Genomic DNA, 72,089 nt, shown 5'->3' on the forward strand with positions numbered 1-72,089 from the left:
GCATCACAGTCTCAGTGTTAGGAAATGAGCAAAAAAAAATAAGAGTAAATGTTTACTCTCTTTATTCTAATCATAGTTGTACACAATATTCATCTTTATACTTTAATACCCTTTGAAGTGCCACAAAGTGCAGTTAATATTAAAATACCAATCATTTCAAAACAATAAAAACAAAAGGAATAAGAAGGCAAATTAGCAAACATGATAAACAAAGCTCTCTGTCCACACGTTTTAGGAGAGAAAAAAAAAAATCATGCAACTATCCCAGACAGAAACGTAGTTTATATTCTTCTTCTTTTTTCTTTTTCTTTTAAATGAGCATATATTGATTCGATGTGATTTCCCTTTCAAAAAGAGACAAGCCACAGTGCAACATTGAGCATAATTAAAATATAACCCTGTGTGGATCAGAAACAAAGATGGGGGGGGGGGGGTTGGCACTTTGTATGACGGTGATTCCATTTGTAAGATACAGTCAGGTCGCACCTCTGCAGGCGCTCCACTGGACGCCAGCGAAAGCGGAACTTTGTCACAGTACTTGGCACCAAGAATGCTGGTAAAAACAAGATATCAGAATATTGTTTTTGTAGTTTTTTTTTTTTCATTCATATCCTTACAATTTATTAATAATACATCATTTACATTTGTGTTTTTGTATAAAAGACTCCTAAAGGGAAAAAGAGTCTAGAAGTGATTGTGAAAGAGGGGAAAGAATTGGAGATGAACATTGATTATGCCAGTGGTTTAATAAAAATAGCTACAAGAGATGGAAAGATAGAGAGAAAGTAGGCGAGGGGTAATGAAAAGAGAGGAACTGTTCAATGAGCTGGGGATACAGACAAAGGAATAATGAGAGGGAAACAAATAAAGTACTGGTCATGATTAAGAGTCTGTATGGCGAAGATGCAGCAAGTTCTACTGTGCAGCCTGGATTCCAGGTTGCAGCCCACAGACGAATGATTCACTTATTTCCTGTATCACCCATTAATTGAAGACCCAATCTGGAAATGTTTCTGAGCATCGGTTCCTAGTATGCAGGTTTTTAAAAAGGCAAAACATTTTGTTTTGGCATTTCGGTCATCATAACTGACAACACTGATGTAAAGCGATTTCTGGGACAGTGGGCAGGGATATTTTGGTGTGATGGATCAACACTTCCATAAGAACATTTCAGCGTGTTGCAAATCACGTTATCTGAGAGAGAGAATGCCAGTACAGCCTTCAAAGTTAATTTCTCGCACCACAGGAGGCTTCAGAGAGAGTGTGCCCCCTGGTGGCTGGTCCACAACACCTGCACTGCATACAGGTCCCTTCCAGCCCTGGCCACAACTGTCAAAAGCCGCGTTTCTACTGAGTGAAATGGTTCAGCTTGGTACAGTACAGTACATGTGTGTGTTTCCTTTAACTAAAACCTAAAACTTTTGACTAAAAACTTTTTTCAGGTCAAATCATTCCCCGGTCATCTATGTGCCACACCACAATTTAAGATAGAAAATTTATTTTCTACCGTGCAGTCACTTTCTCAACAATTTTCATGTAAAAAAGCAGTATAGTGTGTACATGCACTTAGTCCAACAGACCTTATATTCTCCAATACAGCACTAAAATAGTAAGGGGGATTTAATCTATATCCATCCATTATCCTTCCACATGAGGGTCTCGGGGGGCTGTGCCAAGACATAGGGCGAAAGGCGGGTTACACCTTGGACAGATAGCCAGTCCATTACAGGACCACATAGAGACAAACAAGAACATCAATTTAGAGTGTCCAATTTACCTAATCCCCATTTTAGGTAAGAAAGGAAACTTGAGAACCCAGAAAAAACCCATGCACACATGCTGAGAACGCAAACTTGAGTCTTCTTGCTGCAAAGGCAAGAGAGCTAACCACTACACCATCCGCACGGCTCGTTCAAAACCAATAGCAGTTTATAATTAGAGGGTGACTTTGTACAGTTTTTGCATTGTCATTTTGCTCTGTTTTCAATCTTTTCAATAAAACCTATATTTCTTTGCAAGACTTGACTTTACATTGTTTGTTTGCAAATAATCCACCCGTTATATACACCTGCAACACGGGTGTGTATACTGTGTATGTGTGAGTTTGAGGTTCTCCTCTCATTTTTTGACCATTGACTTGAGTGACAGAGAACTTAAATCCCTGGGTACCAGACCCCAACCGTTCCATTCCCTTGGGTTACCAAATCAAAATGGTACTGTCCGGTCAGCTGACAGTCAAGTGATTGGGTGACAGAAAAACATCACTCCCTTGCAATGGGTGTAAATATCCCATGGTACTCGAGGCAGTCTATTCTCATACTCAAACAGCCACAAACTGAGCAGGAAAAAAGAGCTGCTGGATGTCCTCCATTGTTGTCTATAGTGTCATTCGTTGTCATCATTACGACGTCACCCTACATATCTCACTGACACGGCCATCAGGCACAGCCCACACCCCGTCTACCAGTTAAAGGTTATGTTCTCCGTCGAAACACAAGGCCTTTACCATTACAAATTATCCTGTACTGTACCAAACCAAACCGTACCATGATGAAAAACACAGCAAAAGTCCAAGGCTCTGTTCAGACCTGGTATTAACCTGTCCTTAGTGCTCTGGGAAAAGCTTAGCTCCACTCTTCACACCTTAAATTCAAATAATAATAATAATAATAATAAAAAAGGACATCAGCTGAAGTGGTCTTCTTTCTGTCCTTGCATTCATTCATGTGGCCACATGTGTCCTCAAACCACAAAGTGTAGTTTTTGTGATTTTCTGAGAATGCATTCAGGGTGGACTTGGAGAATTCAGATCTGAACTTAGTATGATCTGCACGGATCATGCAGGACAGATGTTAATACCAGGTCTGAAGGAGTTCTAAAAGAGAATTATCAAGAGAACTATCAAGGCAATGGAGAACTGCCTTGATAATCTGTTGAAACAAGTGCATTTGTCCATGCTTATCTGATGGAAATGGATCAGGACAGAGAGCCACAGGTTTATGTTGGGTTTAGATACCCAAACCTCAACAATGAGTGCTTTTTCCACTGATCCTGCATACTGCCGCTTTGACTTTCACAATAACTGTAGATCACATGCTCATCCGCATAACTGTTTTCATCCTTGCACTTCCGGCGCTGACAATACATTTCGCATAAAGTTAAATTCTCCAAAAATCAGAACACAGAAACAGCTGTCGGGACATAGTGTGGTGCCCAAGCACTCACTTCCAGATTGGGCCTTTTTAAAGCTGCAGTTTGTAAGTTTCAATAAATGACAGCTTTATAACAGACAGCTTGTTGGAGCATATGTTGCTCCACACAGAGCTGCTCACTGCTATAATATCTTCACACTAAATGAATAGAAAATGAATATTTGCATTCTATGTAAAACAGCTTTGCACAAACAGCACTGCACATGCAAAAAAAAAAACAAATTAGAAAAACAAAACAAGCAAGCCGCACATTAGATGCTTGACTGATTGTGGTCAACTTGAAGGCCTCTTTGAGAGAGCGACAAGCTTAACGCTGCTTTTTGGGGGGCTTATCCAAACGCTGGATATTGAAAAGTTGTAAACAAGAACAAAAATAAGATGACAGGCTTTTGGCAAAGGACTGATTTTAAATCAACTTCTCGATTAATGATTATATTTTTAAGATATTTACTGGCTTGATATCTTACAGACTGCAGCTTTATTTGAGGGCTTAATGCAAAAGACATATTAAAGAGGAATAGAGGGTGGTGAAAGTGAAGTTTATATGGAACAGTTTGTGCGGTTCGTCTCTGTAAGCCCAGAGTGGGGTAGCAGAGGTTGTGCCTAGTCCTATACACGGGTGGTGGAATGTTGGTGTGGCAGAGCATTGTTGCTGTGGCTGGGGACGGGCGTGGTGGAAGGGGCCGGGACAGGGGGATACGTGTTGAATGGGTGTAGGGGCTGCATGCTGCTGATAGTGCTGGGGATCATAGTGATGGTGTTGGCTGTCATCAGTGGCACATCCTCCGGTGCTCGCCGCAGGGCCAGCGTGTAGTCAGGAGGACACACTGGGGGCCGCAGAGGCTCCAGGTCACCATGGACACCGCGGGAAGGCAGGGGTGTGCCGTGCTCTAGCTCCACTCTCTGCTGCTTCATCTGCAGTGACATTAGCTCCTCCTCTTGGCTAAGAGCCAGGTCATTGTGCGGCGGCGCACCGACTACTCCCATGCCAACGCCCATGCCCATTGTCGTGCCTCGTTGTGGCGAGAGTCGGCGGTGGCGCCTCTGCATGAGTTCGTGGCGCTTATCCCGTTTATAGTAAAGTGCAGCAAAAGCAAGCACGTTGAGAAAAAGAAGCGAGGCGCCCACGGCTACCGTCACGCTCAGCTCGGTGGAGTAATCTCTGGTCTCAGAGGGGAAAGGATGGTAGGGCGTACGCTCTGACCCATCGGGCTCAGGATCAGGAGGGTAAGTGGAGATTACAGGGTGTCGCGTGGAACGAGTACCAGAGCTTTGAGGGCCCTTCCAGCGGTTTGGGCCTCCAGGTGGCAGTCGTGTTGTGAACGAGCTAATGATTTTCTCATGAAGGCTGTGCAGATGTGGCACAAGCTCCAGCCAGAAGGCCACCTTGTTGGCCCGGTAGTTGTCTCTGACGCGAGGCTTCAGGCCAATATGCAAGTACTGCTTATCTTTGGAGATGAACTTGGTCCAGATGACCTCCTCAAAGCGGTTGGGCTTGGTGTGGATGAAGGTGGTGTCCTGAGGAACTGGCAGGTTTGGATCCCTGTAAGAGGGGCAGAGAGATGAGAACAAAAATATATCTTCAGAAGTTCAGAGATTATTTCAGAGTGGACAATGACCAGTTTAACCGAAAGATGAACTAAATCAAGCCCAAAAAAGTTCTTAATCATAATCTTAAAAATGTATGAACTGACCCCGTCTTGGCGAAGTTGGTCCAGTATGTCATGACAACAGCACTGAGCATTACGTCGTTCTTGGAGAAGTTACAGGGAAAGAGGTCCGTGGCTCCCACCATGGGAATGCCAAACACATATGGGATCTCGTCTCCGTGGGCTGCGTCTGCCCACTCTGGCCTCGCCTCGGTCTGACAGTGGTGGTGGAAGGTGTAGAAGTAGACTGGCGACTGGAATTCAGCGTGCAGCTTGGCAGTGGCAATGGCCGGGGCCACCCACTGATGGTCCGTGAACAGAGCCAGGAGGGTCTTCCTGCGCATGTCACTGTTGTCCCTATCTGCCCAGTCAGTGTACATGAATTTGATGGTTTCCCTCAGGATATCTTTACCTGGAAATGAACCAAAACACATGTGAGTATGCGCTGTACGTCATCAAAGAGTGCACTATAAACTATGAAACCCTAATTAAGTTATGTGAAATTATTTATTATCAGCATTTATCATGACACTAAATACATTATTTTTTAAATATTTTTTTTATTTTTCAAAATAACACATTGCCGTCATAAATAACATGTATCCACTGGACAGATAAATCCTCTGAGGCTGGAAGTTTGTGTAGAACTCTGTGCTGCACTGTGGAGCCAAGAATAGAACTTTTCGCAGACTTTGCAGAATTCCGGTTTTTGGATACCGTTGCCCTTGCCAGCACTCTCGCTTGTTTTACAGACAAAGCGGAGCTCCAACAATTCCAGGGATTTAGCACATTGTGACGCCCCAATTAATGCGGAACAACAAACATCTCCTGTACTTAGACTGAGGAGGACCACAAAAACATGAGCGAGTCATCTTTTTTACACACTTTGCCGATTGATAGGGCCTCCATCCCAGTCCAAGATATAAGGATTTAAATGATTAAAAAGTAGATTTTGCATAATATGCCCCCTTTAAAATTATTTTTAAATTTAAAATGAATTTAAGTATTTCAATTTAGTTAGCATAACTTTAAGTTTAACGTTGGTCCATAACAAAAAAAATCACATTATCTGAACACAATACTATTAGCTGATATTGATATTGAGGTCAAGACTCATATTTTCTCTTAACATTGTCAAGTTTACAGCGTCATAGTACAGATAAGGATAATCTATTTAAAAACTGTTGTAATCTTGATTTAAAATGTCAGTTGTTGATTCAAATCATAAAAATAACTTCAAACTGTTATTCAAAGTGTTTGATGTGCTTTCTTAGTTAAAGCAGGTTAAAAAGTGTCTCTTCAAGTTGAGTTATCTCATACTTTTTAAGCAGCAAGTGAACATTATCTGCAAGATTATATTCATAGTTTAAAAAACAAAACAAAAAAAAACTGTCTCAGCTGTCTCTATACAGCTTTTCAGCTTTACTGCTTGGACTGCACCAATAAAGACTCCAGGCCATAGCCGATATACAGGAAGCATCATAAACATTCTTTACTGCGAACACTGTTTTATACAGCAAAATCAATGTTATCCTATGTGCTACGGGTGATTTCATCACAGCACATCGATGATCTGTTCAATCCATGACTTCATTTCTTTAGCTGTTTCTCAGAAGTGAGACAATGTCAAGCAGAAGACGCGATGGACGGTGACGTCCATATGACCTGACAAAGGCATCAGCAGGCTAGAACAGTCGCTTAGCTTACATCAGTGAATCTGTGAGGAAGTGCCTATGGTAACTGTTTCTGAATAATAAACGTACATCACACCAAAAGGAAAAATGTAATGACACTCATTAAGCAACCGTTTCGTCATTCCTTCACCTCTTTGACAATTCCACTGCAATCATTGCAACAGTGATTAGGAACAAACCCAACAGTTTAAATGTGTCAAAAGTGTTCCAAAATACACTGCGCCTTATGAATATTTATGAAAATGCTAATTTTCCTTGACCAGATTTTCAAAGCTTTTCTGTTATCGCAGAAATGACCCTGAGATTCTTTACAGTGAAAGTCGGTGCTCCCTAAGCTGTGTGTGCCCCTGCTGGCCCCCTGTGTCGAGAACCAGCTCGAGATACGGATACTTGCCTGCCAACAGTGAGAAACTGACTTTTCACCGAAAGAAATCAATGTCGGCGTATGTCTAAGATATATTATGATATGTTCGCTGCTTTATTTTGCAGTTTGACAGCATTTTCTTTCTCCTCCTCCCGCCAAAGTCCGTAGAGAAAATCGGCAAAGTTCGTAATTGCATCACGGCATTGCATCAGTAAGTTCAAATGTGTTATTTTGCAACTTTAGTCCTTGAAATCCTTTGTTTTGGGTTTACCCAAGTGACATGAAATTACCAAATGTTTTAGCAGAAGCCCCGCAACACCTCGTCTTCAATAAGGTCTTATTTTTCTGGCAGCCATATTTTCAGTGAGAGTAGTATTCATGTGTCACACTATTTCCCAGGACAGGTGGCATACCTGAGGCCAAACACAGCATATCCAGTGATAGCTGTGCGTCAGTACAACCACACCAAAAATCTTTAAAGAGAGCCAAAAGTATAGGGACCACTATTATGTATCACTATTCTCTTCATTGTTTTGGATAGAGAGATTACTTCGTGCCATGTATACTCTTTTAACAGAGTAAAAGCAAGACTGATACCAATGTAAACATATTTTTCCTCCATTACACTATGCAAGGTGTCTATCACAGCTTGAGGTTAGTGAATAATGTTGAGATGACATCGTGTCTGACCATCAGGGTATCCATACAGATTGTCCACAAAGTTGGAGATGGTGTAGTCGAATGATGCTCCTGATATTCCATCTTCTCCCTCGCTGTCATCCACAAACTTCAGGCCCTCTCCCTGGTTGACGCCGAGCAATATGTCGTAGTTGAGGAACTCGCCCTGGTGTGAGAACACACACACACACACACACAGCATGTCAAAACAGTGCAAGAATCGAGGACAACGCAAGACGCGTATCGTGTGCAGTGTTCAATCTATTTTTGTTATTTTTCGTATTCATTTTTTTTTTTTACTTTTGCCAAGTTTGGTAAACAAATCTTCTTTCATTGGATTTTTGCGTTTCATTATCAAAGGGGTTGGTTCATGTCCATCCTCATGCTAGCTTAACTCGTGATGGATACAGCTAACTTTAACTGATGTAAGTAGCCATTCCTTGTGCCACTGTTGGAAATTAGCTCCCTCATGTGGCTCAGGTATGTACTGCAACTATGAAAAGGAGGAAAAAATCCAGCAAATGTATTTGTCAGAATGGAGTCTGAGACTTGCAGATAAATAAAACAAACAGTGACTTCAGACTTAACTTGTGACTCGACCTCAAAACACCTCAGTATTTAATTATACCAGTAGGTGTCCGTAGTGGGTTGGTTACTCTTCAGTAAGGCAGAGTATTCTGTGTCAACAGGAAGTCAGCTCAGACATGACGCGAGACAGTCTTACGAGCACAAGAAAATAATCAGTACCCAGCTAAGACTGTTGTCAACATTTTAATACCGGTGAAAATCAAAGTGCATAAGCACCATCTAGATCTGCTGTGTTCATTCACACTGCGAAAGTCAGGTTCAGCCTGTTAAATGTAGTAACAGCCAGAGCCGGCTCAAGGCATAAGCGAACTAAGCCGCTGCTTAGGGCCCCGTGACCACTAGAGGGCTCCCAAGAGCAATTAAATAAAAACAACAACAAAAAAAGTTTGTATTGCTGTAGTTTATTTAGAATTTTTCTCCCCATTTTTACCAAAGCCTTTTCACAGTTTTTACGTAGTTGTCAGGTGTGATTATTTAACTTTATATTTTATTTAGCAGCTAAGACTCTACTGACTGCAATGACTGGTAGACGGCGGTTGTGGCGCCACATGCCAAAACATGATTTCAAAACATAAACATGATTTGCAGTCTGCAAAATATTTTTTTTAATGCAAATATTTTGGCTGTACTGTTGTTGTTGGTGAGTTCAGTTTGTTATATGAACATTATTCCTGAGTCTCTGTTGCACCTTTAATATTTTATTTATAAACAGTTTGGTTTTATGCATTGATTCTCTGTGTTGCCAGTAGGGGGAGTTGCTGAGTTTGCCAATTGAAATATTTAAGTTAGTTAGTTAGTTAGTTAAGTGCAAATCTGGTTTCTGCTGGTTTCTGCTTCCATGCAACAAAAAGTTCTCACATTTAGTTTTACAATTGTAATCGTATTTGTGGCAGAGTAGAATAAGTAGAACACCTTTGGTACAGTAGGTGTGTAAATGATCAATAATCATTATTATTGGCAGAAACAGAGGGCCCCAAAGTCAAATTTTGCTTAGGGCCCCGTGGAGGCTTGGGCCGGCCCTGGTAACAGCCGCTGGTCAATTTGTCTGGTCACATTAGCTATGTAACCTTGCTGTAGATTATTTTCTAATGTTCTTCTTCACTTTCAACAGTTTTCCCTCAAACTTTGAACACTGAAAAATGTCATTCATGATGCGGTACTGTGTGGATGATAGTACAGTACATGCTTTGAATGAATAAGACTTAGCAATGCAGTGTGAGGGACACACCAGATGGAACGAGAGACTTGACATGAAAATGACGAAAACATCTCCATAAAACACACAGAGAAATTAGCTCTGACCTGCTGCATGAGGATCTCAGGATCATCTGGGACTACATCCCCATCCACCACAGGTCCAAACGCAATGTGATAGCGTGCAGGCTGAATGTCTTGGTCCACCAGCTCCCGGTAACTTTTTCTCCGCAGGCAGTCCACCAACTCACCCATGTCCTCCAGAGTGCAGCCGACCTTCCTCGCGAGGATTTTTGTGTACATTAGCGGCCTGTAGTTGACTGACCAGCTGGAGATGGCGGAGCCACTCTGAGCAATGGCCCTCTGGAACAGGCCTGCACAGAGCGGGATATAGCACATAGTATTCTTTCATCTGACACACTTTTGCAGCTGATGGGACCCTCAAGGCTTTACAGCTTGAGAGATCTCAATAATGCATATCTTGGAGGAATAAGAGCGACTCTAGAGCTATACCGTGTATGCACAAAGCGAGACAATATCCCGCTGTGTTTCATAACTGGAGAAAATCTTTATGAACATTAGCGTAGGAAAATTCAGAGCTTCCCTAACATCCAGCGGGAGACAGCAACAAGAAAACGGGTGACAACTGTGCACAGAGCAGCGGGCGATGCTGGATTAAAGCAAGAACGACAGGAACAGAGACGGCAAGAGGAGCGGGAAAACACTCGCACTGTTGCATCGCTGCACTGTTATGTAAAGTGGTTTGCTGTCCCTCTGTTTTATCTGCAGATTCTGTCATTAATAATTAAGCCCCCCGATATTCTGCATGTGCCCCACCCCCACTCCTCTCCCTGTGAAATCAATTAAAAAAGCCTCTCAGCTGCAGCTCCAGCTCCACTGCTCATCTAATCTCTCCCCTGTACAAACATGTCCTCGCACACACACACACACATGCATACTTAAGTGTTGAAAGTAAGTAAGTACAAATTTTGTGAGAATTTTGAGAATTACGAAGTTTATTCCCCACAGTAAACATTAAAGGTGCATTATGTAATAAATCTAAAGCAACTGGCCCTAAAATCCTCCTAAAATGTCACAGAGACTCAGGAATAATGTTCATATAACAAACTGAACTCACCAACAACAACAGTACAGACAAAATATTTGCATTTAAAAAAATATTTTGCAGACTGCAAATCATGTTTATGTTTTGAAATCATGTTTTGGCATGTGGCGCCACCTACCGCCGTCTACCAATCATTGCAGTCAGTAGAGTCTCAGCTGCCGAGCAACCACGGGTTGCCAGTTATGTCAGATAACTAAACCAAAAAGACCTCGGCATTTTGAATTTGAATGTGGTAACCGTTTTTTGGCCACATTCTTACATATGGCACCTTTAAACATAAACATCCACCCATCTTCTACCACTTTATCCTTCACATGAAGGGCACTGTGCCAATCTCAGCTGACATAGGGCCATAGACTGGTCACAGGGTCTCAAATGGAGATAAACAACCATTCACTCTCATTCACACCTACGGTCAATTTAGATCAGGGCTATTCAACTAAAATTTCGGGAGGGCCAGCTTTTCAGAATGCTGTCCAGCCAGTGGTCCGGTCAACCCCATGTACTACTATTTTGTGTTGCATGTAGAGTAAACGGACACAAATAGAATCAAAATGTTATAAATTATTTAGCACTTATTTATTGAAATGGATGCTAGTTTTGTGCAAAAAAAGTCAAGTAACAAAACCACCAACATTCAGGCACAACACAATTTGTGTATAGTGCCAAAAGTTACAGTTACAGTACCACCAACATTCGGGTAGAACAGTCACAATTGGCTCTTACAAAATTAGTGGTAACAATATGAACAACATTAAGGTGCAATGGCCACAATAGGCTATTTTTGCAGAAATATAAGTAACAGTACCAATAATATTCAGGTACAATTGCTACAGTTGGCTCATAGTGCAACATTTTCTGGTACATACAATTACAGCTGTACTAGTATTTGCCAAATAGTGTCACAAAGTGTCGCAAAGTACCAGAAATAGGCGAAGCCACGGTTTTATTCGCATTTAAATAATACATTCATTATTTATCGGTTAATGGGCCGCTGGCCGGTCCAAATTGCTTGAAGGGCCGGTTCTGGCCCCCGGGCCTTAAGTTGAACAGCCTTGATTTAGAGTGTCCAATTTACCTTATCCCCATAGTGCATGTTTTTGGACTGTGCGAGGAAGCCAGAGAACACAGAGCAAACCCACACACACATGAACATGCAAACTCCATGCATCCAGAATTTAATTTAAAAAAAAAATGTTTTCCACTAACAGAGATATTTAGGTCGCTATAAATCTGACAGGCTTTGGTTTTGTGAGAAATCTATCCAATCCAGTCAATTTTTTTTATTTTTTTAAAAAGTAAGTAGAATTATGCAATTTAGGAAATGCAGTGGAAAGTTGTTAGAAATATAAATACTCAAGCACTGACGCTGCCCCAAAATACTAATATAAGTATAATTCGAAAATTTCCTTATATTTCATCACTGAAGTGATAACAAGTTTTGATAAGAAATTTTAAAAAAGGGGTTCCTAATATAATACGACACAACATCTGCCGGGGTTGAATGCTATAATCCACACAGCAGGTGCAGCACGGCAGTATCCATGCAAAGCATTCTGGTTAGGTTGTGAGCGTATCAGTGAGTATTTGACAGCAAGCAGTGCAGTCGACAGCTGGCTACTTGTCAAAAAATACCAACTTGGCCAATGCTGCCCAATTACTGAAATGCTTTCCCTTGTCCTCTTGAATATTTTCTGATTCAGAACAGATACAGAGATGAGCCTCTCACCACACACTCAGAGAGGAGAATCTCTCTCATTTCATTTAGCACATAAAAGATGTTATTTTATCCGTCCAATGTCTGTTGGGGTGAAGGTTGATGGTTTGGTAATAACATAACGTCCTAGTTCTTTGTAAATTTTTATTCACCTTCTGAGCTCTGTTGTGACAGAAGGTCATATCAGAGGATTAGTGATCAAGCAAGTGTGTATTGAAGAGATCCAACATCCAAAAACTACAGAGAAAGTAGTCTTAATAAGTTGTTTTGGCCGCTGCTCTGGATCATAAAGTAGTGCTGAATGGCCCAGTGCTACTGCAAGATTTATTTTTACTATAGTGGAGAAGGATAATTGGACAAGGGTGATTTTGTAAGTGCAGTTCACTGATCTTTGCCTCATTTGGTGCAATGTTATTTTGGATTATTACAGCGCTTCTTTGCCAAGGTGGTATATAGGAGTATTGGCTTCATGGCAAATATCCTTCTTCTGTTTACTCAAACACAGTTGCTTTTCAGATTACTTAAGAAAAACAAAGATCAACAGCGACTCTTTTAAAAAGGTTATTATAATCCTAATAAAAAAATGGTGTGGTGGAAAATGTCATACAGCTGAAATTGCAGGTGAGCAGCTGAAAATTGCTAACTTGCGCTGTAATGAAATACACAACCCACAGAGTTGTGAAAGTTAATCCTATACGACAGCTAAAAGTGACAATGCCAGTGAAGTAACCTCACCCTCAGAGTGGTGGGAGAGGATGAGAAGGTTCACACAGGCAGCACCGGCCCCAGAGCCAAAGATGGTTATTCTCTCTGGGTCTCCTCCAAAGTGGCCGATGTTTTCATTGAGCCAGCGCAGAGCCTGGATCTGGTCCAACAAGCCATAGTTCCCCTTTGCAGACTGGTCCCCTGTGCTCAGAAAGCCTGCAGGGTACATTAGAACAAACACAGGGAGAAAGTACAGATTTATGAGCAGATGGAGGAACAACACATACATTCAGAGGCACAGGATAACATACTCCTGTGTTGATTGTCATTATTCTAACATTATCCCATATTAAGAGTAGATGAAACTTCTCAGCCACCGACTCATTGCCAGTCTGAGGAGATTTTACACAAAAAAACTGCCAAATGACTCATTTTTAATACCCAACCTAAAAAATACAACACAGTTAAGAAGACAAGCAGAGAGAAGAGCGCAACAGAAGGCATGTTTCACCTACTTATGCAGTTGGTACACTCCCACAACAAGATAAAATAAACTGAAGAAAATGTCAGCCACAGACACACAGGATTCACACCATATTCTCACAAGCACACACAAAGACATCTGCCGCTTTGCACATTTTTGTAAATGATTTTAAGAGCTAAAAGGTTTGAAAATGTAATAACACACTTCCAAAAAACATAATAGGGAGATGTACATGTTGTTGATCCATTTATGCTGACAAATCTAACATCAGCTGTTCATTATGTCAACATCCTATAAATTGCAAAAATTAAAGCTTTGCATCATTGGTTGTCAGTTGGGGGTTCCATGTCACAGTGGATGGTTGGAAAAATATTTAGCCTTTAAATCTATCATGATTTACATTGTAAATGTGCCTAATTTATAAGCACTTCATGTATAATCTGAAAGTTCCAAGATGACTTTCTTGTCAATCAAGTCAAAGTTATTTCCAAGAACAATACATGATGGGGTTCTGGTTAATCCTACCATATGATCAATATTGTTTTCTTGATTGTATCAATAGAATGCAGATTGAGATGTTGAATAATACATTTTGCTAATGTATCTGCCAAAGTCTTATGGTGAAAAATAAATAATACAAAATAAAAGACTAAAGATTTGTGCTGTTGCTTCATTGTAACGCTGGCCCACAGTTGCTCCCTCAGTCAGACTCGCCATCAGCAGCAGCACAAATCCAGTTTATGGATTGCTAAAACATTGATTAAGACAGGTGAAAACAAAACCTTTCACCTGGCTTCTCATTGTAGCTTCTGATGTCACTGCAGTCAAGGGTATACTTCTGATATACTTTGCCAAATAGTCTACATCAGGTGTTACGTTTCTCACTCCCAGAAGACAGACTGTGTTGTGATTGGCCAGTACCTGGAAGTGACATAATCAGCACACCAGCTCTCAGAAGCGCAGCTCCCCCCTCTGGAACGGTGGATGCACTGCTACTCGTGATCAAAACATTGTTTTAACAGTGTTTAAAAATATTTTCAATCACGACTCCCCGCCGCAGTCCCTTTTATGACTTTGACCCAGAGTCAGAAGACACTGTCGCTCGTGAAACACCTCCACAACGGACGTTATTCTTCTTGTGCGGTTCAATGTACGCAACCGGATGTGCCCGGACTAGTGCCCGGAGCAGGACGATCTGCTGTTCAGGAGAACCGCTGTTTACGTAACCGGACTGGGTTTTCTCAGAGATCTTGTTAAGCCCGAGATTACAATAAAACACAGCGTTCTCAGCAGTGGCTGAACTGTTTGTTTCAAAACTTCAGGGCTTCATAAACGAGGTAATGACGCAGATACACACAAAAAAAAACAGCGTTAATTGGAACTTCCGGTCTTGGTCCACTTTAACACTGTGCTCCCTAACGCAATTAATGTTTGTGGTGAGGGGATAGGACATGTATTCTTTTAATACGTGTATATTCATATACACACAATTTGAGTCCATAGGCCTGTTGTATAAACAGAAACAGACAAGTGGAAAATCAAGCAATAAATCAAAACATATTGGATAAAGTTGCATGGTATAATGGGATATATTATGCGCAGATTTGTGCTTGTCACAATTTATATTGGGCCCCAGAGGTTTGTCATCCTAAAAAAGTGGCTCCGTGTAAAAAAAAAAAAAAAACCCTCTCTAGATAAGTGGTAGCTGTCAGAATATAGAGCTATTTAACATATTATAATAAAAAACGTATTTCACTGACAGCAGGTGTAAAGAAAGCATAAATTGCAGCTCTGTAGTGCAGCCATGCATGCTTGCCTTGCCATCCAGATGAGCTTAGTGGTTGAACAGTAAATGCCAATGTTTGCTTTTGTCAGGATGTGTACATTAAAAACATAGTATATTCAAACGATAAACAAGACCCCTGAGGTTATGGTTAGTGTCTCTGCATAAAGTCTGTTGGTTAGATTGTCTCTATATGGCATAAAGACACATAAATGCTTGTGATTAATAAAGTGATCACAATTCAAAAACATTTCCTTGGGAGATAAAAAAGACATATATCGATGTTGTGAAGGATGGCCGTAAAGTAAAGTGATAGGAGTCCACAGGCAGATGGTGGGAGACAGCAGTCAGTGGGTTTGAGTGCTGAACGGCAAATGGATTATAATGCGATGGCAGGGATGATAATGATGGTGATGATGACATCCTGCCAAAATGACCTTCGCACCACCATCGGCTTGACACACATCTCAACCACACTCTACACTGAACACTGTGCACTACACCTAACAGCACTTTAAAAGCTTTTTGCTTGGGTACCCTGGCTAAATTATGATTCATATTACTAAAAAATCCTTTGACAACAATATGACACAAATGCTTTCAGCCTTTTGGACAACTTGCACAATGGAATATCTGCCTGTGAGAGATGCAGCGGTTGCACAAAATGTTAACTGAGAGAAGGTAGGGATGGGCAGTGAGCAAAACTTCAATATTATCTCAGTATCTTGACATGTGGCATTGGATATCATCATATCATGATATGACATCTGTGATGTCTTTGACTGGTTTAAAACGCTGTTGCAGCCCTGACAGTGAGGCATTTAGTATTAAATATTATATTTAATATTGATGAAAATCACATGGAATTAAAATGATAAGATTATTTCCCGTTTTGGCAAACTTCAGAATCTCCTAAAACGTCTAGCAGCTTTTATATACATCAAACAATGGCGGCCACCGAAGAGCTCGCCGTTGATTTAATTTAGGCAACTCCCCTGAGATACTGGATAGCCATCGCTCCTAGAAAACTACAACATTCACTTTGCTGATTGTCTGTCGCTCTAAATATCATGTCATCCAGATCATCGGTCTGATTTACTGCAGGTCTATCCAATTGCTTACAGAAGCATTTTCATCTACGTCCATTCCATTGGTTACGCCTCTTGAAAGTGGGAGGTGACTACATTCTTTCCGGATTCCATCTTAAAGCTCAAATAGAGTGGTCCTATCGCACATATATGTGAGTTATGGAGGTCTACTTACATACAATAACTTGTTTTTATGGTCAAAAACCTCCTAGTTGCTGTAAATGAGCCGATAGAAATCTCTCCTCACTGAAGCTCTCTTCAGTAGCGCTGTTTCAGACTGAAATCTCACATCCAGAAGACAGACTGTGTTGTGATTGGCCATCCAGTGTAGAGCCTTCCCAACCGTCTTGTGATTGGCCAATACCCGGAAGTGACGTAATTAGCACACCAGCTCTCAGAAGCACAGCTCCCCCCTCTGGAACGGTGGATGCACTGCTACTCATTATCAAAACATTGTTTTAACAATGTTTAAAAATAGCTTCTTCACGACTCCCCGCCGCAGTCCCTTTTACGACTACGACCTGGAGTCAGACCCAGAGTCAGAAGACACTGTCGCTCGTGAAACACCTCCACAACGGACGTTATTCTTCTTCTGCGGTTCAATGTACGCAACTGGATGTGCCCGGACTAGTGTCCGGAGCAGGAGGATCCACTGTTCAGGAGAAATGCTGTTTAGGTAACCGGACCGGGTTTTTTCAGAGATCTCGCTGAGGCCGAGATTACAATACATAAAAGCGTTCTCAGCAGTGGCTGAACTGTTTGTTTAGAACCTTCAGGGCTTCGTAAACGAGGTAATGACGCAGATACACACTAAAAAAACAGTGTTAATTGGAACTTCCGGTCTAGGTCCGGAGATTCAGATGCAGTTTGGCATTAGCCAGGCTATAAAAATATGGAATATAAAACACATTATGGATGTTACAATGTGAAAAAAAGAACACAATTACAATTTTCATTAGTTATTTATTATTAAATAAATAATTTAATAATTAATTTATTATTGCAGTTTCCATAGAAATGTTTTTAATTCAAACCATATCAGTGTTGGAGCAGAAATAATTTTAAAGGGATTATGCCCAGTAATGAGGATATAGTTCACATGTTTTGCAAGTAATTGCATTATCCTTGGATCATCCCAGTGATTGACTGGCTCTGGTCCTGATGTGACTCTGACCTGGTTACGAATCGGCACTGACCCACGCCGCTAATCAGAACCATAAGCATGTGGAAGTGTCTGCCCTGACTGTGTGCTGAGCCGAGCCTGAGCTGCCTGCCACAGTTGCCTGGCAACTGTTCAGAGCTTCAGGCAAAATGGTATGGACAGACACTCACAAAAGCACTTGCATGCACAAAATTCAAGCACTTCCATATTCAAGTGCACAAACTATGCCACACAAAAGACAGTCGCTACACACATGCATGGATAAATGTGAGAGCCGGCATGCCGGCACAAGCTAATTGTCACGCTCTCCGCCAGGGCAACATAAAGAATTTGGTTTGTCCTCTACCACTGAAGATAAATCAAACAAGTTCTTTCTTGTGAATCTCTCTTCACTGAGTCTCTCCTTGTACTCATCTGCTGAGTTAAGCTTCCTACAGACTTTAGCGCTGAGAGCAGCAGTTTATGAAGCCGAACTCATACATATTCAACACTTGCTTTAGGTAATGGCCAAGGAAAATGTGAGGAGAGTCATCAACCTTTAAGTAAAGATACTGGCATGAAGACACAGGGAAAGGAAATGAAGGGCTGATAGAGACTACAGAGAAGAGTGTGGTGAGCATTAAATGGAGGGACATTTGAAGCTCTTGCACTCACAAACTTCTAATTGTAACTGCTTGAACTTGGATGTTCTGATTACAGAACATCCTTTGGGAAAGTGTGTTTTTTTGGTGGAAAAAAGCTGTGAAAGCATGATACTTCAATTTAATGCAATAAAAGTAAGATTGAGCTTTTAGTTGTTCTTTGCTGTACAATGAAGAGATGAGTCATGGTGAGAGCTCTCATCTCCACTGCATCAACAGCATGAACTTAAAGGTGCATTATGTAATAAATCTAAAGCAACTGGCCATAACATCCTCCTAATATGTCACAGAGACTCAGGAATAATGTTCATATAACAAACTGAACTCACCAACAACAACAGTACAGACAAAATATTTGCATTTAAAACATTTTTTTTGCAGACTGCAAATCATGTTTATGTTTTGAAATCATGTGTTGGCATGTGGCGCCACCTACCGCCGTCTACCAATCATTGCAGTCAGTGGAGTCTCAGCTGCCGAGCAACCATGGGTTGCCAGTTAGGTCAGAAAACGAAACCTATAAGTATTTTGAATTTGAATGTAGTAACCGTTTTTGGCCACATTCTTACATATGGCACCTTTAAAATAGAAATGTATCAAGGTGATTTTTTTTGGTGGGGGGAATTCCAAATTTGCTTATATGAAAACAAATTGTTGTGTGTTTTTAGTGTTTTTGCAGGGGTGGCACGATATCACATGTCCGTGCCCGATCACAAACTTGAGTATCTACCAATACCGATCTGTCTGTCAGTCTGATAGCAGTCATTTTCTGCTTTCCATTTTTTCAACTATCAAGCTGTTAACAACACATTTGTGCAAGCCATTTAAAGTCATTTCAAAGACATAGTTCTCCGACAAATATTCTGCTCCCATAAAGACGAAATAAACAACCCACTACATGACTCAACTAAAATGGTATTGGTGATTTTATGTATTTCTTTTTTACAGTGTATGCAATATATATGGTTTTCAGATTGTACCAAAGTATCAAATTGTCTCATCCCTAACATTTAGTGTAATATGAGGGATGAGCCATTGCAAAATAATAAAATAATGGATTGGATGTAAACAAAAAATAAAATAAAAAAATCAGATAAATTCCAAAAAAAATACAATGATTGTAAAAAAATCTGTTTTCCCTTATCCAAATGTGCTCTAGTGTGAGTCAAATGACGCGTTTTGCATCACAGTAGGGCACATTTTGAAAATGGAAACTCAGTGAAAAACTGAGGGAGGGAAGCACATTTTCTAAAAAATACTACTGCTATTCTAGCAATACAAAGCCACATTCAAATCGGTGAAGTATTCCTTTAAAGGCTTCACTAAGTACACAGTGTAAACTGTGGTCTGTTTTTCCTTAATAGGAGTATTCTGTTTGTTTTGCAGAAGGAACATTGTGTTTTTTTTAAATGGCTGGTTTTGGCTTGATAGTAAATGCATCAGCCAAATGTGCTGTGAACAGCTTGGTAATTTGAAAGATGCAGCAAAGTGTGTATTGGACGGACATCTGTAGATTCTCAAGGTTGTGATATCTGTATCAGACAAGAAAAAAAAAGTGGTTTTGAGCCTTCAGCTGCATTGGCCAATTGTTCGCTGCATCCTCCCACATTCACAGTCCAGAACTAAAATGTGTGGTCTCTGGTCAGAGGCATCTGACTGTCCTGAGATGAGGAACACACATCTGCAGAGTCATTTTTTACAACTGAACAGAACTGCAGTGGGTCACTGAACATATTTCTGTGAACCAGATGAGAGGAGGGGAGGGAGGGGATGGGGTGAGGCGGGAGGGAGAAAGACCAAAAAAAAGAGGAATTAAAACAAGTACTGCCCAAAGCTACTGTCACAGACCAGAGAAGTGAAAGGCGAACTAAAGGACATGTATAATTCCACTGCAATGTCAAAAATCAGAGGGAAGACACTGGCCATTTAATACACAGGTGAGGAGTCGCAAAATTCAAGTAGATCAAATATAGACACACCAATTAAAAAAAAGGTAAACACAAATGGTGACCATTTCCTGCACACTGAAGACTCATGAATCCATTTTGATAATATGATCATTCAATTCTCCACAGACTAAGGGGCACAGACAAACTGCGACTTTGCCAGGTTCCAGATCACCTCACTCTGTGTCTCTGAGTTTTACGGTGGATGACAGGACTGCAGCTTTTTGAGTAATCACAGCACACATCACTCCAATTGTATTTGGCAGCTACTGGGAACACAATCAAGAGTGCGGATACAAGAAGCTCTCTCGCATTTTTTACACGTTTGTGCATATTTACAACCATATAAACTGCACACGCATGTAAAAAACACAAGTGGTATCCATGGTAACTTGATATTAACTGTACAGGACATGCCGCAGTTTGGACCAAAAAAAATAATATTCATCACAGAGCCACCACCTTCAGAAATTGAGTGATCAAAAAATCCTTGTGGAATTTTCTCACAAGTTTCCTGCATTCAACAGGAATTTACTGATAAGAGAGAGTCCTTTATTTGTCCCGCATGTGTTTTTGCATTTTAGTAGCTGAACATGCAAACAAAAGAAGAATGACATCCTCTTGAGTATGTGAAGGCCACCATATTTACCTGATCCACTTGGGAAATAGGAGGAGTGAGCAGAGGAGTCCTTTATTTGATGCAATCTGCAGCCTCACTTTTAGAGGATACTAATTCTTACACACAGGTACGGTGGCAATCACCTCCACGAAGAACAAACAGCCAAATAGACAATAAGATGAACTGCGGAAGTGTTTCAAAAGGTATTTGGTTCTCATATGTATTTTTTTAATAGTCAATATGAACATTTTGCTCATACACTACTGTTCAAAAGTTTGGGGTCAAATAATTTGTTTGTGTTTTCCATTAAAACTCACACTTTCATTCATCAAAAGAGTTGCAAAATGAATAGAAAATATAGTCAAGACATTGACAAGATTACAAATGATATTTATTCAAAATAGTAATTTTGCCCTTCAAACTTTTTTCAAAGCAATACTGTTTTCAGCTGTGCTGTGCACAAGGGTTTTCTAATCATCCAATAGCCTTCTAATGCGATTAGCAAACAATTACATTATAAACCAGGTGTTTGCAGCTAGAATAGTCAATCACCAAATTAACAATGTATAGAATGTATTTCTGATTAATTTAATGTTATATTTATTGAAAAAATTTGCTTTTCCTTCAAAAAATAAGGCCATTTCTAAGTGACCCCAAACTTTTGAACGGTAGTGTATGTTGTGGCCCATTTTGAATTCTGAAAAACCCTCTGGACCTGACCAAATCCTTACTTCACAACTCTGAACAACACACAACACAATACAGTATACGAGAGAAATGATTTCCATCTGTATGACTTGTATCAAGTATGTATTCATTATATTATCCTCTGATTCCTCTAGTACATTTTTGTCTCTTTGCTGGGATTAGAAGTACAGTTCAGTCTGAAGAAATACTAATAGGACCATTTCAGGTATGTATTACTTTGTATGTGAAGTATACCCAGAAATGCATTTAAACTGTAATTGGGCTCCCTCCTGCGTAACTACCCTGCTCTCAGTATACTGCCCATGGGCTTCCAATGTCATTTAATGTATTACCTTACTAATCTCATTCAATTTTTTCTCAATTCACGTGTCCATTCAGAAGGTGCCAAGCTGTTCAGTGAAACTGGGCTGTCGTACAAGTCTGGTGTGCTTTCCTGAAAGCTCCTTATGTCGCACTAAAAAGACATTTAAAGCTTTTTTAAGTTTAACTTAAACACACTTAAAGCTCCCTTGGAGTGGTCCGAGTGCACATTATATGTGAGTTATCGATGTCTACTTACATACATTAACTTGTTTTTTGTGGTCAAAAACCTCCTAGTTGCTGTAAATGAGCCGATAGAAATCTCTCCTCACTGAAGCTCTCTTCAGTCGCGCCGTTTCAGACCGAAATCTCACCCCCAGAAGACAGACTGTGTTGTTATTGGACAGCCAACGAGAGCTTTTCCAACTGTTAGTTAGAGTACTAGATTATTTGTTTGACTGTTTTATTCTTTAAAAGCATAACCTGGGAGATGAACTGCTTATAAGCCACAGCTAGAAGTCACATTCATTAAGGCTGGCTTTACACGACAACGATCTGAACACAAACTGCAAAAGTGGCGTTGCGTTCCCACTTTTTATTTTGCTTTTAGACGAGTGTCTTTGGGTGGAAATCTGCATGCACACGGTGACGCAAAAGCGTGTGAAATTTGATGTAGTATGCATGCCAGGTGGCTAGGTGGCACTGTGAAGCACTGTCATACAACAACACCAACTGAAACGTCCTTCTACTTCTCTCTAGTAGCACTGAGTAGCCTACAGTCAAAAACCAAAACATTAACTCGGCGTAATTGCTGAAATGACTCCTGGATAGGTATCAGAGCAGCTAAGGCAACTTGAATGTCCAACTGATGGATATAATCCGACATGTTTGTTGTTGTTTGGCTGCACATGGATCTGACGTCAACGCGTATGGGAGATCCGCCAGCTTGAGCAGCTCAGAGCACACTTTTGTGTTTTCAACCCTTTAGACGTTACATAACGGTGGAGAGTTTTTAAGATTTCCACTCTGGAGGGTGGGTTAATTTTTTAAAACGCAGTCGCCGTCTAAACGAAAGGCACATCTGATAAAATATTTTGTCGGTTTCACTCGGGAGCGTTGCCGTGTAAAGCCAGCCTAAGATGTATTGTCCTTTTCAAAAATATTCATCCATCCATCATCTGCTGCTTCATCCTCCAGATGAGGGTCGCGGGGGGGAGCAGTGCCAATCTCAGCTGACATAGGCGGGGTTCACCCTGGACAGATTGAGAGTCCATCACAGGGCTTCAAAAATATCAATAAAATAAAAAAAACTATTACCTTGATTGATTTTATACCCAAATACAAGTTGGAGTTGGACGATGCACTTGTGCCACACACGATCGACCATGAGCCCCTTGACAGTTTGCGTTTGATTGTTATGCGATGAGTAAGTTGTCGAGCAGGATGTATGGCAGGCCGCATTAATTATCTTCCTTGGATTTGACTACTCCAGCTGTGCCTCTGGCGGCCAGCTTGGCATACAGATTGGTGTCACTTTCATTCATCGCACCTATAACTCATCACTGTTGATGTGAATGTGAAATTTGCCAATAAGGGAGAAGGTGTAGCTCTCATTCCGATAAATGTCAAGTCGCTGAAACTTTCGAGCCACTTCTACAAAGGTAAGATACGTCTTGTATTGTAGTTTTTAATTTGTAGGCCCAGCAGCTTTGCCTGCATGGGCATCTCATCACAGTTTAGTTCTGTGTGCAGCCATCACAGTCTGTAGAGCGCTCACAGTGGGAAGAGTGTGGCTCTGAGCAAAGAGTGGGAGGTGCATTTCATTTGTATTGGGGGATGACCGAGTTGTGAGAAGGCAGCATGCTGAAATTAACAGAGGGCAAAACGTGTGCCAGCTTAAAAATGTCACAATAATTGGATGTTTTTTTGAGAACAAAGGGTCAACACATTTGAACTGATTCCCAGGGCTATCACTGACTCGACCCACGCTGAAAATATCTGGGCTTGTAAATTTCAGCCATTTAAAGAACAGAACGATTAGTGTGTTATAACAAAAATAAAACAAATCTAAGAAGACAGGTAACACTGTTTTTTTTAAATCAAATTCATTATTTGGGTTACAGTTGGACTCACTTGGAGTAGGCAGACTTGGAGATATCGAGCAGTTCAAGATAATTTATTAAAGGCAAGGAAGCAGGGTGAGTAATGGATGTGTGTAGGCAGTGCAGCTGGCGTCCAGCTAAACAGCGCAGATGAGCGTCTGAGGCAGCATGCAAACCAACGAAGCCATCTGACTACATTAGAGCACGGGAATTAGCGAAGTCGACGAGAAGCAAGAGCAACAAGCGAACACTAGAGAGGTCATAGGAAATCATAGAAAGGCCATGAGAGTTACCACTGAGTGCAGGGAAATGATCGGGCAATGGGCAGCTGAAGAGCTGGGGTATGAGTGGATGACGCTGATGAGCGGATTAGTGGCAGATGAGTCCAAGCTGCAGGTGAGATGATTGAAGGCCACACCTCCACCACAGAGACACATGGCCATGTGGTGTTTAAGCTGAAAGCGTGTTTGGTTGGCCGATGCTCGCGTTGCCCCTTGGAATGCATTTCCAAGGGGAATGGCAAGTAAAGCAAGGGCCAATTCCAATTCCTATCTAAACCCTCAATCTTAACCCTTAATCTTAACTGGCCCTCAAAACCAAGTGTTGAGGGTTATTTTGTCACTTAGAAATGGGACACCCCTTAAATGCAGATACATCTTCACTGACTGTAGGGGGCAGAATAACGCGAAAGCTGTGTCCAGTCTGTCAACTCCAAAAAAGAATAAGAAGAACACATTTACATTTAGTTACTAGATGATACTCATACAAATACCACAACCACGGACATATTCAGCTGACAGTTACCACACACCACGGCTTATTGAAAAGTAAACGATAGCAAACGATCGTTTGTCCGCACTGGCCGGCTATTGACAAAAGATCGTAAAATAAAAATAAATGTACGTAACGTAACAATGACGTCAGTAATCCATAATATGGGCCTAAACTAAGATAATACAAATGGTTTTCATAATTTTTAATATCTCTATTAACAAAGAAAATACTTAATTTGTAGCGTACTCGTTTCGCTTCTTTCGGCGCCATCTTTGTTAGGTCAAAACACGCAATGCATTCTGGGTAGCCCTTGCTCCCAAGGGTGGTCTCGGAAAATCTCAATATTGAGGGCAATACAGCCCTTAAACCAGCCCCTCAACTTAATTTTTCTGAGAATCGGGACAGCACTTGCACTTGCGGGAGCGCGCATTTTTGAGATTGAGGGTTAAGCAAGGAATTGGAATTCACCCCAACACACCCACATTGTAGTTCAGCAATGTCTGTTTCCAAAATGAATATCCCCGATGCATGTCTCGAGTAGGGATGATGATTAATCATTTTCAAATACAATTTGCAACATATTTATATAATAAAATAGCCAATGCTGCAATTGAATTGTTCTATTTTTGATTCTTCAATGCCAAAAAAATGAATTGAGAACAATTCATATCTTTAAGCTCCTATCCTTGTGTTAGAGTATAGGAGGTCATATTTTGATACTATCTCATGTGTTAATGCTCCATCTTATTGTACAAGTACAGTGTGTAAAATTTAGCAGCAATTCATGCAATTTAGGTGACTGTACACTGAGAAAACGTTCAGGATAATTATGTTTTCTTTAAAGCTCCCATAGAGTGGTCCTATTGCACATATATGTGAGTCATGGAGGTCTACTTACATACATGAAATTGTTTTTATGGTATCAAAAACCTCAGAGTTGCTGTAAATGAGACAATAGAAATCTCTCCTCACTGAAGCTCTCACACTGGACCTTTAAATTTCAACAAAGTACATTTTAAACTGAAAAAAACGACAAAATTTAATGACATTTATTTGGACATTTTACCCAAATAATTTAACCCAAGTCCAGTACTGTCTTTTGACAGCTTTTAAACAAACTTGCTATTAATAACACCGTTGTTCTGATGTATTTACCACCAAGGCATAACCAGTTAATTAAAAACATAATTCTCCAATATTTATCTTCCTTAAAGGAAGAAATGTCACCACAGCATGACTCAGCATGACTCATGACAAGTAATTCAGCGCCTTCTTTTTAATTAAATTCTACTACCAATTAAACTACAGTCAGCTGGTTTTCTTTTTTTTTTTTATCTTAAAATAAGTCACAGCACAGCTGACATGACGCAACATGTCAACCATGAACAATCACTCACTGCAGCAGTGCACATATCTCTATTCACCATGGGCTTAGTGAAGCATTATGTCACACTTAGGGCTTGTGATCAGATTTTTGATATCTCACTGATTCTGAAGAGTCCTCGACCAAAGTTAAGTATTGGATCAGCTTATCGCTATAAACAACCCTGCAAAAAGTAGCGTAGCAGCTCTACAATGCTGCAATGGAGCAAAAGCCCACATTTATAATTCTCTTGTGTTGTGTCGAGAAGTATAGCAAATATATATCGGTTCATTACGAAGCTGTTGAGGGACATATTAGAATGTGGCAACACTGAAATATTACCTAACACAATTGTAAATGTGGAAAAATACATTCAACAGATGTTAAATTCATAGCTCTATTTACTCCATGCAGAGGTTATCAAATGAGGCTCCACTTTCTGAAGCTGCAAGAGCTGAAATCACGTAGAAAGTGCAGAGAAGTGTTTTGTATTTTTGCTCCTGAGGTGAAAAATGTTCCGTCTCCTAGAGTCCATGACGGTGGGCCCTTCCCTAGAGTTCATTAATGAGTTAATTAGTCTGAACAGATGGCTATGCAACACAAATCAGATTGCTCTCTGGGCCTGGAGCAGGAGAAAGGTAGAGGAAGGTGAGCCGGGCAGCAATCACAAATCTCACCTGTCATCGAACCTCTGAACTGGGCTGTGTAGCAGCAGGCATTTTCTCATCATTCACCCATTTTATTGGACAACATGAACAAGTGGGTATAGGCTATACTCTGGCCACACATTTATTTGAAAGAACTCTGATTGCTGATTTTATATATAATAGTGTGTATGAGTTAGTGACATTTAATAGTGAGACTGCAGATTCCAACAAAAGGAGCACGTCATGGAATTACCTTCACATGGCCTTCACATACCAAAATGTTTGCATGTGAAGCATCTGTTTCAAAAACTCAACACTCTGGCGGGTTTGTCCTTTCAGGTTGCTGTAGAAACATTGCGGCACTAGATGGTAGTTACGGGGAAAAGCACTTCCTGCACAGAACTGAAATACAGCTGAACAGGTTGGGATTCGGCTAACGATTGCCAGCTTTCTGCAGTGCTATTAAATATGGAGATTTTAGTAATGACACATGTTTCGAAGGATTTTAAAATCTTTTTAACTGATCTACAGTTGGGCATTGTTCTGGATTTGCTGAGGCTGATTGTGGCAGTTTAAGCCATAGCCGTAAGTAGGCTACAGTTGTTACACATTAATACACAGTTTTTTGTCATATTGCAGGTTTCACCATGCAGCTGAAACTATGAAAGGCGGCAAGATCAGAGTATTTAAAGGTGCATTATGTAATAAATCTAAAGCAACTGGCCATAAAATCCTCCTAATATGTCACAGAGACTCAGGAATAATGTTCATATAACAAACTGAACTCACCAACAACAACAGTACAGACAAAATATTTGCATTAAAACATTTTTTTGCAGACTGCAAATCATGTTTATGTTTTGAAATCATGTTTTGGCATGTGGCGCCACCTACCGCCGTCTACCAATCATTGCAGTCAGTAGAGTCTCAGCTGCCGAGCAACCACGGGTTGCCAGTTACGCCAGAAAACACACTAAGAGACCTCGGTATTTTTAATTTGAATGTAGTGACCGTTTTTGGCCACATTCTTACATATGGTACCTTTAAAATAGGAATTTCCCCTATATATGTACTTGTTACGCTATGCACTTGTTTACATTATGTATTGACTTGACAATAACTCCTCCTCTCATCACAGTGGCAGCTGATCTGCAGCATTGGTGAGTTTGTGGTTACTGCATGTGTGTATATGTTCTCGCTTCGTAAGTTTCAACACATAGTGCCAACGCCTTACTACTAGCCTTTAGCTCCGGATATATCCGGAAACGCGGATATTCCCTCACTGAGTGACTGACTGCCTCGTTTGCATTGAGCGAATCACTTTCACCCCCACCTGCTGGCCGCTGTCTCCCTTGAGTTGTAACAGTGCTCAGCTCAGCTGAACTGTGAGATGAATGAATTGTTTCAGTAAGTGATTCAGTTCAGTTCATTCACCCAAATGGATCATTGTGCGAAAAGACACAACACTACTAGATGGCGGCCTCTATAAAGCAAGTCCATTGCCCGAAAGTACACATAAAAGGCTTATTGTAAGGCTACCGTACATTCAACATTTACCAATAAAGCCTTCTGAATTTTACACACCGGTTTTAAAAGGTTTTTCTGATGGTTTATTTTTAGACTGTTCCCATCTCCCGCCTCCTCTGTTTCTTTCCCCCCTCGCTGTCTCTCTATGATGCTCCCTCGTTCATCTGTCTCCATTTCCTGCTCTTGCTTCATCCCCTCTTCCCGACTCCCACATAACTCCTCTTAAAGGTGCAGGCAGCGCTGTCAGAAATGAGATTGGCACGTGCACGATTCTGTGTGCGTGAGAGATGAGGATGATAGGAAAGATGAGAACAGAAAACTATTAAAATATGGGGAGCTTGTGTTTCTAAATGCACACTGTCAGAGAGGAGTGTTATTACAAATTCACATGGAGGCTGCATTGTTCGGATATATATGCTACACACAGCATTTAACCAAGTAGTGTACACTGTCACATGCCCTAAAAAAGATACTGTCAAAAATATAAGCTCACACACACATGCATGCATGCACACACAGAGGTATGCAAACACACACAGAGAATAATAATCGCCTTAATACACTAACCCATTTAAGCATATCTATGCGCGAGAGACAACGAGAGCACACAATCGCCGATATATAAACATTTCCCATCAGTGTTCAGGAATCAAGGACGCTGCGTCATCCTTCATAATCATCCGGCAGGATCACACTCCACCTTGATGTACATGCACCGTAAAGCCCGTGTGCTGCAAAATGCATGAGTACACCTCCTCAGACATGTCAGACATGAATCACAGTAAGTAAGGATGTTAATAATTCACCGTTAGTCAATTCATTCATGTTCAGAATTTAACCGACCAGAAAATGTCATTTCCATGGACCTCACACGCTGCGTAGTTATGTGTTATACCAGCAGAGGGCAAACAGTACTATTGATATAAGCAAAAGAGGAAGTTAAAGTGCAGTGAAACAAATCTTACTGAGGTGAAGCAGCTTCTGGACTAACTACTAATTTGTTTAATGTATGCAACTATGTGTGCATTTATGACTATTATGACTATTATGCTCCAATATACCATACACAAAGTAAACACAGCCTAATAAAGTAAGTAAAAGAGGAACATGTGAGTGATAGGTGGTATCAACCAATCGGAGCCTGATCGCAGGTGAACTTAAAATGTAAACATGGTGCCAGCTAAACTGCGACTCTGGAGGCTTCAGAGTGGTAGCTCAGATTCTTATGGGTCAATTTTAAAGGTACACTGCTTCCCTGTGTACTATTTTTGTGTGGATTCGGTGTGATCCTGCCTACATTTGTTTACATCAGCGTTGAAACCATTATTAGTTTACTGCAGCTTTCTGATATTGCCAATTTTAACCATTTTAACTTCCAGATCTGCCTGTTTAATGATATTAATGATTTGAAAATAACGATTTTCTATTACATCCCAATGTTTTATTAATTTCTGCTTGATTTTAAATTTGAATTGTTTTAATTTATATTATTTATCTTTTAACTTCCAATGTATTTCCTTGCCTGTAAAGCATTATGAATTGCCATGTGTAAGAATGGCGCTATACAAATAAACTTGCCTTGCCTTGCCTTACTTTGGGTACACATGGGTAGGATTTAATTACTGCAAAGTTGCATTAAAACAGTATTTATCAAGGAAAAATACTGCTAAATCATGACTGCATGGAATTACTTGTTACAGTAAAATATAGCACACAGACACAGATGGGTACTGCTAAAGTGTACTATGGCATAGCTGTAAAGTTATAACAGCACAGTGATTTGCCGTTTATTTTGTTTTTCACTTTATATCTAAGTTTTAATACAAAGCAAATGTCATGTCATTGTCAGAATAATGTAAATGGTGACACTTTAGATTAGGAGGGTAATAGAGGTACAATAAGTTTTTGTAGAATAAGGTGTTAAAGGAGTCATATAATACCCTATTTGTCCAAGTAAAACAAAACTAAACTAAAACTAAATTAGCCACGTAGGCTACTGGGAGCTAACAGCAGTTAGCATTTGGAAAAAGTGATCATTTGCAGACTCTCGCAGGCACATTGCTGTTATATATAACATGTATCCACTGGACAGATAAATCCTCTGAGGCTGGAAGTTCTTGCGTGATTTGCGGACAAAGCAAAGAGTTCTGCGAGACAACAATTCCAGGAATTTAGCGCATTGTGACGTAGCAATGAGTGTGCAAGTCAACATCGCCACAAAAATAGGAGTGAGTCATCTTTTTTCACACTTTGGCGACTGATAGGGCCTCCAGAGTCCCAAATATTTAAATGATTAAAAGGTTGATTTGCATAATATGGCCCCTTTAATACATTCTTAATGCTTACTAATAAAGGGCAAGTACGCTACTTATATATGCTAGTAAGCAGTGAATGTGTTCCCTAGTCTAAAGTGTTACCATGTAATATTATGTTCTTTCATTATTTGAGAAAAATGTTATTCTGACTGTACTGCATCTGTCGAGAATCGATAAATAAAGAGTGAAAAAAGCGAGAAACTAGTAGGAAGTAATTTACTGAAACTATACAGTCAAATACTATATATTATACTATGGATGAAGCTGCAGGTGCAAATCCTCATTTCACAATAACTCAGTTTGTCCTTGTCTCTGTGTCTCTCTCCACTGGCACATTCAGTCAATGACAGAGTGGATCATGTTACCCTCTGTGTACAGCCTCTGAAACTCTTGGATGTCGTCCTAAACTACTTCCATTTCTCTGTTTATCATTTTTCTGATATGTTGAAACAGGCGTGGGGCAACAAACAAGATCTGATTACCTAACCTGGCAAATGCAATGACTGACGCAGTCTTTGTGCAAACACCTTGAAAAAATGATGCCCAGTGTAAATACTCCATAGATAATATCCAGCAGCATGTGTGGTCCAGTATACACACACACACCCAAGCAAAGTCATTCCACATTCAAAGGCCATGCAAGCACTGCAAAGCTCCAGGGGACAAATAAATTACTCCAAGACCATACAAAAATAAAGACACACACATACACAAAGTGCTTTTTTAAACACTGGCTGTACAACATAAGCATGAAGTTTCTGAAATATTTATCTTATGAAGTGTACATGTTAAGAGACCAATCCATTTATTTAAATAAAGAACAAAACAATTGAATTTTCTGGCTAAGTGAAACACAATCAATCAACAGTTATTGATGTGAGCAGCTTCAGTGGCAGGAATGAAAACAAGATAAACTACAACTGAATGTACACGAAAACTGGAATTACTATAGAACTGCGTGTACAAATATGACTTTTGTAGAAATACTGAATGCCCCAACCTGGAGATACTGAATAATGCAACACATGCAAAAACTGTGGCCAGCAGGCGTCTGCCTAATCCTAATCAGAGTCTGTCCAAGATCAGTTTGGAACACTAATATTACAGGTCCAACAAGAGTACACATGGTGGGACAGCACATATTAAATGCTGGAAAGTCTCTTTGCACAAAAGCGAAACTTTTCTGCATACAGCACAGATTATGAACTCCCTGCGACACTCACTTCACACGAAGCGTCTTCTACACAAAGAGGTTGAGAAGGACCACGGAGTGAAAAACAATGAAAAGTGCGCTCGTAAGAGTCATCGCTTTTTAATAAGATTTACTCGGATCCCCTGCACTTCATCTGGACTGTACTCGATCCTCCTCATTACGTGAATGTGGGGATAAAGTAGCGCATAGAGAAATTATCCAGGCCCATCTGTCTGCACCAGATGAGGGGCATGCACCCACGTTGTCTGATATGTGCAATGAAATCCTCCTGAATATTTTCATCGATTCTTAATTGATTTATTCTTTGAAGCATGAATATTAATCTACATATCTATATATTAGGGTGTTTTAGTGAAAATAATTTATTTCGGTGCTTTGGTTAGTCTGTCTTCAAGTCTTTCCTTATTTTCGGTTTTGGTGCGTCCCTAGAATTAAGTAAAGGATTTGGTTTTACTGAAAGTGCAGATTTCTTTTTTGCACTGAAATTTTTTCACCCCCACTCTGATTTGTACTCAATTTTCACTTTCATTTCTCGATTTAAAGTTAAAATTTCAAGTTTTAAACGAATAAAATAATACAGTGTGCATTAATCATGCTAAATTTCCTAATAAAAAACATTCTTCTAAATTCAACAGTTAGTATCTAGTCCAGAGGAGCTTCACAGGTGTTGCTTTCTCTCTCAAATTACATGATGAACATTAAGCCATTTAAATATAGTATCAAGTTAAAGATCAATAAGGCTAAAAAAATCCAGACCATATCACAATGGTTCCTATCGTAGATTTAACATTTCACAGATAGACTACATAGATATTGCAAAGCCAGTTCACAGTAAGACAATGGCAGACCTGTATACAAGACAAAATGCTTCTGAGATTTATGATTTCAAAGGAATATAAATCCTCTCACCTTTCACAGACTTCACAGACTGAAGTCAAGGTGAGGTGACACATCTCAACATGTGCATTAAAACCTACCAAGCACTCCAAGCCGATAGTTCATGGTGACGACGACAACGTTTCCATAGGCAGCGAGGACACTGCCGTCAAACATGTTCCCTGAGCCTTCCATGTATGAGCCTCCATGGATGAACAGCATGACCGGCTTCTTACGACGATCCCGAATATCTGCACAACAAAAACAAAGACGTTCAGTTATTTTTATTTCCAAGTTTTAAAAAAAATCATTCAAATCCCTGTTAACCTCAACTGTTCAGAAGCAACAGGCAGACGTACAGTTTAATTTGAAAGCTCTACTGAACAGTTAGACTCACTGGCCTCTTTATTAGCTAGACAGGACACCTCATAAAGTGGCAGGAGTGGCACCCAGTGTAGTCTTCTACTGCTGCAGCTCTTCTGCTTCATATTTTGATATTTCATACTCAGAGATGGCCTTCTGCATAGCTTAGTCATAACAAGTGGTTATTTGAGTTACTGTTGCAAGTGTTGCTTTTCTTTCATTTAAACCCTTTATATCAATCTTAAAAAGTAATCCATACTATGAATCAGTTACTAAATGAATTGCAAACTGTTTTAATAGTCTATTAATCAGTATAAGCGCTTTTTTATAAAATAAACATGTATGTCAATGTGTTCTGGTGCTCGTCACGGATTGTCCATAACGAACACCATGTTCAAGCATAAGTAAGGGTGTCCATATGTGCATTTGGCACCAGGATACCCTTGGCCGTGAGTCGATGATCGACTTTGTAGTCGTGTCGTCGGACCTGCGGCTATATGTCTTGGACACTCAGGGGAAGAGAGGGCAGAGAAGTCAACCGATCACCAGTGAGTTGGCCCCAATGGTAGGGGAGGATGCCGGTCAGGCCTGGCAGACCTAAACGTATTATGAGGGTCTTTTGGGAATATCTGGCAGAGTCCCTTGTCAGAAAGCACTTCAACTTCCACCTCTGGCAGAACTTTTCCTGGGGGAAGGCGGGAGGAGGGCATTGAGTCTGAATGGGCCATGTTTCGTGCCTCTATTGTTGAAGCGGTTGACTGGAGCTATGGCCCTAAGGTGGTTGGTACATGTCGTGGTGGTAACCCCAAACCCCTTGTTGAACTTGGGCGGTAAGGAATGCTGTCAAACAGAAGGAGGAGTCCTATTTGGGCCTTTTTGGCCTGCGGGACTCCAAAGGCAGCTGATGGGTACTGGCAGACCAAGCAGAATGCAGCTTCGTCGGTCGTTAAGGCAAAAACTCGGACATGAGAACATGGAAGAAATTTGCGGATGGCTTCGAGGAGATTCTGGTCAATGATCTGGCGACTCAGGAGGGGGAAACAGTGCACCATCAACACTGTGTACAGTGGAGATGGGGTTCTGCTGACTTTGACTTGGGATGCTTTCGGGGGTTCTGGAGTGGAGGGGCCGTCAGACAGTGGAACCTTCGATTCAGGAGGAGCAGTATGTCTTTCGTCCTGGTTCTGAAACAGTGGAACAGCTCTACACTCTCATCATGGTCCTAGAGGGTACATGGGCGTTTGTCCAACCAGTCTACATATGCTTTGTGGACTTGGAGTTCAATCTTGTCCAGTACTACGGGAGTATGAGGTACCAGAAGGGGCCATTTGGTCCCTGTACAACCAATGTCAGAGCTTGCTCCACATTGCCGGCAATAAGTCAGATTCATTCCAGTCTTGACTTCACCAGGGATGCCCTATGTCAGTAATTCCATCAGCCAGGGTGTTGAGGGAGTCTGGTTTAGTGGGCTCAGGATTGGGTTTTCAGAGATGATGTGGTCCTGTGATCTTCAACTCTCACTGGAGCAGTTCACAGCTGGGATGAAAATCAGCACCTCAAAATTCGCTAAGACCGGGAAAAGGGTGGAGGTTGCAGGTTGGGAGTGAGATCCTGCCCCAGGTGGAAGAGTTTTTCGGGGTCTTGTTCCAAGAGCGGGAGGTTGTCAGACGGATCGGAAGGACCTGAACCAAAAAAATTTACCGGTTTATCTACGTTCCTACCTTAAGACATGGTCACAAGCTGTGGGTTGTGACTGAAAGAATGAGATCATAAATACAAACGGCCCAAATGGGTTTTATCCGCAGGGTGTCTTGGCTCTCCCTTAGAGATAAGGTGACAAACTCTGGAAGGGGGGGCTCAGAGCAGAGCTGCTTCTCTTTCGCATGAAGTTTATGAAGATACACAGCTGTAAATGTATGTCAAAAAAATCACAATGACATATTTTAACCAGTGAGTGCATATAAAAACCTCCTTATGGAGCATTTTTTACCCGTTACAGGCAGTGAGTTCTTAGAAAAAAAGAGGACAACGATACTAAGTATGGCACAAAGCTGGCAACAAGTTCTGTATTTCATGTTTGCCCCACAGGGCTTATCCTCCATATTTTAGTCTGTGATGTCTGTTTCTCTCTTCCTCTTGTGTGCAGTGCTGGTAACTTCCAGATCTGCTATGCTTCTCCATGTGTGGAGCAAATGGTGCAGCCAGTTCTGAGTCCCTCTCTTGTTATTTTATGCCCATCAGTGTGTTGCTATGGTTCATCCTGCCAGCATGAGTGTGTATGTGTGAATGTGAGAGTGTGTGTGCTCTTTCGCTGAAACACCCCTTGCAGCGTCTGTGGTATAGTATGAGTGTGGTAAGGATGAGAAACCAGCCAGTACAGGCCAGTTAGGCCGAGCATCTGCAATGTGCAGGGCCAGTGGTTAATTTTCTGTGAAAGACAGACCAAGTGGAAACATAAGTAACATAACATAAGACATCTGTTTACCACTGATGAGCTCCAGCACTCTAAGATGAGGAGACTGAGGGGGAGAGAACAAGAGATGACAAATCTGTGATCTGATTGGAAGTTCACACCGAATAAAAAACAAAACCAAAACATAAAATTGTGCCATTTATAATGAACAACGGTAATGAACACTGAATTCACACGGGATTCACACACACACACACACACACACACACACACACACACACACACACACACACACACACACACACACACACACACACACACACACACACACACACACACACACACACACACACACACACACACGGCACACACAAACTCTTGCATAGGCAGCTACGATGTGGAGTCGCTATGGAAACTGCCTCTCGCTAATAGAACTGCACCAGCCATTCCATTGCACCGGCTCGCCGAGTGCCTGTTGCCGTGGTAACAAATTCCACTCACGTATTTGCACACCCGCCTGCATCACCACCTGAATCTCAGGTTACACATGCACTTGGGTGCGTCACTCACACTCTTACATACATGGGCACGTACACACACACCAACACACACACACACACATACACACACAGTGACAAAGTAAAATGGCACATATGGCTTCACACATGCAGGATCACACGTCACACAGATGACACAAGCTGACTGGCTAAGAATATACATTTTTAGTCACACACCACAGTGCTCCTTATTTTCCTCTCTTCCCTATTTGCGCTCTGAACCTGGGACTGATTTCCCAAAGGATATGTAAACAAGTTCAATTATCCCTGGCATTACCAGGATAGTACAGGGAGCAGTGACATCAGCAGGCCAGCAGCAGCAGCACTGCCATAAATTTTATGCTCAGAGAGGAAGACAGAGCTGCTTCAGCCTATTTTTTCTTTCACTGTTAAATTCCTATTTTCCTGCTGCAGACCATCACCAAAACATTACAATTTAAAGGTGCCATATGTAAGAATGTGGCCCAAAACGGTTACTACACAAAATTCAAAATACCGAGGTCTTTTAGGTTTCGTTTTCTGACGTAACGGGCCAACCCGTGGTTGCTCGGCAGCTGAGACTCTACTGACTGCAATGATTGGTAGACGGCGGTAGGTGGCGCCACATGCCAAAACATGATTTCAAAACACCAACATGATTTGCAGTCTGCAAAATGTTTTTTTTAATGAAAATATTTTTTGGCTGTACTGTTGTTGTTGGTGAGTTCAGTGTGTTATATAAAACATTCCTCTGAGTCTCTGTGACATATTTTATGGCCAGTTGCTTTAGATTTATTACATAATGCACCTTTAAATTAATATTATGTAATATGTCATGTTTTGCTTGAATGTTCATTTTATGTAATAAAATTGCTATGTAAAGTATGTGCATATCAATCTTTGATAGATTTGTGGAACCTTTTCAAAAATGTATCAGCAAAAAACATATAAAAGATAACTTTTCTGAAGTGATGTGTTAACTGTTTATACTGTAGAACTGGAAGAGTTGCTCATAGAGTATCAAATTATATATTAAAAAGAGGTCATTTACATTCATAATGCATTGGGTTTTTAATTGGGTAATGTTCATATTATTAAAGTCTAGGTGAAAAATTATTGGGAACTAATATGTGGACATTTCTTCCTGCTCCTTTTTTAATATATTAACTTGTGTTACTTATATATTGTTTATTATATTGTATAATGCAGTGATTATGGGTCGGGACCCACATATGGGTTGGGAGAGATTTTTTTTGGGTCCCCAAACAGATATGCACATTTTTTTATATGATATATATGATAAATTCACTAAACATTAATTTAAAGGATTACCGAACCAAAATGATATATCAGTGGAATTAACCAGTGTCATTGAGTCGCACACATTTGTTCTTGTCACAATATATGTTATGATCTGGGTCACGATTGTTTTCAATTTTTAAAAAGTCGCTCACATATGGGACCATAAGTTTGGGAAACATTGGTCTAACGTATATTTTATTAATGTAATTTTTTATGTTTTTTGTCTCCTTATTTATTTCTGTCTTCCATTAACTTTCATGAACACAAATAGGGCTGGGCAATATATCAATATCTATATCTATGTTGTGACATGAGACAAGATATCTTCCTAGATTTTGGATATTGTCAAATCATGATGAGGTATCTATGATGTGAATCTCTTTTTAAAATGCTGATGCACTGATAATCATATTTATTGAATACATTTGTGAAGTACACAACATATTATTAATTACATATGATATATATTCATAATAAAACATTTTACAAAATGATATTTAAAAAACAACTCCCTTAATAACACAACATTTTAAGACTAATATTTGTGTAACTGCAAAACTTAGACAATTTCATTGTTTTCCAACACACATCAATAACATTTTTAACATTAAAAAGCCAAAGAAATGATATTATCTAAAAGCATCTCAATGTATCTCATATGTCAGGATATACCCTAAACATACCGAGATATTATTTAAAAGCCATATTGATCAGATTTACCTTGTAATATTGACAAAAATAGTGATTTATATTGTGATGTACAGTAAATATTTATCGAGTGAATAAAACTAAATTGTGATAAACATTTTCCCATATCACCCAGCCCTATATGTTATTATTTTGCATTCCAAGATAAAAGAAGATTGAAGATAAAATATATAACTCATTTATGAGAAACACAAAATCATCAAAATCAAAGACAAAATAATAAAACAGAACAAATAGTTTAACGCATCCATCCATCTTCGACTGCTTATCCGAGGTCGGAGAGGGCACTCCACCCTCATGACGTAGGACCACGGTCTCAGGTTTGGAGGTGCTGATTCTCATCCCATCCGCAAGCATACAGGACCACATCATCTGCAAAAAGCATGGCTGTGTCTAGAATGTATGTCCAAAGTCCATAAAGCACATGTATCCTCTCCTGAATCCCCAAATAGACCTTACACGAAAGGCTGAGGAGGTCTTTGAACTATTCCAGCCACTGACCCACAATGTCCTCTGTTGAGGTCAGCAGCATCCCATCCCCAATGTACACAGTGTTGACTGTGCACCTCCAGAGTTGTCAGATGGTTGACCAGGATCTCCATGAAGCCATGCAGAAATAGTTTTAGCTGGCGGTGCTTGCTGTGCTTAAGGAAGCTGGCCTCCAGCTCAATATTGAAAAGTGTCATTTCAACCAGAAAAGCCTGCAGTTCCTGAGCCACATCATTTCAGCCCAAGGTTTGCTGCCAAATGAGGATCACCGCGCGTGCTGAAGCACAATAGGACCCATTCCTACCAAAGAAGTAGAAAATGATGCTGCAGCTCTCTCGGACATGTCTGGTTCGAGTGGCTCACAGGTGAAAGATACGTCGGGGAGGGGAGTCGGAGTGTCAGCCGGTTCGAGAAGGTGGGAATCGACATCGTTGGACCATTTAGGTCAGCAACCTGTGACTGTCACTATGAAGTGACATCTATTGACTATTACACCAAGTAGTGAGAGGTTGTCTTTACTCTCTCCATCCCAATCATGGTGATTCAAACTTTCCCGTCTACAGTGTTCTCCAGGTTTGGTAACCCTACAGACATCTTTAGGGACACAATTTACCTCAAGTGAGTTTGCAGAATTCCTGGAAGTGAGAGACATCATGCACAGAAAGGTGTCTCTGTATTATCCTCAAGCAAATGGAGCCGTAGAGTGCTGGAACCGTATTTTTAAAGAAACACTCCTCGCGGCTGAGCAGGAGAGAAAACCATGGAAACCCTTCATACAGGAGTTTCTGCTCACATACCATGCGACTCAGCACCACAGGAGTGTCACCATATGAGCTCATGTTCAACAGAAAAAGGTGCACAAAAGTGAACATGGCCCAGCAAGCAAATCCACCCCGCTGTGTCACCTCCAAACAGAATGCATCAAAAGTCTACACAGATGCTAAGAGAGGTGAGCAAGTGCCAAGGATCAAAGAGGGAAGTCTGGTCAGAGTGAGAAGTTCCATGCACCTGCCAGGGTGATGCAGAAAGCTGGTGCAAGTTCCTATGTGTTAGAAGATGGCCATACATGGAACACTTCTCATCTAGAAAGTGCAGAGGACATCATCATCCTGAGCCTGCACAGTCAGTGGATGATAACATGCACAGAACCACTAGGGTCAGAAAGAAGCTGCCTTTGGGTCAGGGAATGGTGGACCCCAATATACAGATTCAGAGCCAGGGAGCAATAAGTCTGCCCACTCCCACTCGACACCTATGACCAGGGGCAACTCCAGAGTGGAGAAGAGTCCTACCCCTCTCAAGGAGACTGGTACCGGAATCCAAGGTAAGCCAGACTATATCTAGTCGGAACCTCTCGACCTTGTGCACCAGCTCAGACTCCTTCCCCGCCAGAGAGGTGCAGTCTAGAGAGCCAAATAGTTAAAAATGTGTATTTTTTAAAAAATTTGAATTATGAATGTTCCTGTTTGATTGAATTGTCCATCCATCGTTTTAAACGACCTCATAAAATCACTGGTGAGCAGCAGCCGTCACTGTCAAGACATTTATAAATCACATGAAGAAGCTGCATCAATCACTCTGTTCATCGAATCCACTTCATCCTGTCTTTAATACATTTTACTTCCCCATGGTTTCTTGGGTCACACATTCATGTGCAGGTCCTTTGCACCACATTTACATTTACAAGTGCTATTCATTCTGTTACTTTAAAAAAGTCCCTGCTGATTCCTCACACAGCTGAACACTTTATTTTGAAGCACTTCAATTCTCTTTGCATTTATTTCATGTTTAAATGCATGTATAAAAATGCCACTTTTAATTTTTTTTATATATTTATCTCGTGCTTTCTTCGTTGGATGTTTATTTTTTATTATGATTTGTAGAAAAAGTCCCTTCCTTCCAATTTTTAAGCCTCTGCTCCATTAGCCTTGAGAGGAAACTGCATTTCTCCATTGATTATCTTTGATTGGTTTTCTAAAGGGCTGAAACATGAAGTTAAATGGTAAAGTGTGTAATATTGGACTGGACAGTTAAATTTAAGCAACTTCCAATATTTATAATAAATCATGAATTGTGTGTGGCTTCTTTGGAGTTTTCTATTATGACAAACCAATTACTAAGATTGCATTTAAGTAGTTTTACCACTGACAATAAACATCTCTGTAGCTCAAAATGCAACCGCACTGTGAATGTTACAGCACACTGAGGGTTTTGACCTCATGAAGTGCATAACAATGAAACTAAACTCAATCTTTTATCATATCTGACTAAAAGCTGAAATGTAACGTGATAACATTTTCTCAATACTTCAGAGCGACAGGAACACTGGGGAAATTATTATTTTCATTCATGCTATTCACTGAATCTAATACAGCAGTGGGAGGTATATGGCAAAAAAAAACTCAATGGAAAACATAACAATCCAACTATTATGGAATAAAATATATTGTTTATCTGTGATGCATAAATAAAAAAGTGTGTAAAAAAAAAAAAGATCAATTGTGGACATTCTATCTTTTAAAAAAACATGTCTATTTAATCTGAAAACACACAGAGACATGGTAAAGTGTATTTTAGAGAGAATATATATAGTCATTTATTTAGCACTAAATATAAAAATTGATAACATGACTCGATGAATATAAAAGTGTAAAATTCTCCTGTTATTCATTGGCTTCCAGAAAAAGTTAAGCTATTTCTTTCTCAGGTTGATTTTGTTGGAGTTAAAATAATGTACAATTAGATTAGATAGAAAAACAATTAGATTATTATAATAAAAGATAAAGAATAGATAAGCCTTTCCATTGATTTGTCAGTTTAAAAAAACATTTCGTTGTCAATATCAGTCAGACTTGGTTGCTAAATCTTCAAGAACCTATTGTTATTGTTATCATTTCTACAATGTATTATATTGGTTGCAGTCCGACTGTAATGTGGCTTTACCCTTCCTGGCAATGCACAAAGCCATTTCCAAAAATCTTTTTTGAAAGTTACTTAAATATGCATCAGTTGCTGTCAGGTTTCCCAGCAAGCAATGCTGTTGATGTAATGGGAAAGCAAATACATCCAATAAGTTTTGCCATAACATCACAGACTTCTCGCCAAAAGGCTTTTTAAATGTTGTGCACAACCAGGTACAACCTGAGAACGAGTCCTCCTCAAAATAATCCATATATTTGATAATAGAATCAGATTTGTGTGTGGAAAGGGGCTCAGCAGGAGCAGAAAGGTTGATGAGGCGGGTGCAGGGTCGCACGGTTCAACTGTTGCACTCAGATCCACTTCCTATATTTCCAACAAGGAGCTCACTGTGTCTCCTGCCTGCCACTTAAACACTGGAACATTATAACTGCACTATGGCGATCCCGAGGGCTGGGCAAGGCATCAGTGTTATATCTATATTGTGAGACGAGACAAGATATTGTCTTCATGGTGATAAGGTATCTGTGATGGCTGTTTCTGCTTTAAAAAGCTGTTGCATTGATATTCATATACATTTTACTGAATACATACATGGAATACACTTAATATAATAAATTAAATATTATGTATTAATAAAAAATACATTGAATTGAATGCAAATTATATTATAAAAAGTCATTCAAAACCCTTAAGAAAATCTAAGCCAAATGATTTGTGAAATTTGACCATATTTAAAGGCAATTGTTATTCTTTCTAACACACATGAATATGCATAATTGAAGAAGAAGGGGGCGCAAGTGCGCATATGAAGGATGTAGACGTGCTTAGTCCAACTTCACTTCACAACTTTACAAAATCACTTTACACTGGGTTTTTTGATACCGATATCTTCATGAGAACGCTAGCAAACTGGGACCCCGACATGCCGAAGCCAAACCCTTCCAAAACCAAAACCAAGCTACGGGAGCTAAAACTAGTGCTAGCTTCAGCCCTACAGGTTGTTCTCCCACCAAGCCCGACATGACTCCTGATTGAAGTTACGACATGTATAAGATGCTGTGCAGAGATGTCCGAGTCAGTCCTGTGCATGAAGGTTTTGATGCATTTGAGTTTTAGTCACTTGCAGCCGTGCAGGCCAAACTGCACGCCTGGATAGCTAATTAGGAGCAGACCACTAACAAATATGATGCATTAATTTGCTTGAGGCCAAATGCATCAAACTAGTGCGACGCTACACCCAAATTCAAACCAAGGTGCTTGATTTAGATCACGCTCGTGGCGATGCCTGGTCTGCTTTTGCTATTTAATCTTTATTTTTGCAGTATCATAAAGTTTATCTAACTATACTATATACTATATTGTGGGGAGGGGAGCTAATGATGCTAATTAGTCAATTTTTTTCTGCCCAACAACTCCTTTTGTGATGAATATGGGTTGCTATGTGCCAGTTTCTGGTAGGCACAAGGGAGGGTGGGTTGGAGACTGCGATATATTTTTTTTTTTTATGTGGCACAAACATGGTTTGTGTGTGTGTTTTCTTTGTTTGTTTCTTTTTCTTCATTCTTGTATGTGTGTATATGGTCTTAACTCTTAATGTGCTCATGCTCAACTATGATGTTTCACTCTCCATCAGAGTATGCAGACGTCCTGTGACAAGTTGCAAGTAGGAGGCAGCGATGTCACAATAGTTTTGTGGAATAGTTTTGTTTTCTGCTCACTTTTTGATTTGTAAAGGCACTAAAAATGGTCTCAATCACTACTTTCAGGTCTTCTTGGACACCAGTGTGACTAACAGCTGGTATTGTCCAACAATAGCAAACTGGTTGCAGGTCAGAATGGGTAATTCTAGCAAATATAATGCAAATATTATATGTATATATATATATATATATATATAAAAGCATTATGGAAAAAACAAAAAACATGCAAGTAAAATACCTTCCTCCCTTGGTCTGTTCATTGTAGACTCGTCAGGTTTTTTTGTCAGTGGACCTAAGGTGCAGAAAAAATGGGGAAAAAGAGACACAAAAGAGACAAAATTATAAAAAAATTGCATTTGTACAAAAAACAAGACAAGAAAAATATTACAAGAGAAAAACAGCACAACTGTTAGATGTTATGCTTGGTTGAATTTGTGTGACTGTATGGCTGAAGACAAAATGTTTACAAGATTACTGTGTCCTGGAAAGATAACCCCTCAAACTCATCTGTTTCAACTGCTTTGGGTCTAGTCATGGACTCCCGCATTAATAACCCCAGAGGCCACTTCTCCTCAACCCTTCTTCCAATCAGTCCTGACACGCTGCTGCTTTGTAAAGAAAAATCAATGAGCAGAATCAAGCCATCACTCTTTTCGGTCAAGGAAAATAAGCCAAGGAATGCCAGGATACTTTGCATCCTGCTCCACCTAAAGACACCATGCACACTCAGAAGTTACAAAAAAAAAAGGCTAACTAAAACCAGACATGTTAGTCTGACTGAAACTGGACCTAAGGTGGCCTAGGTGTTCTCCACAATAATATCGAGACGGGAAGTTTGTTGCAAAAAGCTTCCCAGAGTTTTTCCTACGAACCTGTTTGTTTCCTACCTGTTTACTGACCTAGTATTTATACTGACAAAAGGCTTGTGACAGGATTCCCCACAACAAGGTCAAATAGGAACCCCACATTAAGCTTTCATGGTAACACCAGTTAAATGCTCCATACGGCAGAGCCAATAACAAGCATTTATCAAAGCGACCGGCCAATGCACTGGCATGTCACCCTCTGCAAGTCTGAACTGATAAAAATCTTATTAATGTGTCTTTTTCTGTCAGAGCATAATTATCCTTGTGCTTTGCATTGTTATAAGTCACAGTCAACATAAAACATGAGCAACATATGGCCCCAGGGCATGAACTGGCTTTATCTGTCAATCTAAAGTCAAATTTCAAATGCTTGAACAATTGACCAACCAAATGAGTTATCACAGTAAAGTATCTCAGTGCCACATGACTCTCTTTATGTTTCTCAGTACACTCTTAGAAATAAGGGTTCCAAAAGTGTTTTTCTACAAGGGCTGAGGTTCTATCTGGAACCATTTGTTTTTCAAGGGTTCTTGGTAACACTAATGGTTCCGGTAATAACCATTTTGATCCAGAGAACCCTTTAAAACCCCTTTCCTGAATAAAGGGTTTTAAAGGGTTCTTGGTAACACTAAAGTCCAATGTATACTCCTGGGTAAAGTGCTCTACGTAGGCGACACAAAATATTTTTTAAATGTCCGTCACTCCGTCAAGGGACGACGGATACGGGAAATTGCAGTGCGTATCCTGCACCACGACGGAGAACTATGAAGGCTTGAGGGGTCTCCGTGGTTACGCAGTTGGATAACGCATTACGCAGTCGGAGAAGTATACAGTGGCATTAAGGGTTCCAGGTGGAACCTTTTTAAAAGGGGGGTTCTCCTTTGAGGACAAGCCAAAGAACCTTACCTGGTGCCACTTAGCACTTTTATTTCTAAGAGTGTATAGTGATCTTTAGATATTGCGCCACCCACATTCCCTTGCTGCACACAAAGTGATTTTAAATCATGACTGAAGGCGGCAAGGTAATTTGTTTTATGTCAGGTGAGGCCGAAGAATCAGCAACATTGCGCTAGTAAAGCAAGACAGCTGCAAGTTTGAAGCATGACTAAAAACACAAAGGCATGACCACGGAAAGTTTCAGAAGTTATTTCTACTGCTTAAAAAATTATAAACAATGAAGCCTTCTTGTCACCACCCACCCCTGCACTTCCTCTCTACACAAACACTCCATCAGTCCTGATAGTATTGCTTGACAGATCTTGTTTTCACCTGAAGGATGCAGCATACAAATAATGTGACATTGTTTCTGGTGTTTGTTTATCTATGTACTTTATATGCCCCTGTGATGGACGAGCAAACTGTCCAGGGTGCACCCGCCTATCACCATGTCAGCTGAGATTGGCAAAGCTCCCCCCACAACCCTCATGTGGAGTATTAAGTGGTAGAAGACGGATGTTTTTTGTTCACAAAGACCAGAGGCAGAATAATGTCAACGACAACAAAAATCAACAAAAGCTACACACTTCAGCTTTTCAAAATTGGATGTGCCGTCATAATTCAGGTGAAGGATGCAGCATACAAATAATGTATGTACTGTACATACTATTAATGCCAATATGTTCCTCTGTAAAACATATTGCCCACTTGGTCCACATGGTTTCAAGAAATCCAAAAAAAAACACCACTGAACACCCACATGCCACAAGAAGTGTCTTCAAAACGTCCTTTTCATCTCCCTCCTTGTTCCCACCCAGCTCTCGTTGCAGTCACTTATTTTTAAAAAATACTCTACATTCGGTTGCCAAAGGGGGTTTATCACTCTGCCAGTGCTGACATGTCTCCTTCTGTCAATCTGCTGCGAACATCACAGAGAAGTGATATTTGCAGATGTTTTCCTTTCATCCTGCGACACGTGGTGAAAGAGAGCATCACTGCACTCTGCACTGCATTTTCACTCACCCCCTGTATATGAATATGGTTTTCTGATATAAAATGTTTATCTGCTGTCTAAATGGAGAGGGGATCAATGCTGAATGAATTTGCTGCATCCTCCGAGTGGCACTATGCAGGCGCCAGATCCAGAAAGCACTTCCTGTCATAAAGGGACATGATACAGTAGTGCAAAAGACAGGTAGACAGACCGGTAATGGATAAAAAGGCACATTATACCTCCGTCTTGTCAGCACTCCTCCACTACTTAGCACCACTCTAAAACCACACCTTGCCGCTTAATGGAGACCTCCCTGATTTGATTCATTTTCTAATGTTCAATAAAGGAGCAAACTATCTGTGAGGGTAAGCTCTGCTCAAGCAAACAGTCATACTTTGTAATGGACTAGCAGAATGCAGCCTTCACATGGGCACAAGTTGTAGCTTGTCGTCTTGATGCAAAAGTAGAAAAACAAATATGTAAACTGATCATCAGACAATTGTAGATGTGTTTGAAACAACAATTCAGGCAACCACATAATGTAACAAAGTGAACATAGTGCTTTGGTTTGCAGGGTATGTCTAGCCAGGAAGTAAATGTTCATTCAATAGCCACCAGGGGGCAACTGTGCTGGTTGCAAAAATACCTCAGTGTTAAATTAGCCGCATTCTTACTTCAATTGAGTTAATGGTCTCAGTGTCAGTTACTTTCAGCTCTTCTTCTGTATCCCATGATGTTGATTTTGTAATATGTGTTCCCATTTAGCCCGGATAAATGGGAGGGATTCATCAAGAAGGGCATCTGGCTTCAAAACATCTCTCCGCCAAACCATATGTGGATCACTGAAAAAGTGATCCACTTTTCAGTGATTGCATTAACAGACTATTAAGAAATATAAATGGGCACATATCATACCCTATTTCTCCAAGTTAATATTGTTCCCTGGTGTTCTAATGAACATGTCTGTGACATGCTTTGGCCAAAATACCATAAGGATGAAGCACCACAGCAGTTTAATCACCCTGCGAAAACAGACCTTTCCAGAATGCTCTGTTTAGTAGTATCTCTTTAGGTCCACCTTAAAAAAAAGTAAAACGAAACTTAAGGGACATCAGCCACAGAGGCTACTGTGAGCTAACAGCAGAAAGTTTTTGGAAAAGTGATCATTTGCAGGATCTAGCAGGCACATTGCCTTCATATAACAAGTATTCACTGGACAGATAAATCCTCTGAGGCTGAGAGTTTGGGTAGAACTCTGTGCTGCACTGTGGAGCCAAGATTAGAACTTTTCACCGACTTACTGTTTTCAGATACCATTGCCCTCGCCAGCATGTTCTCGCATGTTTTACGGAAAAAGTGGAGCTCCACGAGACAACAATTCTAGGAATTTAGCGCATTATGACTTCCCAATGAGTGCGGAGGTCAACATCCCTTTAAATTGTTACAAAACCATGGTCATGGGCACAGCGTGGTTCAGATTTAACCACGCTGTGCCCATGACTATGGTTAGCGGAAACACATTTCCAAATAACACAGCAGTGAACCCTTCCAGTAAATTCTATTACCACTACTACACTACTGCGACTGGTCAGTAAAATGTGTTGACCGGCACAGGAGCATAAGGCTTGGCTAGTCCCTGTACAGTTTGACCTAATGTAGCTCCATCTCTCAGTCAACAGCGTTTCTTTTCGGTTCAGTGAACCAGTGGCCAGAGAGCAAGCTGTCTCCCTTCCCTTTCCATTTCCTCAGTGAAGTAAATGGGATGAAGCTGCAGTATGTCATGTCTGTGGTGGCCTGTCTGCTTGACAAGGTGTCAGACACAGCTTTGGCTCAACCCCCCCATCCAGGCAGCAGCAGCTTCCAGTACATTCACTCTGCTCTCCATCTCCTCCTCTTACTGTGCCTGCAGCCTCCAGCTCCATCCTCGCCTCCACTGTCCTGCCTCTTGAAATATGGTTTTTAATAAAGGCGCGGTAAATGGCTGCTCTAGCAGCAATAAAAATGAAGGATCTTAGGCTCTTGGCTGAGGAGTGTCTTGGGAAAATAGGAATGCAGTGAGACAGTGCTCTTGCTGAGCAGCGCAGCCACACAGGAGAGTTAGTGCAAACGCTGAAGAAGGAGGGAGCGAGATAAATGGAGAGTATAAAGCCGGCTCTTCAGTCTGAAACATTTGTGTTATTTACATTATTCTGAGAAGTTATTTGTATTCCATTTGAGTTTAAATAGTAGCAGGCTATATAGTGGCCTGGAGGTGGGAGGGGTGTGTTGAAAATGCTAATTTGCATTCAGAACAGTGACCCCTTCTGCCGCCATCTGCATAAAGATGGAGAAGGGAGAAGGAGATGCAGGGATGGTTTCAGAGAGGACAGCAGAGGAAGGGTGAACGGAAGCAGACAGAGAAGAGAGCTGTGAATTTGCTTTTGTCCAGTCAAGCCTCTTTCACACTAAAATTAGCAACTATACTTAGGAATTTTGTGAACCTGGGTGAACCTACTGAAAAAGAGTGATTAATACTGTCTCTATTGCCAGTGGTTGGTCTGCCCTCTGGTGTTTTTTTGTTTTGTTTTTTTTATCTCAAAATGTGACATCATGAACATGATGGAAACAAATATGAGTCAGAGGAAGAAGGAAACAACAATAAAACCTTTAAGCTCAGTCACAGATTTACTGTAGTTACTGATTTGTATTAAATGTTGGTGCATCTTTCAAGTGATCTTTCAACTCCTCTGAATATTTAAATGAAAATACTCTATGCAAATGGAAGGAAAACGAATGTGTGCCAATGCGCTGCACTGAAAATGACACGGAAATAAACAGCAAGAAGGCAAAAAAGGAAATTCACCTGTTAAGCCGTCCCAGCAATGTCGATTGGAGCTGAATGCTGATTTAATACATTCCCACTGGTCAAAAAACAGTTTAAATCTGCTAAATCACCAGAGGGATTGGGCTATGAGAGTATTTCTGCAACCAATGGGGGGCTAAAGGTAGAACAAGAAGATTAAATGTAATGTTGTTTTCGAGATATTTATGTCCTAAAATCAAGTTGTGCAGGTCATACCTGGCACCAAAACATTCTGATCCTGGAGTGTGTGAATATGTGTTGCCAATTTATTCTGGCCCAACAACATTGATTGTGAGTGGAAATGAAAATATTTACTGCCAAAGCACCGGCAGCCACCACAGGCTAAATGCCTCACTTTACTGGTACATGTTACAGTTTGTGCTTTAAAAGTATTTATCTGAAGAGATGGTTCGGGTTTTTGTAGTGCTGCTGTTATCTATCTATAAAGCAAGTTGTGTCTGTCTGTGACAGGAATATCTTGCTGACCCTTAGTCAGATCGCCCTACGACTTTGGATATGGGTTGAGCATGGCCCGATGGTGTGATCCTTGATTTTCAATTTTTTTGGAGGAATTTTAATTTTCACTGATTTATCACGTTACACCAGGCAGGCAGTGGCTCATCAGCAGCAGCTGTGCTGTCCTCACTGTGGGTGAGACATTTTCACACGGTTCACCGCAGAACATGATGTTATACTGAAACGACAATGTGTCCATTCACCAATACACGAGCACATTTTTGCATTCGCATGCTACTACTTTGCGGCTAACATGGCGAACCTGTTTCCAAAGGTAAGCTAGCGAGGCTACGATTAGCATTAGTGTAGGGCTCACATAATACAAACAAAGAGATGGTTTGGGTTTTTGTAGTGCTGCTGTATGAGATAGTGACATACAATAGTCAGCTCTGATTGCACTCTAAAAAACAAACAAACAAAAACCATCATATCTTCTGAATATCTGAGTCAATTATCTCAACTTTAGGTCTGTAAACCAGTCATTATCCTGCACCAAGTCCATTGAGAAAATCAGTGTTTTTAGCTCGCACGGACAAGGGAGCTCCTGGTCTACTGCTGCATCTTTTGGTAAGTATATGCCATGAGATCATTTCAAATGAAGCATTTCATGTCACAAAATAACACATCTGAATTTAATTTGAATGGAGGATGGATATTTTTTTTGTGGAAGTTGGTGTGGTGGAGTGAGCAGTTTACAAACTCGTATAACTAGTTTCCAGTCCATAAAGGCTGTCAAATGATGAGATTAAGCTTCTTCTTCACAGCTGATAGTTGAATTGTGGCCAATAGGAACTAATCAGGAAGTAAATGTGGGTGTTATTGTTGTGTCACTGTATCTGGAGGAACATTCATGTTGGAATGAAGAGATCACAAAATATCACATTTGAACTTTGCTGTGATGTAGAACCACACATTTTCTTGGTGGAGAAGGTTGCAAAATGTAAAACTCATGTCAGAAGACGAGATAAAAGGGCAGACATTATCTTAAAATATCGTAGACTTAAATGCATAGGTTTAATTAGGTGGTCCTTCACTTAACTGCCTAAAATCTGTTCTTCCTTGCGTCGGCAGCCATGTTTTTCATGAAGGTGAGGGTAAAGGGGGTGCACCGTCAGCACTGACTATTTGTCAGTACCTCATACCACCACACTTCAACAAAACTGAACAATCCCTTCATCTAAAGTACTGATTATATTCAGGATGGAGTTGTCGCCATATGCACTCAGTTGTGGAGAATTCTAAATTGAAAAGCGCAGACATCACCTTATTGTTGTGCTAGCGATAACGGATTAGGATTCATCTTCAGAGAATGTCTGTATGTCCGCACCAAATTCCAGGACAATCTACCCGACATTGGAGGAGACATTTCAGTAAAAAAGAACAACAACAAAAAAACAATCTGCTTGCAGTAGAGAGAAGGTCAAGGGATCACACAAGTCAGTAAGATTAATCCTCTTAGGCAATTCATCCTACACTAGAGTTGTTGAGATATTTTAGTCTGGATGTGGTGGTCCCTGTAGATACAATGCAAGAGATGATGAATGCATGAACGCTGCAGCTGCACTGAAGGACTAGAGCTACATCCACACTGCTAATATTTTTTAGCTTTGTTGTTGTTTGTGAGACCGACAGCGATGTGAATCTGAAACGAAAAATATGCGTTACGGAACCGTTTGTTCACAGCTTACAATTAAAATGTGTATACCTGTTAAGGGCAAGTGGAAATGGTAGCATGCAGTCTTCGAGTTGATAAAAAGTGATTTGGGTTCCTACCTTATTTGATATGTTTGTGTCAAAAATTGAGGTATGACATAATTGTAAACATTATAGCCCACTCAGCCCCCTTAACCTGTTGAAAAAGCTGTAAAGGGCTAGTGCAAACATGCAGTATTCCAATTGTCAAAAAAGTGTTTTGGGCTCCTTGTGACTGAGGGGATGTGTCAAATTTACACCATCGCAGTAGTGTTAGTGTCTAGGCTGAACAATTGCAGCTGTATGTGGAGAAAGTGAAGGCTAAAACTACAGGAAAACCATGTGTCGGTTATAATTATAATCAGGTCAGAAGCAGATTTCTTACCTCAGAGGCTGAGGTTTGTGAAATAACATGACCAATGATCATACTTGACTAACAAAGGAGAAAGTGATGATGTTTACACCTGTTATCTATCTATCTAGAAAGTTGCGTCTGTCTGTCTGTCACAGACATATCTCATTGACCATTAGTCAGATCACCCTAAGACTTTGGATATGGGTTGAGAATGGCCCGATGGTGCGCATCCTTGATTTTCAAATTTTTTGGAGGAATTTAAATTTTCTCGGATTTTTTCATGCTGCACTTTTGACAATTTGTCATGCTACACCAGGCAGGCAGCGGCTCATCAGCAGCAGCTGCGCTGTCTAGAGCGGGGAGGTGGGAGTGAAGAGGCTGTCCTTACGGTGGGCGAGACATTTTCACACGGTTCACCGCAGAACATGGTGTTATACTGAAACGACGAGGTGTCCATTCACCAATACACAAGCACATATTTATTTTGCATGAGCATGCTACTACTTTGCGGCTAACTAGGCGAACCTGTTTCCTAAGGTAAGCTAGCGAGGCTACAATTAGCATTAGCATAGAGCTAACATAATACAAACACTGTGCAACCTTATTAGGCACCACACAAATGTTTTCATTTTCGATTAGCATTAGCGTAGATGTTGCTGAAAGCCACACAACATACTATTATGTTAGCCTTTATGTTTCTCATCATGCATTACCATAACTGAAAATAGTATATTATATTTCTGGGGCTTTACATCATCTATAGTCTTTATGAACATAAACACAACTTCCACCCTTCATGTAAACAATATGAACTGTGACAAAAGTTACACATCGAAAAAATACGTAGTGTTTGATTTCAGGGCCACTTTACTCAGTTCCTATTTTTCCTCTCACTCTCACAAACAAACAAGGTAGAACATATCCTTGGAGGCTGCATCAGCCTTATGCAATCACTGACCCCTGACAATAAGTGACAGATCCTGACAAGCAGACATGGCTACATGTAGAATCGTTCTCACTCATTTGCACACACCTCTCCCACTGGGAAGAACACAGGAGGATCTATCATCCTCTCAATGGGTATGTGGCATGTGCAGTGTGCGACATACATACTGTACCACTTTAATGGATGTTCACTCCCATTTTTATCCTCTGATGTGACTTGAAGTCAAACTTGATATTTCCCACTAGCAATTAATCAGTTTCAATATTTCTGTTGGTCTGCAGAGTTTTTCTAAATGTGGACACTTGGCTTATCTAAAGCAAAATGTATGTATTTTTAAAATGTAATGTTGATGTAGTCCGTCCTCGCTGTGACAAGAGCATTCATTTTCCCAGCCTGCGCCAGAGAAAACACTCTCCAGACTCCATGCAACACAACCTTGAAGAGAACATCGGTTCACATGCAACCTGACATAACTGTCACAGCATTTTAAAACCACTTGGTATGAATACTAAAATCACGGGTAACTATATCTTTTGTACATTCAGATCAAGTGTAAAAAAAAAAATTATGGTAACCCAATAACATTAATTTTTGCAGCATTTAAGACATTTTTGAAGGTTGGTTATGAAGCACACATCTTCTCGCAATAATAGAGTTTATTGTATACAATGTTTATATAAAATGTCTATATTAAGGGAGTTTTATCAGAGGTTTCACTTTTCTCCTGGCATAGGTTATGGATAATTGTGTCACCGAATCAATGTTTGATTTGCTGCATGAGTGCTTTCTCTGTGTTCAGTCACTCAAAACACGTGCGACTTACTCCTCATCGCTCATGCAAAAGGTTAATGCTAGCAAGCTAATACAATTACAGCGATGAAGATGTGATGTTCATGGATGATTTAAACAAATTAGTGTTACGTTAAAATGCAGCATGTCATAATGCGGCTAATTGGTACAGAACCAAACTAGAACATACTCAGGAGTATTTTAAATATTTGATCAAATGTTATAATTAATTAAATATGTGCAATAAAAGTCAAGGGTATCTAATTGCTTCAGGGACTGTTTGCATAGGGAAGATAGCAAATGTGACTCTGCTGCAGTGCAGACGTCTCAAAAAACGGTTTCACTCAGTAACCAATAGTAAGTAACACACGCGTTGATCAGAGTGTTGTCAATAAATTATTTCTCTTGTCTGACGTTAAGAGCTTTCCTTACACAGAATATTATTAGAAAAAGGACACCATTCCCATAAGTGCTATGGAATTTCAAAATAAAAGTAAAAGATGAAAACATCTCTCAGTTTTCAGTTTTTTTTAGACCAAGACTAAGATATCAATACTAAAGGATCCGAACACAAGTTGCACTAATTAAATATCCGAACGTACCCAAATGTCTCTTCTCATTTTTAGATTAATGCGTGAATTCATAAATGACTGTGTCATGACCTGACATCCTTGAACCCACTGCAGTACATTTTTTTTTTTACAATAAACAGTTCCCATTTGTAGATTGCAATACATGAAAAAAAAAAAAAAATCTTTACGGTTAGAGTTTAGCTCAACAAAATTAGCATGTGAAACAGTCCACATTTATCTGAGCTGTATATGTATATATCGTGTGTGATATGTATATTGTGCATAACACAGTGATGGTACATTTTGCAGCTGTAATTAAGGTCTGATCGGGATATAGAATTAGAGTTTTGTCACTCACCATCTTCAGTAGGTACGTATATGTTTAGGTAAAGGCAGTCCTCGCTCTGGTTTTGGACATAGCTCGCTGCAGCATCCAGGTTGTCTGTGAACCACACAGGTAACATGATCTCGGGTAAAACCCCATGCACATTCTGCGGACACACAGGCGCGAACTGGGTGGCATTGCGAATCTCCTGCCAGGAGCCCGGAGCTTCAGGGGGCTGGAAGCGACGCTCGCCAATAGGTGCAGTGGCATATGGCACACCTAAGTACTGCTCCACCGGGCCCAAGATCTCATTGCTGAGCTCCTTCCTGATTCCACGGATTTTTCCATAGCCTGTGGACACTATGGGGTGTTTCAGATCAACCCGTTGACATGAGGAAAGTGTCAGGTGCAGTGCTAGTCCTAAGAGCCACACCAGGCAGAGGTGAGCAATCTGATGAAAAGTATAATGATGCTTCCCACCATAGCCTTGGTGGCTGGCAGCATTGAAAGGAAAAAACAACATGTCCAAAATAAAGGCTCTTTTTGTTGTATCACTAGGACTTTGGATCAAAAACTCAGTGGGTTTTGGTGGATAAAAAAGGCAAAAGGAGATTGTGTGAGAAGGGACAGTTTTCCTAGGGCGACATGGTGAGGCAGAGGGTCAGATAGCATTCTCAGGTAGACTGTGTGGTCACATCAGTCTTTCTCTGTAGGACTTCTGATGGGTCAAGAGCTGCAGTCAGTGAGCCAGTTCCACCTGGGAGAGACAAAGAGGAGATGCAGGTTTGAGTCAGTGTGTCAATTTAATGTACACAGGAGTACTGAAAACAGTTGAGAAAGTACTAGTACCTCACAAGTACCCATGTCTTATAGTGTGTTCAGCATCTGTCACATGTTAGGCACCGGAGGGGGGTTTTGTGCAATTTGTGTCAGTCACATGCCAGATGTGATTGATGGGATAACTACTACTAAGGCCAATTAATTTCAGTGGACGAGAAGAGTGAGTATTATTTTTCACCATCAACAAGGCTGAAGTTACTTTCATTGTAGTAGAAGTTCAACTACAACTACAGATGCACTATATTGGACCTTTTGCACATATCCAATGTTCCGCTATATCTGGAGTGCTTTGGCTGTGACATATGACACATCTGAACCAATCACAAATCCCTGACATGCTCGCACGGGTTTAACACGATGATGACAGAGAAGCAGCAGCTTTTGTATACATCCAACATGGGGGCCACCAAAAAAAACAGAGCTCTGTGTTGTGAATCAGCTGTTGCTTCCATTTGAAGCAACTTGCTCAGGGCTTAGCTGAAGTAACTGTGGTAGAAATTGCAGCAAAGAGCAATTTACTTCACGACCTTAGCGAGAAACATGTCTTAGAGCACCAAGAATGTATGCAGTTACGTTAACAGACACACAGATGCTCCATTCCCTCTCAAGAGGGAGGTGAGGTAGAGACAGAAGAGACAGACCAGGAGCAGATATATAACAGTTGTGTCAAGTTATCAGTTCTGAATCAGTGATGACTTGTTTACAGAACTACAATGCCATTTATTCAAGCAGCAGCAGATATTGTTGAAAAAGAATTATACTGATATCAACTTTAATTATAGCATAATAATAATAATCGAAATTGGATCTGGATCCTACAGCCTGCAAGATGTGGACACAAACACAGAGAGAGAGGACAGAAAGGAAAGACACAAACTAGGGGGAGAAATAAAAATGAAGTCATATACCCGAGTGTGAGAGAGTGAGTGTGAATGCACCACAGGAATTGGCCCAGCAGGTCTATAGCAGCATAACTAATCTCTAATTATAAGCTTTATCAAAAAGAAAAGTCTAACTTTAAATACAGAGAGGGTGTCGAACCAACACTGGGACCTGGTTCCACAGTAGAGGAGCCTGGTAACTGCCTCCCATTCTACTATTACAGACTGTGGGAGCCACAAGTAAGTCTGAATTTTGTGACCAAAGTGACCTGTTGGGGTGATAAGGTAAGTAAGGAGTGCTTTGTACATGAGGAGGAGGATTTTAAATTGAATTCTAAACTGTACCACGAGCCACTGTAGAGAAGCTAAAGCTGAAGTGATATGGTCTCTCTTTCTAGTTCCTGTCAGAACTGCTGCATCATTTTTAATTAACTGGAGGGTTTTAAGAGTTATAGTAATCTAATCTAGATGTAACAAATGCATGAACTCGTTTTTCAGTGTCTTTTAAGGACAGAATGTTTCTAATTAGCAATGTTCTGCAGGAGGAAGATGGCTGTTCTGGAAATTAGCTTTATGTGTGAATCAAAAGACATGTCCTGGTCAAAAATAAATCAAATGTTCCTCACAATGGAACTGGAAGACATGGTAATGCCATCTAAGGTGACAATGTGGTGAGAGTTTTTCTCTAAGGTGTATAGGGCTTTTTTTCTGGGTTTAAAAGTAGAAAGTTACAGGTCATCAAGGACCTAATGTCTCTGAGACATTTCTGGAGTTGAACAACCTGATGTATTTCACTGCATAACGATGAAAGTGTATGTTGTTCTTTCTAATAATGTTACCCAAAGGAAGCATATACAAGGTAAAACGTATCGGCCCAAGCATTGAGCCCTGTGGAACTCCACAATTAATGTTGTTTGCAATGAGGCATTATCATTAATGTGAACAAACTGGAATTCATCAGATAAGTATGATTTAAACCAGCAGACAGCAGTACCTGTGATCCCAACAGTCTGCTCCAGTCTCTGCAATAGAATATTATGATCAATGTTGTCGAATACAGATCTAACAATACAAGTATATAGACGACACCATTATCTGAAGCCAAGAGAAGGTCGTTTCTAACTTTAACTAGAGCTGTTTCTGTGCTATGATGTAATCTAAAACTTGACGAGAACTCTTCAAACAGACTGTTAATGTGCAAATATTCACATAATTGATCAGCAACTGCTCTTTCTGAGATTTTTAGAAACGAAGGGAAGATTTGATAGGTCGGTAATTAGCTAAAACATCTGGGTTAAGGGTCGCTTTTTGAGAAGGGGTTTAACAACTGCTACTTTAAAAGCTTGGGGCACACACAAACAGTTTATTAGGGATGGGATCTAACTGACAGGTTGATGGTTCGGTTGATGATACTAATGATTTTGGGTTTATTCACATGTTGAGTAAAGTAAGTTGAGTCTAACAGCAAATTTAATGTAGAACTAAGACTATTACTGTCGACATCTACATGGATGTTGAAATCCCCACCTGAATAAGGTGCAGTTGGACGATAAACAGTGACTCAATAGTGCATCAACATTGGTTTCTGTTTTTTTCAACTAGGCTGAAAAATACAAAGAATAAATCTTTCAAAAAATAAATATCCAGGTTTGGGCTTGGAGTTAATTAATTGACTGGTATTAAAAATGACTCATCATCGGCCTCGACATATCCTTTTGTAGAATCAATAAGCATAAACCATGCTAGACCCACATTCCTTTACTTACTTTACTACTCCACTTCCTTTACTATCCACGCGAAGTCGGGGTTAGCTTTTCCTTCTTAACTTAGTTGCTTCCTTTGATGCTTCCACATCATTACAGATAAATGAGCAGTGCTTATCACACTCAACAGAGGCGACAGAGACATTTAGGTGTGATAAAGGCTTTATGTACTGCTAACTGTTGGTAGAAAGACACCTCATCCCTCCACCCTCAACCCTGCAATACCCACACTCTAGTAGCAGCCAGCAGACACAGTAAAACAGAGCATTAAGCCTGTGCACCATAACAGGGTGTGCAGAGTTAGTGATGTGGTACTCGACTTCATTGTAGAACAAAACAGTAACAAGCTGACTGGAGAAATGTTCAGTTCATTAAAGCCATGTGCGAGACCTGCCTCTTCTGACAGCTCCATGCATTCTAAGGGGGAGTTAAGATAAGTCAGGACACCATGAATCCCCATTAAAAAAAGTTAGCGTGCATGCATAGTCAAGCTGAAAATCCAACTTAGAAAAAGATTAATGTGAATTATACATAGTACATGACTTTGTACACTGCTGTAAAATGAAGCTGTGAACATACTGTTAAGATATCGTAAACTTGAGCAGGCATAGATTTTATTCTGTGACCCTTTGGTTTAGTGGATAAAACCTGTTTTTATTGAGAAAAAGCATCAGATGATGCTGACTCCCAGCACAGCACAGTCAGAACTCGCTCTGTCTGTACCTCATACAACCATACCTCAAAAAAAAGTCATTAAAGGTGCCATATTTAAGAATGTGGCCAAAAACAGTTACTACATTCAAATTCTTTTAGGTTTCGTTTTCTGACGTAACTGGCAACCCGTGGTTGCTCGGCAGCTGAGACTACTGACTGCAATGATTGGTAGATGGCGGTAGGTGGCGCCACATGCCAAAACATGATTTCAAAACATAAAAATGATTTGCAGTCAGCAAAATATTTTTTTTAATGCAAATATTTTGTCTGTACTGTTGTTGTTGGTGAGTTCAGTTTGTTATATGAACATTATTCCTGAGTCTCTGTGACATATTAGGAGGATTTTATGGTCAGTTGATTTAGATTTATTACATAATGCACCTTTAAATTGATAGACTTTAATGACTGGGGAGCAACATTGCAAAAATTGAAGTGTATGGCCTGTCACAGTGTTCTCTAAATGCCTCTTCCATATGCATGGGCAATGTTCATACTGACAAGTTTCCTATCTAAAGAGGCATCCAATATTATATAGATTTTACAGAAAGCACAAATGGGTCTGTCCTCAGCCACTCACATGTGACTGGCAAATGGTAGTGGTACTTCCTGAACATCTGTTCGTGTCAACCATCTGCGAGCTGAAATGGCAATGATCATGCACCTTCATGCATACAATGGGATAAACTGAAACACACATTGCCAGGCTGGTGTAAGCAATTTTCTGTCTTGTTTTATATAATTGGTAGCCCTGTCAAATGGAAATGCTGGAGAAAGTAATGCCTGACTGCCACTGGACACTTTTGTGAATATGTTTAAATGGAATGGTCAGCGTGGTTTGAAGAAAATGCTTGTCTTGGGATTTTAAATTGCTTTGTTTCCCCTTTGAGTGTTATAACCGCAAGTAATTCTTCAGCCGTCAAGCTGCTTTCCCCTGCTAGTCAACATCTGCGGATGACAAGCAGCTTAGCAAGCCAGAAACAGAGTGGTGCTGAGACTGAACTTGGTTGTCTGCTACCAAATGTCACAGAATTGAGAAAAGGGGACCTCACAGCACTAAAATAAAACTAAGCTCTTGCAGCTGTATGCTGTATTTCCTTGCAACCTACAATGAATAGACACATTAAACCATGGGAAAGACGGCACCATTTCTCAAGATACATCATTAATGGTATTTAGACTACAAGTGTAAATAAACTCGACATATTCCCAACACACACACACACATGATACATATAAACCAAGCTCATCTCCCACTGATGGTAAGTAAATAAGTAAAGTGTATTTCACTATGTAGAAGTAACAGAATCTGAGATGAAAGGAAAGATAGGAACTGAAGGCCACAGAGATTTTGTCCATTAAAAAAGGTAAGAAATGTCTTACAAAGTGAAGGTGAGGGCACAATACAAGTGGAGTCACAAGGGTTTAAAAGAGTTAAGAGTGTTAGAAATAAACTAAGGTTTGTGACTATTGGTCAATACAAGGTCAGATAAAAAACTGTGTTTTAACAGCATTCTGATATTCCACTATTTCTTAGAATGTTGAAGGAAACTTGAACTTGCTTTTTCACTTTCTTTCTGTGTGTCAACATGTGAGAGGACGAGTGGTGGACAAGTGGGGTGGCAGTAGCTCAGTAGTAGATGTATGAGCTGTATGAAAGTGTGAATGGGTGTGAATGGCAAACACTGTAGTGTAAAGCAGCTTTGAGTGACCATTAAGACTGAAAAAGTGCTATAAAAGTACAGACTATTTATCCTAGAGCAGGCTCTGAGTTAAATTTCCAATCCAGACCACTCCCCCTGCACTGCTCCCCACTCTCTCTAACTCCTCCTCTCCTCACTCAGCCCGCTTCATGGCATTTCTCAAAATCAGGCATTGAGTTAGCCACAGAAGAGGGGGTTGAGTTACCCTTTAGTAAATCTAAACCATATTTGGTACGTCAAAACAAATGTTAATCCTCTTTAGAAAATAAACATTTCAGGTTGAATGTTATCATTGTGTTAATGTCATGATTCCACAGTTATGCAGGACCATTTCTTTATTACTGCTGGGGAAGGCTGTGGGCATCCTGCCACACTGTATCCTACTCACCACAAGATCTCCAGACTCCAGGATCATCTGAATCAGTTAACACAACTTGCTCCATCTGCCACGGTGTTCCCATCCTCATCAGCCTGCAGCCAGAAAAATGTGGCAACATCCACAATGAAGTGACACTTCCCACTTAATATAATTGTGGTTAACCCCAGAAATGACTGCAATCACCTCATCTCTGCTGGACAGATGCTGGCTGAGCAGTGGAGGCCACGCTCAATTAAAACAAAGGTCAAAACAAATTAAGTGTCATTACCGTGTATTTCTGGACTGCACCGCTCCGTGAATACAGCCCAGTAATTAACTAAATAAACGTAGGGATTACGGATTTTAAAAAAAGAAACCACGTGTTTAAGTAGGAGTCAATTAAAAGGGCTTTACTGATGCATGGGCACGTGTTCTTAAAGGCAGCCGAGCAAAAGCAGCAGTGGGGATCATAAAGCAAGAGGCACCAGGAGCAGAGAGGAGATGTTGGACCAGAAAATCAATATGTTGCTGTTGGTCACCGCGGTTCTCCCTGGTTAACACATGTACATCACATGGAAAAACACTGACACACCCACACAGAATAAGATATGTTGACAGCTAGTGACCAGACCATGGATGTATTATAAGAACTGGATAGAGCACCTGCCTTTGGCTCCATTCATTCCGATGAAGCTGCCCAGCGCATACACCGGAAAAGTTTCTGACTTCCCACTTAATTTCCGGGTTGTGCAGCCCATAGTGCATGCACAGTAGGGTTACTCCCATAATGCCTTTCAGCTCAGTAAAGGAGCTGTCTGTGTTCTGTACTTGGTTGGCATGTCCATGAACATGATGATGGGAGTAACACAGTAAAAGCTGCCGTGAAAGAAGAAAAGTCAGTGTTTACTGTAACATTAGAGTATTTTATATACAATGTTTTGATTCATGGTATTTTTACAGTGTTATATATATGTAGTATTTAGTATATTTGTAATGTCTGTCATGTAATGGGACTGAACAAAGTGATAAACTTCAGTATGTCAGTCTCCTCCTCCACTGAACTCTCTCCTCAATGAATCCGTCACAGCAGCTAGTTAATACATCGATTATAAGTTTGGAAATATATGTTAATAGATGACAAATAAATTACTAATACATGCTTTGTTTTAATACATATATATTGTTTTTTTAAATGTAAAAGAAAAACACCTTCAATTATTCACATTTCTCATAAAGTTTCCATATCCCTGACAGTGGCGCCATTCCCGAGACGTCAAATGACTGCACTTTTCTGGCCTTAAGGATGGTTTTACAAATATGAAATTGAATGAATTAAAAATATGGAATATAAAGATCTATAAATGCCAATGTCCATGTCCCAAGTGGCCACAGGAAAAAAAAAATTACTTCAAGGCAGAGGGGGCTGTGCTCTATTCAGTTCTTTTAGTACATGGACCAGACCCATTTTAAGTGTGATGTGGACAATGCTGCCTCTGGGGGGCTATTAATTATAAATGTATCTCTTTTTCTTAGGCTGGGTTCATATGTGGGTGGATCTGCGTCGTGGAACTATTCATTAACGTGCAGAATTTGTAGCTACCGTTGGTAATCATGGGATCATGGGAATTGTTGTCTTGTTTGGTTGCCCTGTGCATTTGCTCTTTATGTGGAGCAGCTACGAGGATTGAGGAGCAATGAGGATTTAAAGTGTTGTAACTAACGTAAGTACACTACTCAACCAAAATATTTAACATTAATCTCATAATTTATGGATTAATTGGGAAATGTTACATATTCATATATTTAACTGATCAGAGCAGCCACACTAATACGCAGTGAAAATTATCTTTCACCACTGTTTCAAAGTCTCATACAGCATACACTTACACATATCTTTTCACCCAACATTTCAAAGTATAAGCACTCTAATGTTTCTCAGTTTTGCATTTGGAAAAGTGATCATTTGCAGACTCTAGCAGGCACATTGCTGTCATATATAACATGTATCTACTGGACAGATAAATCCTCTGAGGCTGGAAGAGGATTTGTGTAGGACTCTGTGCTGCACTGTGGAGCCAAGAATAGAACTTTTTGCAGACTTCCGGATACTGATATTATCCTTGCGAGCACTGTTTTACGGACAATTCCAGGAATTTAGCGCATTGTGACGTCCCAATGAGTGAGGAAGTCAACATCGCGTGTTTCATCTCCTGTACTTAGACTGAGGAGGACCACAAAAACATGAGTGAGTCATCTTTTTTCACACTTTGCCGACTGATAAGGCCTCAGCCCTATTCCTGGACTTCACTTTTCCACAATCCACAAGTGTTGTCATTTTTATACACAGTCTATGTGTGAAACACAGCAACACCACCACAGCAGGTGTGCACTGACACACTTCCTGTGTGACCGAGAAGGGATCAGCGCCGCAGCTGTCACACACCTCACATGTATTCAGTGGGGACTCAGCCTCGGTGTGTTTGGTAACTGTAAGTGTGGGAATGCATCATAATGAGGAAGAGTACAGTGCCCGCAATCTGGCGACACGTTAATTAACGATCATCTAAGTGAAATGCTAGCAGTGTTAGCATGCACCTAGGTGTCAGTGGACAATGCACACAGTCTGAGGGAGCAGTCTGACAGCTGCGTTGCCTCAAGCATAAACCTAATTTAAGAACAGAATGGCCCACTAAGTTAAATAGACATGGCAGCTTAGCCACATTAACATGAATGCCCAGTCTGAGTTATGTTCTTTTAAATATAAAAATCCAAATAATAATAGTAATAATGAAGCTGATGATAATCTATGTCAAGTTATGAAAGAGGGGGGAAACAGAAGGAGGCTGCAAAGCTGAAGACAATACATTAAAGTATGTCTTGAGGGGAGCAATTAAAAAGGAGATTTATAGGATAACACTGAATTAAAGCTTCAATCCGCAGGCAGGCACGTACTATACCCCTCTTGCAAAACTGCAATCAGCTTTATTCTTGACTCAGGATTGATGGAGAGTCAGAAGACTCTGAGGAGCTCAGACTGACAGGAAACTCACAATTCTGAATGTAGCTATGGGACAGATGTTGATGTTGTTCAGCCTCCTTAAAATGTGAAAGTGATGACATAGTTGCATCATGCATCCGCTTCATCAGGAGGAGATACACTGGTGCATCTACTTGACAGCAGTCCAGGTCTGTGGTTTTTCACTGTATCACATTTGTCTCATAAGTCATGTACTGTCAACTGTGTGGCTCATGTTTTTGATGGGGGAAGTGTTCTGAACATTTGGCTTGCAACATGTAAATGTGACTAATTCATTACTGGCTGTCACAGTCGCATCCATAAAAGCAGAAACTTCCTTCCGTTACTAGGAAAACATATGAGTTAATAATGTCATAAAAGAATGAATAATGTTATAAAATAATGAATGCATATTCACATGTCAGACTTAAAGGTGCCATATGCAAGAATGTGGCCAATAACGGTTACTACATTCAAATTCAAAATACCAAAGCCTTTTAGTTATGTTTTCTGACGTAACTGGCAACCCGTGGTTGCTCGGCAGCTGAGACTTTACTGACTGCAATGATTGGTAGATGGCGGTAGGTGGCGCCACATGCCAAAACATGATTTCAAAACATAAAAATGATTTGCAGTCTGCAAAATATTTTTTTAATGCAAATATTTAGGCTGTACTGTTGTTGTTGGTGAGTTCAGTTTGTTATATGAACATTATTCCTGAGTCTCTGTGACATATTAGGAGGATTTTATGGCCAGTTGCTTTAGATTTATTACATAATGCACCTTTAACTGTTAAGTAAGTGGCCTGTATACCCCCCTCACTCACCCACTATTAATTAGGCTCTAAAACTTAGAAAATAGGGGTGTAACGGTGTTTGTGTACCGCAAATGTGTTCAGTAAATTTTCAAAATACATCTAGCTGTAACCATGCTACTGCAGAGCAGTGGCTGCATGCGCAATATCCGTCAACACCCACCGGCTCCGTTCACAGCTCTGTCAGCGTGTAGCAGGGCCAGACAGCTGGAGCATTCAGTGGAATCCCGGGGTAACATTAGCACAGACAAGCCTCATATGGAGAATGCAAGTGAGATGCCAGAGCTCGAGGAGCCACCGAGCCACTTCAGGTGTGCTGAAACACCACAGTTTCCCAGCTAAACTACAGCAACAGCGGAGAAAAGGCAAGCGAAGACGACGTGACGCCACTGTTCAGCTGAAATTGGCTGTGGCCACTGGCAATACGTCAAACATGATAACTTATTTGAAAAACTGCAAAGTACACAAGTTTAGCTTTAACTGTCCAACAAAGGTAGACCAATTCATTTGATTATTTATGTAATTTTTTTAATCAATAATCAATATTTTAATATTTAATTAATCTGCTATATGAAAAATACCCCTGACATTTGGATGGTTATCAAAAAAAACAAGTAGTGAGGGATTTGATGAATACACTTAGTCAGTGAAAGTAAAGGACTGTAGTCACGTGATGACACTGACATATAAAGTTATGTGTCATCTGCATAGGTGTGTTAAGAGATGTTGTAATATTTTATAATCTGAGCTAGAGGTAGCATGTGTTGAATAAGAGTGGTCCGAGAAGGGACCCTTGAGGAACCCCACGTCATCTTTGTTCGCTCAGACTCATAACTAGGGATGGGACTTTTTTGTAGACAAATTGATCGACAATCGACACGTGTCACAAACACGTAAAGTTCCCAACCACGGAGGTTGAGGAAGCTGTGAACAAAAAGGTGATCCTGCAGGGAGCCTGCTGTCTCTGCACATGATGTTGCGCGCGTCACCGGCTCGTTCTCTCAAGTGGCTGTGCGCATCCAAGCGTGTGTGCGTGCGTGCAGTGCGAACGAGGTTGCGCTTAAGTTTAGGACGGGGGTGGGGGACATGACACAAGCGCTACACAAATGAAGACGGCATCTCACCCAGTAAGGATCACTGTACTTCACTCTGGTGGACACTTAACGAGCGCAGGTTCAAAAACCCGAGCCGTCTGGCGAGTGGCGACACACACGTTCCAGCGGAGAGTCCGCTTTTTTCTGTTTTTTTGCCCCTCATTTTCATTATCGCTGTTCTGATGGTCAATAATGGACATTACAGCCATGTTTTTGAGCCGAAAATGAAGTAGTACAGTGTAGAATAATTTACACCCCCGCGTTGCTGCTGTTACTGCTGCTGTAAAAAAAAAAAAAAAGTCGAAAAAAATTCGACACGTGGACCTTGACAATCGACTCTAAATGTGTGAAATTCCCAACCCTACTCATAATTATCAACTGAGGCAAAGTAGTTCCCATCTTGTAAGTACAATTTTAACCACTTTAGCACAGTTTTAGATAATGGTCAATTAGTCCAATATATATATTTATATTCTATTTACAAACATTTTATACATATATATATATATATATATATTCAACACATGCTGCCTCTAGCTCAGATTATATAAAAAAACATCTCTTAACACACCTATGCAGATGACACATCTTTATCAGTGTCATCACGTGACTAAAGTCCTTTACTTTCACTGACTACATATACATATGTATGTATATATATGTGTATGTATGTATATATACCTATATATTTACATATACACACATATATATATAAATATGTATATATATATATATATATACACACATATATATATATACACATACACATATATACACACACATATATACATATACATACACACATATATATATAATTTGTCCTTTGTTAAGTTTACAACACATCTAGCCAATAACTTTGTTGCACGTGTCTTTTTTTGTCTTTTCTTTTTCATTTTTGGTGGGTGCACTTTCATAAGGATGGGGATGTACACACTCAAAAAGCTTGTGAAAGAGTGTGAGGTCAAGGTAATGAAGGAGAAGAGGCTTTACCATGGTGCTCATGAGTAGGGAGCAAAAAAACTGTCATGGTTAAAAATGACGCAGGTGAGGGGTAAAAAAAAAAAAGGGGTGACATGCATGGATAAGTGGTTTGCTGAATGTCAAGTTACATCTCATCCTCTAATCCTCAAAGCTCCACCACAGTGACAGTTTGTGAAAATAGGCTGGTATCTTGAGATAACAATCTAATCAAATGATGTATTTACATAGCATAACATGTCATGGAATGACAGTGAATACGAATATTAATGCTGTTGAAATATTCATGAATGATGCATGACACAAAACATTATTCTTTGATATTTCAAAAATAGCGATATATTCATCTTCACATTTTGCTTATTGCTGGAGCTTTCACCTTCCGCCTGCATGGGTTTCTCTAAGTGCTCACTTAGATCAAAGTCTGGCAAAAAAAAAATAAAAAAACTCCTTAGCTGCATTTTCTTTATGCTCAGGATCAATGTCCTGCTGCACTGTTCTTCTTTTGTGGATATGTATATAATGAGATAAGAGCACTTTAAAGTGATTGTTTAGGGAGTTTGAAATGCGGTTGTATGAGGTATAGTGTCATATGGTGTGCTGACATTACCGAGCTGCCGTGGTCAGGAAACCAGTCTGAGACAGGAGCAAAAGCTGACTTTAGCCTCACATCATTGGCTTCATGTCCATGTTAAACATGCTGGAGTTTCATTAAATCATGCAACTATCCGCAACGTTTTCCTACAGTGTTGCAGAAAAAACTTAAAACTTAAAATACAGGTTTTCAGAAGTAAAGTTACGCTACAGTTAATACTGCATATAAACCATCTGGGACTCAAAATGTAAAAGCAAATATTTTGTTCATTGCATCTCTTGCCAGAAGTGCATTACTTAATGAAGCTATTCTCACTCAATTAATCATCAATATTGAATTTAGGAGCAATTGATAGTCATTCACTCCCTGTATACTGATGGAGACATTAGTCCAGCGTATTAACACAGCTCAGTCACCACATCTTTATCTTGTTGGAATTCCAGCTCTTGATTTTCTTCACTTGAACATTTTTTTTTGTATTGAAAGGTTAATCGGGGTTTTTTATGTTGTGACGTTGAATATTTTAGCTCCTTTATAGAGACTGCATTCAGCCAAAATTGTGAAAATAAATTAAAACACACCTTTGCCTATTGTCCACATCATATAGGGCTCTTGTTGTTTACAAAAAGTGTGGATGCACACGCAGCTCGGTTGCAGAAGGGCGCTTCTCGGCGAAATTAACCTTGGTGAATGGGATACAGCGCACATGCAATTTGCGATTTGAGTGGATTAATGATATCTACTCGTACCTGATCAACACTCCGAGTCTTTATTCCAAGGAGATATTAAAGTCTTACACGACTTTGGATGCTTACGAAACGGTTATAGTATTAGCATCACAACTTGTCCCGATTTATAACAGCTGTTTCCCACAGCTACATTAGCTTCTAAGCTAGGGTAGTTTGACTTAAACTTGAGTTTAATTACGCTGTTGCTCTCAAACATTGTTTTTTAACATTGTCAGTCATAGTAATAATTAATTAATTCATGTTAGCTTGTTATCTGAGGCCGAAAATGAACGTAACGTTAACTGATGTGGAGTGAGCGATGCTAATTCTTGCTTCTTTTATCATTTGCTCGTTCCAGTCGCTCCTCCTGACGTCTCCCGTTAGCCTTGAAAGGGGTGCAACTTGACGGTATCCGGTAAAACTTCAGGTTTTTGTCTTGTTTGTTATCGGTTCGTGCAACCGACAGCACAACAAGACATGTTGTTGTTGGTTTACATGTTGCTCACAATAGCGTTTTCTGCAAACGACATGCGCAGGAGAGAGAAGGTGACACGCGCGTGACGTAGACTGCCAAGGGGTCAAGACAGAAAAAAGGTTAGCCGTGTTTTGATCTTGCCTTCCACATTGTTGATTGTTTGGGGACTTTTCACACCACCCTTCACATGAATAGATCATTAGCATACCCTTACATTGTTGTCTAAATGTGTTCCAATGAAGCAATTTCTTACCAGTCATCCCTGCACTCTCCTGTGGAAAACGCACTATGCTCTAAAGAGCATCATGAGAGACACGTCACCCACACCTGCTCCATTCTTATATAAGATCACGTGAGGGCAAAGGAATACTTGGCTGGAAAAAAGCACACATGGATGATGATGTACAACATCGCTGATACAAAAATATTATAATAGGAAGAAGAGCTGCAGCCTGGATACTGCACCATCGTGGGCAAAGAAGACCAGTGACAAGCAACGGAACACAAAGATAGGAATAGATTTCTACAAGTTACCCAGTGATTTATGGGGTATTAGACAAGCATCTCAGCCACTTGTTTTGACAGTATTTGCCTCTGCTTACTATTGCTGACGCCAGGCAAGGAAGTTAAAGTCACCATTTCAGCAGCACAGTGTGGCTCTACACTCTACAAATAAAAGTGCTAAGTAGAACCATTTAAGGTTCTTCGGCTTGCCTTCATAGGAGAACCCTTTTTGGCTCCAGGTAGAACCTTTTTATAAAGGCTCCACCAAGAACCCTTTTTAAACCCTAAAGGGATTTTAAAGGGTTTTCTGGATCAAAATGGTTCTTAGTGGAACCATTAGTGTTACCAGGAACCCTTGAAAAACCCTTTCTTCGGGAAAGGGTTTTTCAGAAGCAACTGGTTCCAGGTAGAACCTTAGCCCTTATAGAAGGACACTTTGGAACCTTTATTTCTAAGAGTGCATAATCACAGGTAGGCCTGTCCCAGTCAGTAATCTAGTTTTGTCAATCTACAGATGTAGAAAGTGAAATGGTAAATATTGTTTAGCTTCATGAAAAGTTTCCATGAAATTCAGTCGACAGAGTCACACAACTAAACTAATAATTGTGTTGTTCTCAATATTCTTCTATAGATGTATTTATTCTATGATATACACACATATGTATTGTATTAATAAAAGAAACTGGAAGTGAATACATCTGATTGTTACAATCGCATTTTAGCCCACTCAATTTTAATCAAATCTAATTCTGAGTACCAACAGACGCACTGATTTCTACGCCTAGTGATCTTGTAGATGAAATCAGACAAATAAGACCACAAAGCTCTTGTAGATGTATGGTTTAAGTGCATTGTGTAATGAGAGAAAATAGGATTAAAGGGTAAAGACTTGGCTCAGTTACTTATACATAAATTCTGCCTTACGCTCTTTTGTAGAAAACGCTCTGCCTTGCTGTCTTAGAGCAATCACCTCTGATGCTCACTTACGCATCGAGTGGCAGGAAGCCGATCTGCCAGTGTTGACTTTTGAGGAAAGTGAAGAAGCAAAAAATAGAATCCAAAATGGAGGATGCAATCATAACCTGTCAGCTGTGTCACAGTGGTTTTGCTTTACTTAAACCTCCCGTGATGGAGCATTAGCGTTAACAGTACCGCTACAACAAAGGTAGTGTTTAAGCTGCGAGCACAAACAGGTCCACGTGAACTTGTTGTCGAATTAGTGACAAAGCTAACAAGCTCAGAAAGCTTTCCGCCCCGGCACTAAAACCATTTAATGATTGATGTACAATCCACTGAACGATAAAGTGCCAGCTGAGAGGGAGAAAAAAACCTGAATGAAGCTCTGCTTTGATGACATAAGGTTAGTTTTGTCATTGTGGTATTTTCAGCAACCCCATAGACATCTACCAATCACTTTATTAGGAACAACTGTTGAACTTATTGATCCAATTATGAAATCAGCAGGGAGCAACTCAATGCCTTTAGACACTGACATGGTCAATATGATCTGCTGAAGTTCAAAGTGAGCATCAGGGGAAAAAATAAAGATGATTAAGTATTTCAGAAACTACTGATCGACTGGGATTTTCACACACAAACCATCTGTAGTGTTTTCAGAATTAAAGAGCCAGTGCACAAATTAATTACTTCAATCTTTTGATATTATAGTCAATTATTGTGTTGACTGATTTTATAGGCATACATTTAGTGTCTGAAAAAGAGAAAATATCCACTGAGCACTAATTTGAAATCAATTGATCTTCTTTTCTTTGTTTTCAGGATGGTGCCTTGATATGGTAAAATTAATATTTAATAAATGTACCAGAAATATTTAATAATTATGAATAATTATTATTTTTAACAATCAATTTTAGAGGCATGCAGCCCTATTATAGATGCAATAAGTCCAAAAAGTATAATATAATAATAATATATTATATTGGACTTTTTGCACCAATAAATTTGTGTCCATTTTGCCCAAATCTTCATGTTTTTGGTCTGTGGGAGAAACACGCACGCACACACGCACGCAAGCACGCACGCACACACACACACACACACACACACACACACAGACAACCTGCAAGTTCCATGCAGAAAGGCCCTTGTTTCGACCAGGTCACGAACCTTTTCAAAAATTCTGGTTAATACAATACCATATAATAATATAATACCATCCAGTCTTATTTTAGGGGAAACTCTAAAAACAGAATTTATAACAAGACAAGATTTATAACTGGTTTTAATAGTCAAGTATCGAAGATGCATGAGAGAACCCCACTAAATGAGCTCCACTGGCGTAAACAAAATTGTGAGGGGGAGTGAAAAGTATTGGGTCTGCAGATGCTTGAAGTTACTTTGAATTGATAACGCCAACATTTAGACAGTCCTCTGTTGATCTGACTCAGGTTGTCCTTTACATAATTTGGTATCTTTATGATTTGTATGCTCTTGTTTGTTCAGTCAGTGTCATTCACTGCTTCTAAAGCCTGGCTCCCGCTGCTGGTGTAATATACTGTAGTCCAGCCATGTTCTGAGCATCCAACCACATCAATAATTAAATGTTTTTCAGAGAAGCTGTGCGAGCAGAATGTTTTTTTTATTTTTCTCTTATCTCTGAAAATAAACCAAAGAGCTCTTTATGTCAAAATGTAGTTACAAGCACCATATCAGCAGGAGATTCCCTGTCATTGTATGTATTGACACATGGTCCAGAACCAGCAAGAGACACAAATATTAGCTCTCAGTGCCAATTTGGCTAATATTATGTATTAGTAACTAGTGCAGTGCCCGTAGGAAGTATGTATTCCTATAATGGGAGCTGAAGAAGATTTTTCAGTTATGGTAATACATGATAAGGAATGTAAAGGCTAAGATAATACAAACACTGTGCTAGCGTATTGGTGAATGGGCACCTCTTCGTTTCAGTATAACAACCATGTTCTGCGGTGAACCCGACTGTGTGAAAATGTCTCATCCACCGTGAGGACAGCCTCTTCACTCCCACCTTTCCGCTCCAGACAGCGCAGCTGCTGTTGATGAGCCGCTGCCTGCCTGGTGCAGCATGATAAATCAGCGAAAATTCAAATTCCTCCCAAAAATGTGAAAATCAAGGATGCACACCATAGGGCCATGCTCAACCCATATCCAAAGTCTTAGGGCGATCTGACTAACAGTCAGCGAAATATGCCCGTCGCAGACAGACAGACGCAACTCGCTTTATGATTTCACTGAAAGGTAGCATCTGCTGGTTCCTAGCACAGGGGGTACAATCTTAGCTGGTTCCTAAGATTGTACCTTATACAATCACGCTTCTGGTTAAATGTTCTATTCAACCACAGCACAACAAGATGACGTTAGTGTAAATAGTACTGGTTGAACAATAGATGGTGGGGAAGCTAAGTGGTAATCGTGGTGAAAATATAACATTCGTTTCCGCGAAGTTCAATGAAAACAACCAACACAATCACCCAAGAAGTAATTGCAATTACAGCAACAGACAAGTATGTCACAACAGTGACAGGCCTATTTAAGGCAGATAATAGGTGCTCTATCTTTGACCACAAACTGTCATAATAATGGATAATACGATCATGTCATGCAGCTGTTCCTACAGATACGCACGGCTCATGTGTCATCTATTGTGGGGGAAAGCTGCAGCCTAAGAGTACAGCCACATAGTGTGAAACATGAACCCGCTTTATTGTCACACATTTGGCGGGGGGGTTTGACTTCAGGTCATCATTCATCCGAGTAAATACATGCAGTTTACGCTTCCATGTAATTGAAGCTGCCACAACAACATTTAAACGTTGCCTTAAGAGGACCGTCTCGTCTCGGGTTAGAAAGTGTACCTTGACAGATGTGATGGCTGCACTGATGACGTGT

The 72,089-nt window shown here is 40.3% G+C and overlaps 1 protein-coding gene across 1 annotated transcript; it reads right to left on the reverse strand.

Moving 5' to 3' along the window:
• Positions 1 to 3,821: 3,821 nt before the first annotated feature.
• LOC310944392 (neuroligin-2-like) lies at positions 3,822 to 54,264 on the reverse strand (the record flags this gene model as incomplete). Its single annotated transcript, XM_083910164.1, has 8 exons — positions 3,822 to 4,755; positions 4,907 to 5,273; positions 7,610 to 7,763; positions 9,488 to 9,753; positions 12,958 to 13,143; positions 32,577 to 32,726; positions 43,147 to 43,200; positions 53,775 to 54,264. The coding sequence occupies 8 exons, from the start codon at positions 54,262 to 54,264 to the stop codon at positions 3,822 to 3,824; spliced, it is 2,601 nt and encodes an 866-aa protein (XP_083766290.1).
• Between the last annotated feature and the right edge of the window lie 17,825 nt (positions 54,265 to 72,089).

The sequence above is a fragment of the Microchirus variegatus genome, assembly GCF_963457635.1.
Source record: "Microchirus variegatus genome assembly, chromosome: 2".
Taxonomy (NCBI): Eukaryota; Metazoa; Chordata; class Actinopteri; order Pleuronectiformes; family Soleidae; genus Microchirus; species Microchirus variegatus.